At 36.9% G+C, this 72,089-nt stretch overlaps 3 protein-coding genes and 1 long non-coding RNA gene across 4 annotated transcripts; all 4 read right to left on the reverse strand.

Annotated features, from left to right (window-relative positions):
- Positions 1–12,202: 12,202 nt before the first annotated feature.
- Positions 12,203–32,818, reverse strand: LOC121370028 (glutamate receptor ionotropic, kainate 4-like). The gene is made up of 8 exons (XM_041495124.1): positions 32,582–32,818; positions 30,548–30,703; positions 19,858–19,958; positions 19,334–19,421; positions 17,031–17,346; positions 15,440–15,660; positions 13,825–14,090; positions 12,203–12,416 (listed from the first exon to the last, which is right to left on the reverse strand). Exons 1-8 carry the CDS (start codon positions 32,816–32,818, stop codon positions 12,203–12,205), a joined length of 1,599 nt encoding a protein of 532 aa, XP_041351058.1.
- A 17,924-nt stretch (positions 32,819–50,742) lies between these two features.
- LOC121371776 lies at positions 50,743–51,888 on the reverse strand. The gene is made up of 2 exons (XM_041497909.1): positions 51,686–51,888; positions 50,743–51,207 (listed from the first exon to the last, which is right to left on the reverse strand). The coding sequence occupies exons 1-2, from the start codon at positions 51,790–51,792 to the stop codon at positions 50,994–50,996; spliced, it is 321 nt and encodes a 106-aa protein (XP_041353843.1). The 5' UTR covers positions 51,793–51,888; the 3' UTR covers positions 50,743–50,993.
- A 3,828-nt stretch (positions 51,889–55,716) lies between these two features.
- On the reverse strand, positions 55,717–57,081 carry LOC121370029 (glutamate receptor 1-like). The gene is made up of 2 exons (XM_041495125.1): positions 56,820–57,081; positions 55,717–55,943 (listed from the first exon to the last, which is right to left on the reverse strand). Exons 1-2 carry the CDS (start codon positions 57,079–57,081, stop codon positions 55,717–55,719), a joined length of 489 nt encoding a protein of 162 aa, XP_041351059.1.
- A 956-nt stretch (positions 57,082–58,037) lies between these two features.
- LOC121371958 lies at positions 58,038–59,456 on the reverse strand. The gene is made up of 3 exons (XR_005957868.1): positions 59,307–59,456; positions 58,548–58,648; positions 58,038–58,102 (listed from the first exon to the last, which is right to left on the reverse strand). It is a non-coding gene; the product is annotated as an uncharacterized LOC121371958 (long non-coding RNA).
- Positions 59,457–72,089: the final 12,633 nt, after the last annotated feature.

Consider the following 72,089-nt stretch of genomic DNA (forward strand, 5'->3'; position numbering starts at 1 on the left):
CAAAAGGAATGTTGTATCATTACAGATATATCAATACATGTATATACATATTATTTCCATATATGTTCATAGTATTGAAAACTACACTATATTATAAATTGACATTTTAGGGACGTCGCGACGATTTCCGCTGGGTATATGTAGAATCCGGAAATTATAATTCTATTATAAATGTCCGCGCTTTATATATGGGGTATATGTTGCTCCAAACGAGTAAATGTAAGTTCTATACACACTTCATGTACTTTAATTGGCTTTTACATTGCATGTAGAATCCGGAAATGTATTGTACATTGACACAAATCATTCTCAGCCTTATGTACGGAATAAAACTTCTGTACTTACATTTGCCTGCGCTTTATGTACATGCTATATGTTATGTACATGATATATGTTATGTACATGATATATGGTATGTACATGATATATGTTACTAAAAACATGTAAATTATATACAAACTTCATGTACTTCCGTGGGTTTTACATTTCGTGTATAGAACTTGTATGTTTATGTGTTATGTTTGTCCTAGAATGCCACATGTGAAAGGTGCAACATCATCTCCACTTTCTAGAAAATCGTGTACTAATGCAAAATAGTGTACAAAGACAACTGCTTCAACTCTATAAAAATAATTATCTGAATATATAAGATTCTCGTTTAAAAAGATAAAAATTTACCATCAGCCCCATGAAACATAAATGTGTGAACATCTGATATCATCAGTTATGACAATGCATTGATTTAATAAACTAGTCTGGGAGTAGCAGTCCTCTATTTGGTAGTACAAGAGGGATGAAATAGCCAGTAAATTATCTCATCGGGAGTGGCTGTCCTCTTATAGACGGGGCATTGGCTAGAGATTCCTGGAGAGTCAATCACTAGTTTGCCAAATGCACTGTGTAGAGATACGGTCCTGACCATATATTACGGTTTTGTCATTCAGATTCGAAGATTCTGTGTGTATTAATGTTATTTTGAAGCAATACTATTTGATACACGGTATGGGTAAACACCCGTAAGTATGGTTCAAATCCTGTACTTCATCATCGCTTCTTTCAAGTCTGGGTAACTGTTGGTGGCATAGCAATTATCCAAAAGAAAACCCTAATAATGTACCATTTATGATGTACATAATTGATGAAGTTTTGGAATTCCGGGACGTCTTTTGGCGGACTGTTTTCTCTATTTATATTATATAAATATAATTCTTTCAGGTATATCTGGGTATGTTTGATGATTATTTATTATTACGTTCTTTAGAGCTTACATTTACTCTGGTTTTTTGTGGTTGTTGTTACCTTTATTTTCTATTCCTACGCGATTAAGTAAACTGACTATACACAACGACGACATCAACTTTGCTGTTTACGCAGCTCCATGCTTGCGCAACGCGTAACCGCGTTATGCATTCGTGTCCAACGTTTTTGGGCTCTGCGCGGCGAAGAATACATTGACAACTGGCTTTATTGAAATGCCATGAAAATTGAGAGGCCATTCCAAGTAGAAAATGCAATCAATTATTGCAGTACGACATCGGCCAAAGTGCTAACCCAGCCATATAATTGCTGTCAATATTTGAATTAGAGAATCCGTTAGTTTGGTATGTTTCAGAGCAAGGTTTATGAGATAAATGACATTTTTGCTGGGATCTTTGTTCCCGGGTTTCCGAGGAGCGTCCCGAATCTTATTTGACATGAAGGGGGCATTGGTTCTCGAGTTTGTTCATTTCTTACACGACATCCAGCGTATTCAATTACTTGTTGCCAAGACTGCGTAGTTTGGCAATTAATCAAAGTAGTAAGAACTGCTGTTTTATCGCAACAGTACGGAAGTGACTAATATAATTACATTGACCTGTACGTTACAACATGAATTCAGTAACATGAAACAAAAAAAAACGGTAGTTAGAATGTGCATATAGAATAACATCTGAATTATTTGAATAAATCATATATAATATATTTGACAAATATTTCCTTTAAATTTCACGACATGAACAAGGGTATAATAATATGCTCTTAAATATATAGTTCCGAATTTACAAAGCCTGTTTATGTCTTACACGTGTGTAACTGCATATATTTACAATGCTTAAACACCTGCTTCTAACAAAAACAGTATTTGTAAATTCGACCAAGTATATCTCTTATAAAAATACTAAGGGAAAAAAGCAAACAATTTCGAAAACATACTTACGTTTTTGTTTTCCTTGGCCAGTTTCGTATGTATGTAAAGTTTGTTTGTTTTATTTATCGACGCCACTAGAGCACATTGATTTTGTTATCTTATCATCGGCTATTGGACGTCAAACATATGGTCGTTCTGACACTGTTTTTTAGAGGAAACCCGCTGTCGCCACATAGGCTACTCTTTTACGACAGGCAGCAAGGGATCTTTTATTTGCGCTTCCCACAGGCAGGATAGCACAAACCATGGCCTTTGTTGAACCCCTAATGGATCACTGGTCGGTGCAAGTGGTTTACACCTACCCATTGAGCCTTGCGGAGCACTCACTCAGGGTTTGGAGTCGGTATGTGGATTAAAAATCCCATGCCTCGACTGGGATCCGAACCCAGTACCTACCAGCCTGTAGACCGACGGCCTAACCACGACGCCACCGAGGCCGGTCTCGTATGTATGTATGCACCTATTTATGTATGTATGCATGCATGTATGACTATCTATATAGTGCATGTATGTCGGGTTTGACTATTACATATTATATAGATATTAACGCACCGGCGCAGGGGATAATTAAATCCTTTCTGACCTCAAAAATTGTCTCATGCCGTTGCTGGGACTGAAACCTGCGGCACCGAATAGCCCGCAACTTGCAGACTTGCAACGATATGTTCTGAGCTATCGAGTCATCCTTAAAAAGAATGTTCTTTAACTCAACCATATGTGTATGTATGTATGTGCGTGAATGTGTCTGTGTGTATGTATATATGTGTGTGTGTGTGTGTTTTTATGTATGTATGTGTGTATGTATGTATGTATGTATGTATTTAAGAATGAATGAATGTGTATATGTATGTATGTATGTATGTATGTATGTATGTATGTATGTATGTAAGAATGAATGAATGTGTGTATGTATGTATGTATGTATGTATGTATTTAAGAATGTATGTATGTATGTATTTAAGAATGTACGTATGTATTTAAGAATGTATGTATGTATGTATGTATGTATGTATCCGTCTCCCTCTTTCTGGACCCCCAATAGCCGATGTATATTTCGTGCTGGGGTGTCGTTAAACATTCATTCAGTCAGTCAGTCACTCTCTATGTGTGTGCGTGAGTGTTAAAAACTGATAGGCCAGAAAAGGAGAGTGAAAAACGTAATTAGAAAACGCGACCGCCATTTACCGCTAATACAGACCATTAGCATTCCTCTCGCTAGGAACTCGCGGTTCCTGTCACGGATCGATGGAACTAAGTTTTCACATTTTTTCCTTCTCTCTGAGAAGTTCTGTGGGCCGATGAATCTAATTTCCTGGGTTTGTCCCCAGAGACCACCCAGCCCCCAACAGAACGCGTATTAGCTATTTACATGAAATTAGATACTATATCATCGCCGGGTCGCTGGATTATAGTAATGAAACGAGGAGTCACGTTCAAACAGACTGTGAGCTGTGACACTTCTTTGTGTAGTGGTAGTGGTAGTGGTAGTGGTGGTGGTAGCAGTGGTAGTAGTAGCAGTAGCAGTTTTAGTAGTAGTAGTAGTAGTAGTAGTAGTAGTAGTAGCAGTAGTAACAGTAGTAGTAGTCGTATTATTATAACTAGTAGTCGTAGTGATAGTACATGTAGTAGTAGTAGTAGTAGCAGTAGTACTAGTAGTAGTAGTAGTAGTACTAGTACTAGGAGTAGTACTAGGAGTAGTAGTAGTACTACTAGTAGTAGTAGTAGCAGCAGCAGTTATAGTAGAAGTGGTAGAAATAGTAGTAGTGGTAAAAATAGTAGTAGTAGTAGTAGTAGAAATAGTAGTACGAATAGTGATTATTTTAATAATAGTTGTAGTAGAGTCAGCAGTAATAGTTGTATTAGAAGTAGCAGTAGCAGTAGTAGTAGTAGTAGTAGTAGTAGTAGTAGTAGTAGCAGCAGTAGCAGTAGTAGTAGTAGTAGTAGTAGTAGTAGTAGTAGCAGTAGTAGTAGTAGTGATAGAAAAAGTAAGAGTAGTAGTAGTTTTAGTAATAATAATAGTAGTAATAGCAATAGTAGTAGTAAGTAGACATAGTAGTAGTAGTATGTAGTGATAGTAGTAGGTATATGGCCATAGTAGTAATAATAGTAGTACGTAGTTATAGTAGTAGGTAGTAGTAGTAGTAGGTAGTGATAGTATTAATAGTAGTAGGTAGTGATAGTAGTAGTAATAATAGTAGTAGGTAGTGATAATAGTAGTAGTAGTAGTAGTAGTAGTAGTAGTAGTAGTAGTAATAATAGTAGTAGCTAGTGATAGTAGTAGTAATAGTAGTAGCTAGTGATAATGGTAGTAAGAGTATCAGCAGCAGCAGGGCCTAAAAAATAGTTCAAATATATATTTCTTCTTCTCTATATTGTTGTTCAATAATAATAAAAGATCACGTTAAAACAAAATGATACACAATCGGTTTTGAACCTTTTATTGACAAAATAACAAAACCAAACTAAATGGCAGATTGTAGAGGGAGGTACGAACAACGCACACGTATCTATGTTCTTTTTTTTCTTTCACTGTATTATATAGCGGCTGGATTCTTCACATGTGAAAAATGGGTTTTGTGAAAAATGAGGTCCTACATAGCGTTCTAAAACATTTTTGAAAGAACATTCCATTTCATTTTGAAGTCAGTACATGAAATCAAAATATCGTTGAAACACTGGCATTTATACTAGTGGCGGATCTAAGGGTGGTGGTAGCCCCCTACCCTTAGTTTTACTACAGTCAGTTTTATTTAATTTTATTTTTAATTTACTTTGGAGAATCCAAGGAATCCCTTCGGGAACGTTTATGGCTTTCGGCCACATGTCATTAGACCCCTCCCCCCCCCCCCCCCCACCCACAGTGGATTTTCTGGACCCGCCACTGTATATCAAGTGTACATTTAAATTGAGGTGGTTGAATATGCAATCGCATTCCAGCTCGGTATTCCGCCATTAGCCATCAGCCAGCTAGCTGGAGCCGCAGTGATCCCACCTATAGTGAGACGCGCTCGTTAGTTATTGGCATTAAGGCATCTGGATGTATTTTATCTTAACTTTGAGGCGCAGTATAATGCGACAATCATCTATTTATCCCTAGAATTTGCTGTCATGTTGGGAAAAGCTTTTGCGGTGTGCGTATAATGATGGTGAATACGGTAAACAAAAATATGTAAATAATGTCTATGGTATGTCAAATCAAATGTTAATAGTATTGTAAGCTACATATAGTTTAACGACACGCTGTAATGTGCATGTAATATATAATGACCTGTGCGTGTGCATGCGAGGGAGGATTATAGCAGCCCTAAATGTCCCAACTACCCAAGTAAAGTTTGTTTTGTTTAATGACACCACTAGAGCACATTGATATATTAATCACCGGCTATTGGATGTCAAACATAATTCTGACTACATGTTCTTAACGCAGCAAGGGATCTTTTATATGTACTTTCCGACAGACAGGAAAGCACACACTACTGCCTTTGACCAGTTGTGGTGCACTGGTTAGAACGAGAAAAACCCAATCAGTTGAACGGATCCACTGAGGTGGTTCGATCCTGCGACGCAAGCACCTCAAGCGAGCGCTCAACCGACTGAGCTAAATCCTGCCCCCCCCCCCCCCCCAACTACCCAAGATGTCCCAGTTAGGGACATTTTGGGCTGTTACAAGGGTGCCCTCAATGTGGCATATAGTACAATCGTTACTGAATATTCTTCAACATATTGTCGTTTGGTTTACCTCTAGATGAGCAATTTGAAACTTAAATTCACATACAATACATTATGAATAGTTGTATATTAAACATGTTTCTCATAGTTCTAGTTTTTCAATAGGTCAAACTTCATTTTATTTCATAATATATATATACTATGAAAAAGTAGGGGAACTTACAATTGCCAAAATTGTAAGGTATATTAGCTGTGGGGAATGGTTATATTATAATAGTGAATTAACTGGGCAAAAATTACAACCGGTAGTTCAGTATTACAGTATGTTTTATGATCACCAAAGATCTTGAAGGACGATTGGGGTCAGAAGTTAAATTTGAAAGTTGACGTTTTTTTATCAGTAAATCTCAAATTCAAACAATAAAAATGATTAAAACAAAACAATAACAACTGTATGATTAACAAAATGAAAAAGATTGACAGAAATAATGTTCCACAGTGATTAATGGGCCTTCCTCCTTCCTGGAAATTGTCAAAATCGAGAATGACACCCCACGCACGTGTACAGGGAAACTATGGAATATGTTTTGGTGTGTTGATAAATAGATCTGAACGTTCTTTACTAGGATGTCTGTGGTCAAAACGTATGTTTGGTCTAATAGTTGATATTAACATTAATATTTCAGGTTCTCCTACATTTTTTGAAGAGTATATATATTGTTTCGTGCGTACGAAATTTATGGGATACCAAATCCAGCTTGGGCTACTTATAAATATTAGGACGATCAGAATCACGTTGAATATACCGATATTCTAAACAAGAAAATATATCTAATATGTAATGCTAGTCTTTACAAATGTTTATTAGTCGAAAACATCGTACAGTGCAGCAAACTCAGAATAGTCCCTTTACATCTTTCACCTGTAATATCAGTTTTATGCATTTACTTGGTATGTAATATGTAAAAAAACATTAATAACTATACATACATACATACATACATACATACATACATACATACATACATACATATATATATATATATATATATATATATATATATATATATATATATATATATATATATAATCAAAACATCATTAGTGATGTCATCACAACTGAATAAAGTAGTTTAAATTTACAGCTATGTAATATAGTCGCCGGGTGTACTGTATATATATATATATATATATATATATATATATAGGGCCTCGTAAGTTGACAAACTTGTGTTCTGTCTTGAGCAGCTTTAAATTTGTTAAACGAGCCTTGATGTGGGAATAATATATCGTCCAGCAGAATGGAAGTACTCCTTTAAACCAAGCATTTGACTTATCGACTGAATGAATAAATGTTTAACGACACCCCAACACGAAAAATACATCTGCTATTAGGTGTCAAACTATGGTAAATGCACACATGGAGCAAGCATTTGACAGTCTACTTCTGACAGAATACCCGCTGGCCGAATGGTTACAGTCGCGGGCTGTCAAATGTCATACGAGTCGATGCAGTAGGTTCGAATCCTGTCAGTTGACTCTTTGTGGTTTTAAATATTAGATATCTCATCATTATGTTTTAAGACAATTCAGCAAACAAACCCACCGATGTTTACCTTTTTACCTTGAAAGAAAAGAGTAGCCTCTGTGACGTTATTCTAATAAAAAAAAATAAGTTGGAGTTTGAACTATTACCACTCTTTACTTCAAGAGTTCCAAAAGGGGAAGCAACTCATTAAACCTTACTAGATACGCAACACATTACATGATATGGCTTTCAGTTCTAGAATGGACGTGGATTTTTCATTTTTCAGAATTTATTTTAAGGTTCAGCACGGTGTCACGACATTGTTAGTTGGTTAGTAGTTATGAGAGAGAAGAGGGTCCGTACACCTGAGTTCAGAACTCGTAGTAGTAGTATACCAGCCTGTAGTCCGATGGCGACATACCCTTGCATATAGTAAATGGCGAAATACCCTTGCATATAAAATTATACTTACCATTAATTTACATTAAATTGTAAAGTATCATTTTGTGTCGAATATCTTTGATGAACCACTTATAGATAATTCGTTGATGCGTTTCTTGTAAGCTGAGGTATATATATATATATATATAATGTTTGACTATGTTGACGTATTGCTGTATTAAATATGTTGCTAGGTCAGTTTATATATTGGTTTTGGTTTTGGTTTTTGTTGTTTTTTTTTCTGTTGTTATTTTAAAAACTACATTCAACGCTTATGGGTTCAGATATGTACTCTTTTCACCTACATATTAATGATTTTTTTTAAAATAATAATAATAGTAATAATAACATCGACAGTGGCAGATCTAGAAAATCAATTTAGTGTGTGTGTGTGTGTGTGTGCGAGGGGGGGGGGGATAATGGCATGTGGTTGAAGACCACAAACGTTCACGAAGGGATCCTCGGATTCTCCAACGGAAACAAATAAAATATAAATGTCGCAAACTTTAGGGTGACATGGGGCCCAAGCCCACCTTAGATCCGCCACTGATCGAAACTAATTAGGGTGGTCCTTTTTTCCCCTAGATAAGGTCGGGTTCCTGGAAACACACAATCTTTAGGCCATAGCACAGTACGTCATTTGTTCTTGGTTTTTCTGTCTGCATTTAATTCCTTACCGTCAATATTTTAAGCTTATATATTTAGAACGTATCGACAATAAAATAACGTGGTGGTGAAGTAAAACTAATTTTTTGTTCTTCCAAGTGTTGTCAAAAGAAATTGTCACCACTTCCATTTCAGTTGGAGGTCCATTACTGTTTGTGAACAGAAAATAGCCCAAGCTCTCGGTTCGATTGTAACAATAAAAATGTTTAACTATGTATGATTGACTTCAGCTTGTCCTTCCTCCCAGCTACGGAACTTGATCCCAAACAGACAATTATTTGAATTAACCATTGAACTTCGATCAACCTTTAACCGCGGGCCAATAAAGTGGATTGGTTATAACTTGATTACGAAACAGCCGACATGCGTAGCCCTGCTCGCCGTGTTTAAGCCGCCTTAGAGAAACGAGTTGCTAGGGAAGCCGGAGAACGAGTTTATCTCCAAATGACTGGTTTCATAAAGAGTCGTTATGAAGCCACTTCACGACTTGGCTCCTTCTATGATTAAATTTCACATTTATGAAACACAATTCAATGGCGTCTCCCTTGTACTCCGTGGCCAGCGAGTCTGTTTGCAATAAAATGGATGAAACTTCTGGGGCCTCTTGATCAAAATGAACATCCTAAAATGTAATTGAAGATGGGAAGGCCAATCGTCCTTATTAGGTTTGGAACTATTGAACAGAATCCTCGGACACTGGTAAATAACTTCCAAAGGTACTAGAATTAGCATGAGAATGGAATATGATTTTTTTTAAATCGTATTAAGCCTGGCATTTGGAACATTTTATCACAAGTTGGAACTGATTGCTGCCCAGATGGAAGTGAATATCTAGAAGTTATACTCTGTTTTAAGTAGGCTGCTTTTTAGACATATACGGGGGGGGGGGGGGGGGGGGGTGGTATTTCAAAATCTTAGAAAACTAGAAGTCGTTTCACGTGTTTGTGTTTTTTACCTGAGTAACAGATTGGTCGTTTCTGTGGCGTAGCGAGGGGGTGGGTGGGGACACGGTGGCAATGCCCCAAATAGTGGGTTTACATGAAATATGTTTACGTATCCGGTGAGTTACTCTTTGACTTCTAGTGTGCTGTGCATTAATTGTCCAAAAATAAGTCTAAAGCCATAGATTATATGCATTTTTTGAATATGTGAATAACCTTTTGGGTGTCCTTAAGTTTGCAACTTTTTTATTTTAAGACATAACTATTCACCACAAAACCGATTGGTGGTTCACGCGAATTTGAACGACGTTTCATATATATCATATAGTGTATAATAATATATGTTATATCATACTGATAGCATATCATAGCACATTAACATGAAATGACATAAGTGGTATCTGGTATCATGCGATCGATATACAGCGCTAATGACGCTGTGTGTAATTAATCTTTGTTTCGTCTCAAACATACACACCCAAAAACCCCACAAAAAAACACACAAAAACCCCACCTAGACAACCAAAACTCAAACCAAACCAAACTTTTGAAAGAAGATTTGACTTTAATGACTGTAGTATTTGTTTTCTTTCTACAGCAGTAGCATACATTAAAAACCATTGTGTTTCGAATCAAGATTTATAATTATTTGGACAATCTGTTTACTTCTACAGTAGCCAACGTTCTAGAATTCTAAATTATTTGTTAATATCTAAACATTTTTGTTAAAGATTGTTTTGTTTAACGACACCACTAGAGCTCATTGATTTATTTATCATCAGCTACTGGATGTTATATATTTGGAAACGCTACATATTTCTATTACTAGCAAGGATCTTTTATTTTTATTATTATTTTTAAATTATTTTGTTTTCCTTCAAAGTTTATTATAAAGGGATCCCACAGACAGGATAGCATATACCACGACTATTGAAATAACAGTCGTGATGCACTGGCTCAAACCAGAAATAGCTCAGTGGATTCACCGACGAGGATCAATCCCAGACCGACAATACAAATTTACGCGCTTTACCACTGGACTACCTCCCGCCCTAAACAGCTTTGTGTGCAATGAAGTTATTACGAGCGGGCTGGTCCGTGCAATATTTAACTGAGTATTAAAAACGTTTGTTTTGTTTAACGACACCACTAGAGCACATTGATTTACTAATCATCGGTTATTGGGATGTTATACATTTGGTTAATTTGACATGTACTCTATTTTTTCTTTAGTAACAAGGGATCTTTTGTATGCACCATCCCATAGACAGGATAGCGCATATACCAGTCGTGTTGCACTGGCTGGAACGAGAAATAGCCCAAATGGGTCCACCGACAGGAATCGATCCCAGACTGACCGTGTACCACTGGGCTACGTCCCGTCCCTGACTGAGTATTAAATAACAAACGTCTTCCAACTGCCCCTGCGTGTGCTGTAACCTCACCGTGGTGCAGGGGTGTAACATTCTCTTTGAGAATGGCCAATACAGCACAAATTGAAGTTTAGAGTAAAATTCGGTGTCCGTAAAATTCTGTGATATTTGTATTTGTATTTTTGCACAGTTCTTCAAACTGTTTTTGTTTAAACCTTGAATTTTTATATTGATGTTGATCATCACTTTATTTATTTGCATTTACCATAGTTTGACACCCAATAGCCGATGTATTTTTCGTGCTGGGGTGTCGTTAAACATTCATTCATTCATTCATTCATTCATTCATTCTTCCAACTGTATATTAGATGTCTTGTTTCACTTATCTTTCATTAGGTTTGTATTGTGAGCACACATTGATTTGTTATAGTCAAAAGATCCAGTCGCTAAGGTAATGTTTAAAAGAAATTATTAACTTACAAGGCCGTACCTAGGCGACGCAAGGGGGGTAAGGAGTTGGAACCTCAGAAAAAATACAAAGAATTGTTTTGGGTTTTTTAAATTTGGAAACACTCTGATACTTCATGTTCATTTATACTCAATTTTATCCAGTAAAGGTTTAAGCACGCTGTCCTGGGCACACGCCTTATCTATCTGGACTGTCTGTTCAGGACAGTGGGTTGCTAAACTCGCTCTGTATGGGAGCCGTTACAAGGAAGTGAACCCAGCCTTATGTTCGATGGTTTAACCACTACACCATCGAGGCCGGTTTCAATTACTGTGCCCGTGTTCTTTTTATACTGCCAACCTTCTCCCTTAGTTAAGGCTAGGTACGGCCCTGAATTCAGTTTTACTTCAAAAGGAAAACAGCATCCGGCGTAGTGCAAGCGAACGTAACATGTTGCCTCACATCAAATCGATTCTCTTTGTGATAATTATAATGATACACGTAGTGTGCATCACCCCACTCACACAGTGCGCGCAGAAAGGTAGACTCATTTATTTTCTCCAGAGTAAATGGTGTTTTATGTAATTTAAAATATTTTTAGCTTATTTATATTAGTAAACTATATTTTAACATAAAATGTGCAGTTGCTTTTGAATTATTTCCTAGTGTAGCTTATAGTTATTTCGGTCTTTAAGCAGGTGTTTAAGCTTTGTAACTGTATATACTTGTACTGTTAATTAATTAGTTTAATGCGTGTCAGACATTAACAGGTTTGGTAAATTCGGCTCTTAGTAAAATTATATCAAATAACAGGGAACAGTCAGTAGTTTTTTCACTAAGAAGCGCTGTCTCACTAGCACGTTACTGTCAGGTTCGTTGTATGTACAACATACAACTCTTCTTATGTTTCATCTTAGCAGTAACCGCTGCTATTCAAATAGAATTTTGTCACATCAACTTCTTCTTCAGGACTTCTGCGGCCAGAGAAAGAACTGCGGCTCCAATGCCAGCTCCGAGAAGAACGAATCCGCTTTTGATGTCATCCAGCGTGATACTGGAACTCACAGACCGCTGCCTGGACGGACAGGTGATGTGTTTTAGCTGGGACATGTGCACGTACCACCAGTAGTTAAAGATACCTGACGCTTCTAATCGTCGCATTCTGAAGTGAGGAAAAATATATTATTATCATGCAGTGCTTAAAGACACAGTTTCAACCCTTGAAAATGGACACTAATTTGGATAAAATTACAATAGCGTAAAACAGAAGCCTATGACGTTGAAACGGGGAAATACCCTTACAAATAGAATAGAGCTTGTCTTCATAACTGTTACTTCTCAGAAGTATGTGCGTGTTTTAAAATGTGAAAAATGTGGTATGTGGTATTAGAAACACCAGGGTGACCAGAAATACATAGGATGTACGGAAAAGCATAATCGAAATAATGTCCAGTTATCAAAGACGTAACCGATGTTGAAAATACGCCGTAGTGTTTAAAAACTAGGGTCTGTCACTTTAATCAAAGGTGTATGCATAATATAAGATACTAACGACACTAGCTTTAGAAAGAAACTTAGGAAAGCCAGCTGCTGAAATATCAGAAACATAATCTCAATCTGTGCAACATGCATGCAGCTGAAGACGAGTTCCACTTCATATTTGTTTGTCCATTTTATATTACTCTGAGAGACACATATATTATACCATATTATTATACCCGACCTTCTTCATTTAAACTAATACAATTACTGTGCATTAATAACGTAAAGCAGTTAACAAAATTGTGTAAATATCTGTTAGCAGCAACAATTCAGAGAAAAGATTATTTTAATAAATCTACGTATCACTCTCTACAATGTACTGCAATGTATTATTATGTGATGAATATATAACAACATGGTGGACTATGGTTAATGTATAATTATGTGATAAACTATGAATAATGTATTATTACCCATATGGTTAAAAATATCTTGGTACATATCAAAGTGATACGTCTAGAACGCCAAATGGGGCGTAACACTTTTGACGTCACACGATGACGTCACCAATTGGAGCACAACCTTACAGGAACGCCAACGAAACGAGATGAGTGATATAAACTAAGATCGATTATGGGTAATAAATAGGATATTAAACTCACTACCATCTCTCTCTCTCTCTCTCTCTCTCTCTCTCTCTCTCTCTCTCTCTCTCTCTCTCTCTCTCTCTCTCTCTCTCTCTGTGTCTTTCTCTGTAGGTATCTTTATATCTGTGTGTGTGTGTGTGTGTGTGTGTGTGTGTGTGTGTGTGTGTGTGTGTGTGTGTGCGTGCCACGTCTCGATATACCTTTACGGTAGACACTAACTAGCGGTAGTTAAAACGCGCTATGGAAATATTCTTTCCAGTTTCTTTTCCACAATTTTTTTTTTACTTTTTTAATGGTTTCTTACAGCAAAATGTCTGGCAGCTTATGAAATCTGAATAAAGTATCATGGACTAAAACCATTGTGAATTGATTTTTTTTAAACGGTTACCTTTTGTAGTAATGGTTTTGTTTGCAGTCTGTTGTGTCCATGGATATACTTACACTCGTTCAAGGTCCACTTTCAGCGTCGAATTTAGAGGAACTCCTAGAGAAACGGGTTGCCACTCTAAACTTATTCCGAGTCTTTGAAGACCACAGTTCTCTATCATGAACATTCGCAAGGTGGAATCGTAGTCAATAAGGGCGTAGTTGCCTCCCTTTACCTTTTTTAAATGAGTTTCTTCACTCTCGCTAAATATTTCTGGGTAGCGTTTTCTGTTTTCTACGATGTAAGACCAAACTTCACGATATTCCGGATTGTTTGAGTTCTAGATGTATGAGGTAGCACAAATAAAGGAATTAGATAAATTTAGGTCCACATCTATGTGTTGAGCATCTTAACCCAATATTATACTTGCTCTCCATTACAAATATCTATTTTTCACTTTTATGAAAAAAGAAAAGAAATATTTTATTTAACAACGCACTCAACACATTTTAATTACGGTTATATGGCGTCAGACATATGGTTAAGGACCACACAGATATTGAGAGAGGAAACCCGCTGTCGCCACTTCATGGGCTACTCTTTCCGATTAGCAGCAAGGGATCTTTTATATGCACCATCCCACAGACAGGATAGCACATACCACGGCATTTGTTATACCAGTCGTGGTGCACTGGCTGTGACGAGAAATAGCCCAATGGGCCCACCGACGGGGATCGATCCCAGACCGACCGCGCATCGAGCGAGCGCTGTACCACTGAGTTACGTCCCGCCCTCACTTTTATGAGTGCTTGAAAAATATAATATATATTTTTATAAAATAATATTTAAGTTTTTTAAATAATAGTTTTAAAAATGTTAACAATCGGTTTACGTTTAATACCTTATAGCATGTCACATTTCACTGACAACCTGGATTGGTTTTCATTGGACCTTCCTAATGGAGAGTAAGCGTAAAGGAACCCGAAATATTATTGTTATACAAATATATTAAAACCAAATTAAACATTTTTAGTTTATGACATAACATTCTTAAGCATCATTAATCACAAGAATGCGATAATGGGTGACGACGATTTGGCTTTAAACCTAAATAATGACTGTAACGATTCATTATACTTTTTAGGAACAGTCCCAAGATTGTTACCACTGTTAAGCTGTTGCCGACTAATAGAAACGTTTTAATGACTACATTTTGCATATTAAGTAAATTTTCCTTGTACAAAATACCAGTGGCTGTATATTAAATGTATTTTTCTGATAGTCCTAGTGTTTGAACTAGGTCAAACTTCATTTTCTTACGTAATATATATATATATATTTTATTGGAAGATTAACTCCGGTTTGGGCTACTGACATACATTAGGACGACCGGAAATACACTGAATATACTACAGACACTGATATTTTAAACTATATTCAGTATGTAATTTAATCGTTAAAATATTTTACTAGATGGAATCAACTTACAATGACAGCAAACTCAGGACTATGACAACATAAACTGAGAAATTTAAGAACTACAGCTAAAGGCAATCAATACACTCGAAAGAGGCAAGATGGTGGACTAGACTAGCAGCTAGAAACTGTTCAACTGCAACCCATTCTGACAAGGTTAAACAATGTCCTCGCCTATAATTAAAACTGTGACACTGGATATAAAAGATCTACCTCTAAAAGCATGCTGGTGATAGCTCCTTTGACCATTCCTATCTTATACTGGGGATGATCTAAAATCTGTCGCAGACTCTTGAAGAGTTTGGGCTCGGGCAGTACAGTGAAGGCCGCGGTCAGGTGGCCGGTGTACTCCGTGATGACCACGAGGGAAAACAGCAGCCACGCCGACACGAGAATCCGTATGCCGTGAGTGGACGGGCTAATAATCGTGGTACCTGAAAAAAGTTAAAATTTGCTTTGTTTAACGACACTACTAGAGCACATTGATTAATTAATCATCAGCTATTATATATCAAATATTTGGTAATTTCTATAGTCTTAGAGAGGAAACCCGCTACATCGTGTCCATTAGTAGCAAGGGATCTTTTATATGCATGTTCTCACAGACAGGAAAGCACATATCACGACCTTTGACCAGTTTTGGTGCACTAGTTGGAACGACACAAACCCAATGAGTTGAATGAATCCACCGAGGTGGTTCGATCCTGCAATGCAAGTACCTCAAGCGAGCAATCAATCGACAGAGCTAATTCCTGCACCTTGATACCTGAAAATAACGTCCATACAACTGGTTATGTTAGCAGACCCCACAGCAAAACTACCATCTACTGTCGATAGACATTATAGCTGAAGCAAGCAACTTCCAACCTTCTACTGGGGCGGATCCAGGAATGTTTTTGTTTTTTAATTTAGGGGACTGGGTGGGGCATGAGGGTAAAAGGACACATGAACCAACTCATGAAAAGAGTAATCCTATGAATTTCTTTAAAGCCAGAAACAAATAGGCACTTAATATATTAACGGGGACGGGTCCCCTGGTCCCCGTTGGATCCGCCTCAGTTCTATAGAAGCCAATATCATACGTAGTCTTCACTTACAAATGCTAACATATCAAACTGTGTTACGGCGTCGTTAAAAGCAACACTACTGTCTATGTTTTGTTTTAGATCAAGATTAATTTACTTGTTTTCTCTGGAATCGTCTAAACCACCATCACTATCAACAATAAATAAAGTTTCTTTTGTTTAACGACACCACTAGAGCACAGTTATTAATCAATGGCCGGCTATTGGATGTCAAACATGTGATAATTATGGCTCGTAGTCTCGAGAGGAAACCCGCTACATGTTTCCATTAGCATCAAGGGAACCACAGCCATCATGTCTAGCCGACCTCTATCCTCAAAAACATCACCATCCATAACACCAACAACCTGGCAGTTTATTATAAATAAATAAATAAATAAATACAAAAATACACCCCCACCCCCCCCCACCCACCCCCCAATAACAAAAACAAAAACAAATGAAGACCATATTTTTGTGATGGTGGAAAGAATTTCTTTTCTATCAATCAAAACCAAATGTTGACAGTTTCTTTATGTTGTTACCTAGTTGCATGTCATAAAGTCATATGCATGGTTGTCTTTCTATGAACACCACTTTCCATCGGTTTGAACGTTGACATTAAAGAGTGGATCGTTATAATAATCTGAACACGTTATTTATTCTCCTTGACGGGATAAACTACTGTAAAACTAAAATAGTAAGGAATTCTACTGTACCGTTCAGTGCCACGGTCTCACCTTGTTTAAAGAGAGAGGAGATGGTGAACCACACGACGTCTGTGACTGTCCTCGGTTCCTTTCTGCACGTGTACTTATTACGAATCACCACCATCGCTGCCGAATACAGGACGAAAAATCCCACAGTGCTCACGGCTATCGACATAAAGACAATGGGAGAAAACGGTCGAAGGAACGTCATCCACGTTGATGGGATGCTATTTTCCTCTTTGTAGACAATGTCTATTTTGTCGTAATAGATGGGAGGTAAAAGGTAGTCCATGACCTTTGACCTGTTGATGTTGATGGAAAGGTCGGCCAGTGCAAGATCGGCTTCCTGATTGAATTACAACAAATACAGACGTCCCAACAGATATATTGTCTTTACAATAATCGTTAATTTCGACTTTCCATAATATTAACAGCTTAATCGATCCTTCGCACCAAATTAGCATAACTTACTTAATACTGAAAGGAGCGGATTTAATGTTGGTCAAAGGTTATATCTATTTCATTTTCATTTCAACTTATTTTCGTGCTTATATCCAAATAAGGTTCAAGCATGTTGTCCTGGGCACACATCTCAACTATCTGGGCTGTCTGTCCAGGACAGTGGGTTAGTTGTTACTGATTGGTCCTACACCTACCCACTGAATCGTTAAAACTTGCTGTGGGTGGGATCCTGTACCGGGCTGCGAACTCGGTACCTATATGCCGTTATGTCCGATGGCTTAACCACGACACCACCGAGGCTGGTCGGTTATGTATAATATATCGCTCTAGCTAATCTTATTTATTAACATTATGTATTCGCTTATCACCTTGTGTTCGAATTACAACGAATTGTGACATCAATAAACAAGGGAGCAGGATGTAGCTCAAGCGGTAGCGTGTCCGCCTGTGAAACGATCGGTCATCGGATCGATTCTTCTCAGTAGACTCATTTGCAGTTTGGGCTATTTTCCGTTCCAACCAGTGGTCCACAACTGGTTCATCAAAGGCCGTGGTATGTGCTGTCTTGTCTGTGGGAAAGTATATATAAAAGACCCATTGTTGCTTATCAGAAAGAGTAGCCTATGTGGCGGCAGCGGATTTACTCTAAAGAAATATGTCAGAATGGCCATATGTTTTGACGTCCAATAGCCGATGATAAGATAAAAATCATTGTGCTATAGAGGCGTCGTTAAATAAAACAAAAAATACTTTACTTTTTAATAAACAAGAGGACTATCGGCATATAGAGTCCCGCTATTTATTTTTTAATTGCGTCAGCAGTAGATAATTCATTAATTTGTAAAGACCTCCTAATATTAAATTCTTATTTAAATTTAGAAAATGTCTTTCTATTAGTTTGTGAAAACTGCCCCAGAGAATCATTGTACCAAATTTCAGAACCTTTCGATTAACACTCATAGTCTAGAAGACAAACTTTTAAATTTTCAGTAATAAGTTTCTATCTAAAATTTACAAATTTAATAAAAATTCAAAATTTCCTAAATATCTTTATATTAGTTTATGAAGACTGCACCTGAAAATACTTATATTAAGCTTAAGCAATCAAAACTCTAGGAGAAGATGGGCTTTTACATTTTTAATATTAAATTTATATTTAAATTATTGTAATTTAAAAAACATTCCAAATTTTCTAAATATATCTTGTAGTTTGGGAAGACTGCCCCAGAGAATCATAATAATACCAAGTTTTAGAACTATCCGATCAAATCTCTAGAAGATAGTCTTTGAAATTTTGTATTAAACATTTAAATAATAATAATAATAATTCAATTTTGTTTTAATTTTCCACATCTTTCTATATTTATTTGTGGAGAGTTTCCCACAAGGTCCTTGTATCAAGTTTCAGAACAATTCAATCAATCCTGTAGATGAAGATAGATTTCAAAGGAAACGTTAACGGACGCACGGATGGACAGCGGACAAGTCGATATCATAAAAGCTCCGCTGACGAACGTCATAGTGGAGCGAAAAATATATAAATGCACACAATCCTTTCCTATGGAATTATGAAATATTTTTTTAAAAGTCTTAAAAATCCATGCACAAAACTTTTTTAAAAATTTGCTATTACAATTTGTTTTTTAATTAATTATTTAAAAAGATATTAAAGATATCTTGGTGTATGCTAGTACAAATATCAATTACTACATTAACTTTCTTCGCCTTTCTAAGAAAGAAATCTGAGCTCTAATATCATCATTAAGAGACTAATGAATAAGAACATATTCTTCAGATGTTTCAGAATGAACACATCTACAAGAATTAGAACTGCCAAGAGATTAGCTATCTCTCTTTATGTTGTAACGTACCCTTCTTTCCATCATACCAACCAGTCCGTTCCAAGACCCATTATCAAGCACTCCCCATGTTCCATGTGTCGGTTCTACAAATTCGTATCTGGAAGTAATTAATAAACATGTCACGGAAAACATAGTGAAATTGTGTTTGTTCAACATAAACATTTGGAATGTACCTTTTACCTTTTAAATATCGTAAAATAGTTCTTTACGTTCCTTTTCCCTACTTTGTCATAAAGTTGATATTTTTAATTGCCGATATTTCTCTCTCTCTCTAGTGTTGGCACAAAATGGAATTTGATTTTTTTTTTAAATAACACGAAAACATATAAATTTCATAATATTCGCAAAACCCCCCAGATCGGTGACTAAACTGAAGGTCACATTTTATATTATTTTTCCATCTTACTTGCTGAACAAGAAATTGTAGTTCGTGAAAATATTGTTTTCATATTATATCTGTATTTTCATGTTGTAGAAAGAAGTGGGTATGAATTTATTTCATTTTTATTATTTTGTTTTCAAATATAACTTACGTGAAGTTTAGACGTCTCGCCAATGCCTTCAACAAATCAATGGAGAAGCCTGAATATTCCGTAGCATTGTCGACAGTTTTTGAGTAGATAAACGACGACATCTGTGTAAACAAATATAGTCCACACATAAACTATTAAATATAATCTGAATACTCGGAATCCTTAACAGATTTATACATTCGAGTGCCAACTCTCTCTCTCTCTCTCTCTCTCTCTCTCTCTCTCTCTCTCTCTCTCTCTCTCTCTCTCTCTCTCTCTCTCTCTCTCTCTCTCTCTCTCTCTCTCTCTCTCATTTATACCGGGTACACAATGATAGTGCTTTCTATGTGTTCTGCTATGGTTGTACCCTAAGGGGCTGAAACTTGCTACGGTGTACCCTATTGGTATACTACCAAATCAGATCTCATAGACGACAATAGTAACATGTGTGGCTAAAACTCCTACCTGCAACGTATCAATCGACATAAATACCACGGATATAAATACTACCACCCCTCACCCTTAAAGTGAATCAGAAAAACATTGGGGGTGAAGCTGCTCATTTCAGAGATAATGGGTAGCATCTATGACTACCCTAGTTCCGCACAAAATGTGATTACTTTTTTCCACAGGTACCTTAAGCATGTTTTAAGCATATGTCTACTTGACTCAGTGACACTAGATGAAATATAAATTGTTTTTTACAACCAACACACTCACATGTATCACTAATCACAGGACTTGTGGTGTTAACTTCTCTATCAAAAGTTCGGTGCACCTCGAATTTTGACCCAGCCGGAAGGTATTTGGTTTAGTACTATCTGAATCATTACTGTACATTGTATTATTGCAGATATATATAAACAATACCCAATTAAACCTATACGGTCAAGCGTATATAATGCATTTACTAAATAATATATGTATACATATGCATGTGCGAGTGTGTGTGTGTGTGTGTGTGTGTGTGTGTGTGTGAGAGAGAGAGAGAGAGAGAGAGAGAGAGAGAGAGAGAGAGAGAGAGAGAGAGAGGAGAGAGAGAGAGAGAGAGAGAGAGAGAGAGAGAGACGCGGACGTGTTGAGTAGTAGGGATGAATGAATGAATGAATGAATGAATGTTTAACGACACCCCAGCACGAAAAATACATCGTCAAACTATGGTAAATGCAAACAGTAAGTGATGATCAACATCAATATAAGAATTCAACAGTTGAATAAAAACACAGTGTAAAGGACTGTGTAAAAATACAAATATCACAGATAGATATAATCAAAATTTAGAATAAAATTCAGTATCACGTAAAAATTGTAAAATAATTTCTGGATGAAATCGAAATGATTCCATTACATTTGTTTAACCATATAAATCTTTTCGAATTACTGACAAATACTTACACTCCACCAAAATGTGGCGCACAGTCAGAGTACACTGACAGTGCTCACACTAAGGTGGAGGATCTTTCTTTAAGATAAATGAATGGGTCAAGTAAGTATGACCGATGTGGGCACGACACAAGACAATCTCATCCTTCCTGCACTGTCTATAGGAGGACTGCCACTCTCCCAAGACTGGCTTGATGGTATGAAGCTTGTTAGGAATCGCACCGTTCCAATCACGTGCCAAGTCGAAAAAATAAATTGGTTGATACAATATTTAAAATCAGTATACGGTACACCAACCCTGGCATGAGGCAAATCCAAAGGAGACTTGGCAGCAGAATCTGCCTTTTCATTATCCCTGATACCAATATGGCTGGGCACCCAACAAAATACAACATCTTTATTGGCAATGGATAAAAAGACACACTTTCGTATCACCATCCCAATTAAGGGATGTTACAGCTTCATATTACGTAAAGCTTGGAGACACGAAAGTGAGTCAGTAAAAATAATAAATTTGGATGCACTAGAATCCTTGATTTCAGCTAAGGTTTTAATGACTGCGCAAACTTCAGCACTAAAAATCGATGCTAAGTCAGGCAGTCTCATGGAAAGGATTGTGTCTGATGGAAAAACTGTAGCACAAGCCACAGAATTCCCATCCCGAGAGTAGGGACGAAGACGAATCTAAACGAAAGGTATCACATGCATAGTATTCAATATGAAGATGAAACAGACAGGCTTAACATGATACTGTAAAACGGCATATTAGCAGTGCAAAAGCCTTGTATAATTGAAGGAAAAATGTTCTGGAGACTTGGAAAAAAAGTACTAGAAATAGAAATAAAGAGTGAAAGAAGGAAAAAAAGACTTTCTTGAAAGATAAATAAGATCAATGAAATCTTAACAAGAAAAGAAATTGTAGAAAGGCTGTAAAAAAAAAATAGTTTCATCTGGGCAAAAAATGTATGCAATTTTATTTCATCTAGTGCCACTGTGTCAAGTAGCCTTGTGCTTGCTTGAAACATGTATGGGGTACCTGTAAAAAAAGAACTCGAATTGTGTGCGGATATAGGGTAGTCATAGACACTACTCGTTTTCTTAGAAATGAGCAGCTTGACCCCCATTTTTTCTGATTCACTTTAATGTTCAGGGGTGGTAGTATTTATATTCGTGGCGTTTATGTCGATTGATACGCTGCAGGTAGGAGTTTTAGCCACGTGTGTTACAATTGTCGTCTATGGGATTTGATTTGGTAGTATACACCCTGTTGCCAATATAGACAATGTTTTATACAGTATGTATTTTGTAATCTGTATTGTATCAATAATTAATCTGAACATTGCAATTTTATCTAATGCAACGGACAGAATTAATAACTGAAAGTACTGGTAATAATCAAGTAGCTAAAAATGTTTATACTGAGTCGATAAACAAATGTAGACCAGATAAATCTCTAATACACTCTAGAATCTAAAGGTCACTCGATATTATTGTTCTAACTTGCCCTGATAGTACCAACTGAAGATTTGATTGCATTCAACTCATTATCATATCAATGAGATGCTTATAAATGTATACGTTTATTGTGCGTATTAAGAAGGCAACATGACTTGAGTTGAGGCCATACTTATCTAAGTCTGGATCTAAGTCACTAGTGCCTTCTATTTATAAGTTGGTGCTTATAACTTTTATCTGTTTGATCTTCTTTTTATTATTATTATTATTATTGATTATTTCAGTTTCTTCCCATATTTCCTTTTTGATACCGATGTCTTACGTTACGTATTGCAGTTTAGCTTTCATTTGTTATTTTTAAAACAAAATCATGCGCCATCTCTCTTTCATACTCTTTGTTGTGCTTTTTTTTCATTTATGGTAGCCATTCATGTTCGTGCTATCATTAAATGTCCTTATCTTCGTATACCATCTGCATACCATGCCATAAAAATACCTTCTGCATCTTTTGACCAGTCAGTAAAGGGATATGCTGTTGCATTTATCCATTCACTATAATATTTCTTAGCTACTAAATTATTTGAAGTATCTAAAAGTATAGCTTTCTTTTTTGTCCTTTCTTTGTTTTTTTGCATAAGCATATTATTCCTGTCATTCCTTCAAGAGTAACCTCGTTTTATAGTTTGTTTGTGACTTTCAATGTACATTCATATGTCATTCCAGCCAAAACTTTCTCATGTTTTTCTTTTGTGTTTCATTATCAATTTACTTTAACTCAAAGCTATCCAAACGGCGGCATTAAAATGCTAAATATTTCAAATTTTATGATAGCGTTAAAATCTATATGCATTAGCAGACTTTTTTCATCTACCGACGCCATATAACCGTAAATAAAATGTGTTGAGTGCGTCATTAAATAAAACATTTCCTTTTCTTTTCATCTAATGCAAAGTGGAAAATACTGTTTGAAGTTACTACAAAATTATCTGTACAAAACATTATTACGTACGGAGATTATTTTATTAAAATACAAATTAAGACATTAAAAACCTATTTTTGTGGGGAAATGTCTTGCGTAGTTGGTAGTTAACTGAACAAAAACAAATTCTAAAAAGCATAAATGAAATAATCAGAATCAATATTTGGTATAACAGCAAAATAACTATTGACCAGAAACCCATATATTATGAAAACGTTATTAAAAATGGTGTCATATTTATACAAGATCTAATGGATGAATGGAGTAAATGTTTAAACTTCGAAGCATTTAGAATTAAATTTGAAATACAGTCGAACTTTTTAGAATATGCATCTTTAATAAACGCAGTTAAAACCCTTACATATGAGAGACAAGGTCAATTATAAAACCTCAACAGGTAATAACCATTGTGACGGTACATGCTCTTAAAATTTGTTTTCGCCTGTGGCGATATTAATTGTGTTAGAAGGTCGTGTGCACTTGGTTACGTAATACCTCCGCGCGACCGTACACACTTAGCCAGGTGCGGAGGCCATGTGGCGAGTAGTTACGTAATACCTCTGCGAGTCCGGTTTTTACAACCGTGATTTGGCGACGATGGCGTCAGTAAGTCTGGCGATCAAAGAGAAAAATGCGTCTCTGGGAGTTGGGGATATATCACTAGATAGGGGGAGGACCGCCTTGTACCCCCAGGTACCAGTATTAATTCTGTATTACAAGGTTACTGAATGAGTATTTAAGGGTTAATAAAAAATTAACCAGTTAGGAATAGAGTTGTAATTTCTTTATTAATTAAGTTCCCCTGGCAGCGTTTCTCAATTATCACACGTGTGTGGGTTGTATTACCGTGAAGTGATTAGAATATTGTGTAAACTAGACACCTAGAGATTAACTAATTAAGTGATCAGTTCTGGGTTGTTATTATTGTTGTTATTAATTAACTACTGCGGCAGTACATTTGTCAGCGTAGGTTAATACAGATTCCAAAGTGTATTGTGTTTTTGTTGTGTTTTCTAGTGAACTAAACGTGCTATAATAATATATACTTTATATAAGATCGTATCTCTGATCATACCTAGACGAGCCAAAGCGGTTTTGAACTGCCCGTTACAGAGAGATCTAATAGATATACAGTTAGGAGAGATATTTGGATAATCGTGTTTTATTCAGTTACGGGTATTATAGAATCCCCGTGACAGGAGTAGAAAATTGGGGCGCTCGTCCCATATCTGAAACGGGACATGCATATTTAAAAAAGTATTGTTTGTAAATGGGGGCTTTATAAATTAATTTTACAAATTAACTAGAAGTAGCAACGTTGTTCACTAGAAAATTAATTAATATTAAGTGCGTCATATCTAAACATGGATAAGAATTTGCTGGATAGGCCTACGCTCAGTGTAGTGGAGATTAAGCGAGCACGTAAGGCCGAGTTAGTTGAAATCGCGGGTGAGCGAGAAATTGACTTAACATCAGCTAAAACCTTAGGAGATATAAGATCAATTATTATCCAGGAAGATTTTGGTGATAGTCCTGTTATGGAAGACAGTGAGATTGTTCCAGAGATAGAGATAAATGAGTTAAGTGTGGAACAACAATTAGCTTTTAAAAAGCTTGAGTACGAAAGAGAAGAACGTGCATTAGATAGAGAGAGAGAAGAGAGAGATAGAGAGAGAGAAAAAGAAGATAGAGATAGAGAGAGAGAGAGAGAGAGAGAGAGAGAGAGAGAGAGAGAGAGAGAGAGAGAGAGAGAGAGAGAGAGAGAGAGAAGGAAGGGATAGAGAAGATAGAGATAGAGAGAGAGAGAGAAGAGAGAGATAGGGATAGAGAATTCCAGTTAGCAAAATTAAAAGTGGAACATGAGTTAAAGTTGAATACTGAAGAAGTTAGACGGGAAGCCTGAAATGGTTTTAACATGTCGGAGGCTTATAGATCAGTGCCTGTATTTGATGACCAGGAGGTAGATATGTTCTTCCAACTTTTTGAACGGGCCGCTAAGCAGCTAAATTGGCCGCAGTCTAAGTGGACATTGTTATCCGTGTCTAAGTTTAAGGGGAAGGCTAGTGTAGCTTATAATTCAATGAGTGATGAGCGAGCAAGTCAGTACGACCTAGTTAAGGCGGCAGTGTTGAGGGCTTATGAATTACGATCTGAGGATTATCGTTTACGGTATAGCGAGTTGAGAAAAACGCAGGGTCAGTCTTATAGTGAGTTTGTGGCTAAGAAGGCAGGGATGTTTGATAAATGGGTGGTGTCTCATCAGGTAGAGTCATATACCGAGTTACGGGAGTTGTTGATCTTACAGGACATTCAAAATGGATTACCAGTTAGCTTACGTATTCATTTAGAGGATCGTGATGTCAAAAAGATAGAGGAGGCAGGCATAGTGGTAGATGATTACGTGTTAATACACAAAGCTCAGGCAGTACAGGGTAGCTCTATACAACAGGGTGATAAGAAGACATTTCAGCCAGGGTTTTCCCGGGAAAGTAACTATCGGGGAGAGTCATCTAGTTGGTCAGCTAGTCAGACAAGGAATACCCCTGGTGGGCAAAGTAAGGATAGGCCTGCGTTATCAGCCAATGCACGAACTTTTCGTTCACATTGCAGTTACTGTAAAAAGGATAACCATCTTGTCGGGGACTGTTTTAAAAGGAAACGCGATAATGCGCAAGTGGTCGGTTTAGTGAGGTCAGCTCCGTTAGCGAGAGAGTTAATGGTTAGTCCCTTGGCAGAGAAAGTAAACCCGTATGTGTCCACTGGTATGGTTTGTGATGTGAAACAAGAGTTGTGTCCTAAGGCAATATCAATCTATAGAGATACCGGGTGTAATCAGAGTCTGATCACGCAAGAGTGTTTAGCTGGTATTGAAAATTCAGATTCAGGACGTAGTTTGGCTTTAACCTCGGTTACTGGAGAAAAAATGGTTGTTCGGTTACATAACGTTTTCTTGTGTTCGAAGTTTGTGACGGGACCAGTCGTTATGGGTGTTGTGAAGGACTTGCCTGTGGAAAACATAGGAGTTTTGTTGGGAAATGATTTGACTAGTCAGTGTTGTCAGCCGAAATGTGACCAACTGTTAATTAAAGACAGCACTTTACCAATAGAAGAGTGTGAGGTTGATGAGATTAAATATCCTGCGTGTGTAAAGACTAGGGCTATGGCCAGTAGGTTAGCACGAGACCCAGAGGATATTTGTGATTTGTCTGATACGTGTGTGAGCCATGAAATTGGAGTGGATGAGGTTATCAGTAAAATGGTAGATAAGTCAACAGGAATTAAATGTGGTGGAACCGGTTGATCTCCCGCAGAGGGGAAATGAACCAGTTGTGTTTGATAGAGGGGCCTTACCTTGTGATAGACAAGAGTTAGTTCTAGAGCAGGGGGCTGATCCAAATTTGTTGGCAGTTCGCACTACGTTGTTAACTAAGGGTGAGATGGAGGATCAGATGTCAGGTTATGATATGGACAAGGGAGTATTAATGAATAAGAGAGTTAGAGATAGGAAGGCTAGGAAGCAACTGAGCAATGCTCAGAGCAAAATAAAATCAGTGTTTGATAGAAAGGATAGGAAGCAACTGAGCCATGCTCAGAGAAAAATAAAATCAGTGTTTGATAGGAAGACTAGGAGTCGGGAATTTTAACCAGGGGATAAGGTGCTGCTGTACCTTCCCATTAAACGGGTTGCATTGCAGAACAGGTACTTCGGGCCCTATGTTGTGCGCAAACGGGTTAATGAGACAGGGTATGTGATAAACACTCCTGATAGGGTTAGCAAAAGTAGGTATTGTCACATCAATTTGCTAAAAGGTTATTTTGACAGACTGCCGATAGTTCCAGAGAGACCGGTCCAAATTGAGAGACACTCAATTTCCTGTGATGACGTCAGGACTGCGGAGATCAAGTTGGCCAACGGCCAGATTCTAGCAGACTTGAACCCCCAGCGAGCAAAGTTGACTACGTTGATACAAGACAATGTTTCCATTTGTCAGAACCTTCCAACGATTACCAACACCTTAAGCCAGGATGTGCGCTTGGAACCCAACGCTACACCGATTCGACAGCATGCCTATCGGAGAAAACCTGGAAAACGTGCGACACTGAAAAAGAAGGAAACGAAGTTCCAGTGGTCAGAAGAATGCGAGAAGTCATTCAACCGTCTCAAGCAGATGCGCTACTCGTCTCCCGTGATGGCAGCACCAGACTACCGAGTGCCTTTGAAGCTAGCTGTGGGTGCCAGTGACGTGGGTGCTGGGGCTGTGCTGTTCCAAGAAGACGAAGACGGACTGGACCATCCTAATGAAAGCCTCCAACCAGAGAGTTTTGAGATGGAGTCTCCTTCTGCAGGTATTCCCAATTACCATTGAACATATCAAGGGCACATCCAATGTAATCGCTGATGCCCTGTCCCGAAGTTGAACGTTATGATAATGTGTTGACATTCTTGATTTCTGTTTTGTTTATATATATTTTATTTCTATACCAGGGACTCAGAGACTCAGTGTGATTACTGGTAGTCACCTTATTATTACATGTGTTATAATGCCCATATGCGTCGGTTAACGCACCTTTTTGTTTTATTGTAGTATATTTCCCTATTCCTAGAGTAGAGGAAATATCCTTTTTGAGGTGGGGGTGTGTGACGGTACATGCTCTTAAAATTTGTTTTCGCCTGTGGCGATATTAATTGTGTTAGAAGGTCGTGTGCACTTGGTTACGTAATACCTCCGCGCGACCGTACACACTTAGCCAGGTGCGGAGGCCATGTGGCGAGTAGTTACGTAATACCTCTGCGAGTGTGGTTTTTACAACCGTGATTTGGGGATATATCACTTGATAGGGGGAGGACCGCCTTGTACCCCCAGGCGATATTCTGATTTTATAATAAATAGCTACGGGTTTTTTTAGATATCGAGGAGAAGCAAAAAGGACGGCTCCCAGGGAACGTTTGGACTTTGGGTAAATATATTATTTCTGCTCTGTTGTATAACCTTGATGTGATTGATGTGACTTTAAATATTTTAATACTGTATTATACCAATATTCTTTAGACAGTGTCTTCGGTCATCTGACGAAGTAAATCGTAGTCTTACTGTTCTATATTTATACGAGTATTTGGTAATATAAAGCTTAGCCAGTCATCCTAGAAGACCTAGGTAAACTGTAGGTTATTGTCTTTATTGTGATAGGTACCAGTATTAATTCTGTGTTACAAGGTTACTGAATGAGTAGTTAGGGTTAATTAAAAATTAACCAGTTAGGAATAGTGTTGTAATTCCTTTATTAATTAAGTTCCCCAAGAAGCGTTTCTCAATTATCACACGTGTGGGTGTTGTGTCACGGTGAAGTGATTAGCATATTGTGTAAACTAGACACCTAGAGATTAACTAATTAAGTGATCAGTTCTGGGTTGTTATTATTGTTGTTATTAATTAACTACTGCGGCAGTACATTTGTCAGCGTAGGTTAATACAGATTCCAAAGTGTATTGTGTTTTTGTTGTGTTTTCTAGTGAACTAAACGTGCTATAATAATATATACTTTATATAAGATCGTATCTCTGATCATACCTAGACGAGCCAAAGCGGTTTTGAACTGCCCGTTACAGAGAGATCTAATAGATATACAGTTAGGAGAGATATTTGGATAATCGTGTTTTATTCAGTTACGGGTATTATAGAATCCCCGTGACAACCATCAATCATATATTTCCTGTTAAATTGGGGTTGTTCATTAAAACTACAAAAGGATTCAAAGAAATCAACAACAGTGTCAACTTCCGAACGGAAATATTCAAATTTAGGTTACATATTATCGTCACAATAGTGGAAAACGATCTATAATTTACCATTTCTGTGTATAAAAGACCCAACTTTACTATGGTTTCAATATAGAATCTCACATAGAATAATAACAGTAAACAAGTTTCTTTTTAAAATAAAATATATAGAATCAAATATCTGAGAGTGTTGCCATATACAGCCAGAACAATTGCTTGGAAGAATGGATACAACATAACATTGGTGAATATTAATGTGATTCTATAAATAAATGCATTAATTATTGGTCATTTTAACAGCACATTTTGATATCATATTTTATGTTTAGCATCGTATTTGAAATCAGCATTCTGAAAAACGTAAGAAATCATATATTATAAGCCATAGTGTATTGAAAATACATATTATGTTGTGAAAAATTATACTTTTTGGCCATTTACCGATATCATGTCAAGATAGGTAAACACAATTCCATCAGATTTGGATTCTACAGGCAAAATTGCCATAGAAACAACTCTGCTCGAAAATAATGTCACAGTTCGCTTAACCCTGGCAATAAGGCATACGTACTGAAAGTGTTGCAACGATTAGCTTTCTGCCATTGAAACCATAATTCAGTGCAGGAAATGTATTGCTGTCGTTGAGGTCGGGTGTGCACGGTACCCGTCGTAATGATGTAGATTGGCCATGGTGAACCAATGTCAGTAGTGCTGTAGGTTTGCTAAACCCCTAAAGATAATGCACATATTTAAAGAACACACCTATATTGTAACATAGTCAAAGATTCTTTGCTTAAAGTCACAATGAAAAGGGCGTTTTGACAAGGTCATGACTTCTCATATTAATAACTGTCAGGACCTTTCAAAGTGCACAGGAGGACTGCCACTCACACCTACTCTTATGTGATACTGAAAATACTCATTAACATTTTTGCTGTCATTTATACATTATTATACATAATATAGTATGGGCATATTGTGTTGGCTACAAAACCTCATAGAATTCAATAACACTGACGCCGTAGCGTATTCGTGTAATTATTTTACTTTTAAAATAGTTTTAGTGAATTTCTTAAATAATGAAAATGAAAACTTCAGAGATGTGCATGCCATACCTGAACACCGCACACGTTTTGAATGAAGGTCACATGTTGCAAACTGTGAAGATTGTACGCAAACTTGTCAACATTTCCTGAATTCAGGAGCACAAGCCACTTAGAGTGGTAGTTAAAATCTGTTGTCCTATTACTGAAGGAATCAATTCGATTTACCTGGAAAATACAGATCCATTCATAAGTTCATAACACAGATATGTTTATCTTGAACTTGATGATGGTGATGGTGATGGTGGTGATGATTAAGATAATGATGATGGTGATGATGATGATGATGATGGTGATGGTGGTAATGGTGGTGATGATGATGATGATGGTGACGACGATGTTAGAGGTAGTGTTGTTGATGATGCTGCTGCTGCTGATCATGATGATGACGACGACGACGATGAAGTTGATGAATGTGAAGAAGTACATGTAAACCGAATTTACTGTAAATAATACAAATGTCTTAAATAATTATTTTTAAAATAAATTTTAGTTCTAAATATATTATATACATGTACATGCACAGTGAAACACCTCTAAACGGAAACCTATGCGACCAATAATTTTGTCTGGTTTTTCTAGGTGTCCGGTTTCAGGGGTTTGTATTGATACAAACGCTTGTGTTGTACTCAGTCGTTTGTTTCCATTGGTATCTTATTCATAATCGGCTTTATATATGTATATATGAATCTAACAGATAATAATCCAATAAAGAGCCTTTAAGTTAGATAGTTTGACGTTAGCTTATATATTTTTACATATTTTAATAATGTTAAGTTTATCATCGAGTGATAGTTCAATACGGCGAGGTTTAGCTGGACGTTTCATATTGAAAATCGATATGGCAATGAAACGCTACTCAAATCTTTTCGACACCAAAATGCCAACATTACTTTTGTCTAACTCTTTATTTTTTGCTAAATAAAAGGTTTTAAAACAAAATCAAATTCAAGCAACAGGACAACAGTTGATCCTGGTAGCAAACGATAAATATGTTTGTTAAAGATATCAAAGCTGTCACTTGATCTTTAATTGCTTAATTGTTAGTTGCCAACCGTATCCAGACGCGTATTCATTCATTTCAACTTATTTTCGTGCTCACATCCAATTACGGTTCAAGCACGCTGTCCTGCGAACACACCTCAGCTATCTGGGCTGTCTGTCCAGGACAGTGGCTTAGTTGTTAGTTGAAGAACTCGTTCTGGGTTGGAACCGGTACCGGTTGCGAACCCTGTACCTACTAGCCTAGAGTCTGATGGCTTAACCACTGCGCCATCGAGGCCGGTCCAGTTGGGTAACCCAGTCGTATATAACGGTGATTACACATCTAATGGATCACCTAACCATGTGCAAACTGTACTGTGTTCGCAGTTAGGCAATCTGACCGAAGACGGCCAAGTGACAATAAACAAAACCAATGTCTGGCGCCATAATGATTAACAACGGTCTAATCGTCCGTTTTTAGAGGTACAAATTGCACAGAATAAAAGAGTTTGGAACCAACCATCACTGATGATCAATAGTCTAGATTCCAATAGCGAGCTACTCTCGGCATACTAAGTTCGAAACTATATGTAGCTCTTCTTTATATTTCGGCCAACCGTTCAAAAATGTGTCCAATTTCCTTCATAGAAACTGCGCAACCTCTATTTTTTATTTAATCCTATGGGACATTCAAAATTTTATAGCATCAAAACCCCGGTCAGGCTGCTGGTGTCCCCTCTCCCACCCACCTCAACCTTTTCCCTGCCCTGGACAGAGGATCCGGCCAAGGCCGGCATCTGTGCTCATGACAGGCGTGCGTTACAACAGCTTGCTCTGAATGCGCACGTAAATCCCTATGCCCTGGCATGACCCGAGTTTGGGACTGAATTATTTGTCCGGTGTTCAGTTTATAGAGGTTTCTCGTTTATAGAGTTAAAAGACGCGTATATCACGGGACCGTGAAAAACGTTCGGTCTTGAGAGAATTCCGGTTTAGAGAGGGTCCTGGTCTTGAGTGGTTTCACTGTATATGTACTTTTAGTCTGTATATACTCAAACTTACATAAGCCAGTATATCCCACACTGTGTCGTCACTTGTCATGAGGAGGAAGTCAAGCCGTGGAAACAGACGTTGGTGAACATCGAGAAGAAACTCGGGGAACGAGCTGTCGTTATAGTCGCTTACCTTGTGCAAGTCCACGACTATACCGCCGTGGGCGTGTCCCAGCTGTGTGATAAAGGCCGTCAGCAGTTCATCTAAACAAAACAAAGCATCCTCAAGGAGAAAAAAAACAGTCATATTGATGCAAGTTAGGGCATTAAGGGTAATCTAGTTTTGGCAACCGCGAATTAGACCAACTACTTTGTGGTCAAATGGGGGTTCGTTTTCTTTTGGTTTGTGTGCGCGAGCGTGCGTGTGTGCGTGTGTGTGTGTATGTGTCGGGGGTGGGTGATTTATGCGTTTGTGTGTGTATGTGTGTAGATTTGTGTGTGTTTTATGTGTTTGTTTGCTTTTGCGTGCGTGTGTGTCTTTAAATGTGCATATGTGAATGTATTTGTGAAGATACTCGACTTGTTATTTTATAGTTGTTGTGTGTACTGGGAAGACCACCGCCTGTTACTAGAGTATTCACCTTAATTCATGCTAAGTTACATACCACTTGATATATCATATATTACTATTATTGTCCGCCATCCAAGGTTTTGAAAAATATTCATCAACACAACGCCTGTGCAGTCACTGTAAGATGAATTATGTGGATATTGAGTGTTATTCGTCCAATCAAAGCGTCCCTGTCGATCAGGAACCAATGACATTCCACCATCTGAAAGTAAATCTCTGATACTGTTATGTTAGCCGTTGTGCTCTGGCAAAAACGTCATAAGTTATTGTTTGTAAAACGTTGTATGAATTACATTCCAGTCCGAATATTCAAATATTTGCTCGCCAATGTGCTATTTGAAATATTCGATAGTATTTTCAAGTATTCGAATAACTGGAGTTTTTAAGTCGTATGGAGAAAATGATTCTAAATGAGATGGAAAGAAAGAAATGTTTTATTTAACGACGCACTCAACACATTTTATTTACGGTTATATGGCGTCAGACATATGGTTAAGAACCACACATCTTTTGAGAGGAAACACGCTTCGCCACTACATGGGCTACTCTTTCCGATTAGCAGCAAGGGATCTTTTATTTGCGCTTCCCACATGCAGGATAGCACAAACCATGGCCTTTGTTGAACCAGTTATGGATCACTGGTCGGTACCCATTGAGCCTTGCAGAGCACTCACTCAGGGTTTGGAGTCGGTATCTGGATTAAAAATTCCATGCCTCGACTGGGATCCGAACCCAGTACCTACCAGCCTCTAGACCGATGGCCTAACCACGACGCCACCGAGGCCGGTCTAAATGAGATGGATAATGATGTTTCTTTGAATTCTAAGAATGCCCTGCATGTCGCTTGCAGTGTGCATTCAGTCGGGAATATAAAGCACATGTCAATTTTCATAATATAGTATTAGTAGTGACGTCATACGGGTGGCTGAAAATCATTAAAAGGATTTTCGATATCACGGAAATGGGGTTCATCTACACTAATCAATATGTCGATTTCATATGCTATAAACAAGAATTAAAACAAACTATTCTACGTGCCAAATTTATGCATTATTCAAAACGAAATTGCTTACTTAAAATGTAAGATTACCACTAGAAACAGGTAGATGATTTAACATTCCTAAAGAAAACATGTTAGGTAAACTTTGTAATACTGATATTGGTAAACTTTGTAATACTGATATTGGAGATGGACACCAGTAGTTATTCCAAAACAGTAGAAGAAAAATAATCCTAGCGTGTATCAAACGAAAGGTATGCTTGTTTTATATACTGAAAAGCACATCAAGTCTTGTGAACTTACAAATTTTAGCTATTTTGATTATGTACCCGGTGTTCATTGTTAAACGTAGCTATTCTGTGTTGATGCATGCTGTTGTCATGCGAGTTAACTATGTATTTGCGTTGTCCTCAAGATTATTATATATATATATCGTAATGCGTCTGAATGTTATTAAATAAATCCATCTGAATCCGATCAGTCGGTAGTTCGACGCATGTCTCGAAATCGTTTAAAGGTGAGCACTGTCGGAATGCTACATTTTCTAGCAAAAAAACAAAAACCAAAAGAAAACAAACCCACAAATAGCAAGCATATTTGTTTTCGGTCAATACTGTATTGATGTTTTTCATAATTTGACATTGATAATGCAGTAATTCTATATAGCTATGTTGCTACCACTCACTGATGCATTATGGTTTTTAAATTGTTTTCTATCATAACGTGCTTTTGAGGGGTTATTAAAGTCTTTTACACAATGCAAATTATTTTTTAAAAACCTGTTAGTTTGATGAGCGTGTTGTCTACATGGTATTCGAATATTCGCTCGTCATTTCTATCGAATACCGATCACTACTGTATAGCAGACCTTCGTTTTTGACGGGTGCGAGCGCTAACACGCCCGTCAACCCCCGTCAACTCAATCTGACGGGCGCGAAATAATGCGCCCCTAAATTGAACAAATCACGCTTGTATTTTTTTTTTTTTAACTCTGCCATTTTAATTGTTTATTGAATCCAATCCACAACGCCACAAACCTTTTCATTCTGTTCACAATGAACTTCCTAGAATATATTTTATAAATTGAAACACAATTGGTTGGTTATCTTTACACTGAGCCAATCAGCTAGGAGTTCACTTATTATTAAGATCTCGTCGGTTTTGTTTTGTTTTGTTTAATTTCGTACAATGCAGGTAATGATCACAAAATTTATTTTACACTGTCGTCGTTTTGATCACGTGTAGAAAAAATAATAGGTGCGTTGTCCAATAATTCTATGATGTGTATAATGTTTATACATGTTGATATCACAGTAAACGCGTACACCAACAACAAACAAATTTAGTAAAGCAGGTTTTGTTTTTGTTAATAGCATAGCGACGTACTCCAGACATTTCTACTTTCTGTTTCACAATACGGCAGTATCGTGAAACAGAAAGTAGAAATGTGATTTAAAGCCAAGAAGATTGACCTTGGTAGAGTCAGATTTCAAGTGCATGTGATCGGATGACGGGCACCTGAAACAAACACACCGATTTAATTTCAACTCAGTAATTCCAGTTTACCGAGTGTAAAGCATGTATATTTTAAAATTAAATTTACATTAGGTTTGTTTGTTTGTTTGTTTCTTTAATGGGTTGCTATGATTCGAGTGTATAATAAATGAGTTGTTAACTACAGTACACCGAAAATGAAAGCTAATCCTGTTTGTAAAAAAATTTTTTTTATAAAAATTGTAGTAAGATATATTTGGGTAGAAAACAATAGATGTTGACATTTTCTCTGTTATGACGGGGTTTTGGGGTGTTTTTTTTTGTTTTTTTTTTTTTTTTGGGGGGGGGGGGGGTTGGGTGTGTGTGTGTGTGTGGGTTTTTTTAAATAAAGAATTTGCAGGTACATAACATGTATATTATGATATCATGATAAATGTGATAACCCTGTGCCATGTGGTTGTTACACTTTTACATTCAGTTCACAGGTTTGTGTCCATGGAGAAATCATATCATTCTGCGATGAAAACCAAAATTATTGTACTTGTTTTAAATAAAACAGAACAAGCACAAACAAATCAGTTTCAATTCCTTATTCATAAATAGTCAACAGATTATCATGATTCAGAAAAAAAAGAAAGAAAGAAACGTTTTGTTTAACGATGCACTCAGCACATTTTATTTACGGTTATATGGCGTCGGACATATGGTTAAGGACCACACATATATTGAGAGAGGAAACCCGCTGTCGCCACTTCATGGGCTACTCTTTTCGATTAGCAGCAAGGGATCTTTTATATGCACCATCCCACAGACAGGGTAGTACATACCACGGCCTTTGATATATCAGTCGTGGTGCACTGGCTGGAACGAGAAATAGTCCAATGGGCAATCATTTTTCAGAATTGTAATGCAACATGATATGCATATAATACATAAGAAATCGATAAATATTGTGTTCATGGTGTTTCTTTTTCTTGTGTAAGACTGCAATGGCCCATTCATTCACCTTTGAGAATAACCATCATATTAGTTAAATTAGGATATTTATTTTGAAAACACAAAACATTAACCCTTAAGATATTTAATTTAGAAACCATTACTCCTCAAACTTAATCATGTTCATGGGTGCAAATCTTCTCGGTCTCTTGCCTCTAATTCTGATTATTTTGAGGGGTGCGATTTCCCCCTCTGCATTTTGAGGTGTGTGATTTCCACACACACACACACACACACACACACACACACACACACACACCGTAAGCATTTTGAGGAGTGCGATTTTTAGCACTCCTGGGTTTTTCAAAAACGAAGGTCTGTATTAATACATATAATATAGCCTTCGATATATCAGTCGTGCGATATAGAGCACTGGCTGAATCCGGAAATCATCTCAACACCTACTGAAGTGGGTGGATCATTCGACCCATTCCACGTCAGGCGGACGTTCTACGACTGAATTACTTCCGCGTTCCCATCAATTGGATTAACAAAACTGTGTACCGTGCCGCCATGGGTTCTGCTACTGGTTCAACTGTATTTTATTTACTCAAATTGGTTTGCATTCAATGACCTTTTAATACTTATTACACAACGCAATCCACGCATCACTGTGCACCGAAGTCCATCGGGGACAATTATGGATCAAAGATATACAATTTGTTTTATTGTTTGTTACATCAACTATGAAAGAATAGATTGTTAAATTTTTGCTTTTAGTTCGCAATGTCAGAAAGGCACGATATAGTACACAGTTACCGTTATGTTGTTGCATTAGCGCTGTAAAGTCAGAGACGCTTTGAAACTATATTAAGGAACCATTAACTTCAACAATTGCATAAAACTACGTGGAATATAAAAGTAACAACATACCTTCTGTGTAACCTGGTTCACAAATTGTTGCTGTAATAATAATATACAGCACCAGTTGGAAAAACATTTCGTTGACGTTACAGCCAATAACCTATTAGAGCTTTGGCAACAGAATGATTGATTGATATATTCTTGGATTATTTATCTTGTATTTGTATTTGTCTGAATCACATAATGCACCTTGTTGATGGCACTAACAGATGTAAAGTGACTCTTTTTCAGATAACAAGATCAGGCTTTTGTTAATAACTGTTCTCCACAAGATAGGGTTTTTCCTTATCCTTGAGGATATGTTTTTCCTGATCACTGATTGAAGGTATTTTCCGATTGTTAATGGTAGGTCGTACCTGATTATTGATAGTAGATATACTACTTCGTTAAGGCTGTTTAAAATACATTAAGTTCACACAAATTCTGATGTGAAATGGGTACTAGAAAACACACTGTCCGGCCCATCTTGCACGCTATGTTGATCACTCATGTCTAGTGTTCTTAACTGCCATCTAAACATGTGAATCATTTCGGTGAATTTACAATCACTCTTGTGAACGTATCTGTTAACCAAGCAACAGAATCGATTCCAGACCGTTTAATCGCAGATCAATTCTAATCAATTCCCATCTTAGCGATATGAACAATCTACAGTTTAAAGTAGTCCGATGGTTTCTTTCCAATTTTGTCTAAGAAATACTAATGTGTATATATCATTTGGCAAACGAATGGAACCAGTATAATCATTTGAACATACATCCACGCTGAATTTTATTTACAATAAGACCACGCTGATTACATGGTTTCGTCTCACAAATACGGTGACGTGAACTGGATGTGTTTGACAAATAGGAAACAGTTGTGCGCCGAACACTGTGACTCACACGCCTCTTGTGTTGTTATAATCTCTGTACAGAAATGCACTCAAGATCCCTTTAATGAACTTCGCATTTGTTATCAGACTCTCAATATGAATGTTTTGTTTTGTTTTAACAAACACTGTTGACTGAAGATCACATTATAAATACGATGCACGGTAATTCAATTCTAAATTAATGTTGCGCTATAGAGCTCACCTGTATAAACAACATTACAAATACAATACATGTCCAGGAGAAAACAAACTCAAGCAAACAATACATAAATATACGTATATAAGTGGTTGCTGCTGCATATAATCGGGAAATGCCGTAGACTTCTTTTCTGAGTATATCTGTTTTATAGAGAAATGTTCCAAAATTACCGATACCGGCTCCAACCCAGAGCGAGTTCTTAAGAACTCAGTGGGTATATGTAAGGCTACTACTCCCTCACTAACCGGCTAACAACTAACCCACTGTCCCAAATAGCTGAGGTGTGCCCAGGACAGCGTGATTGAACCTTAATTGGATATAAACACGAAAATAAGTTGAAACGAATGATTACAAGTATTTGTGAAATATTTGTATAAAGTACACTTTGGTGATATATTGCAAAGCTTGGTCTAAGATTCTTTGTTTGATTACAGGTAAGTACAATGAATGTAATTCTTGTTTAAGCCCAAATTCACCAAAACCTAAATCATGATAACATGATAAGCCCAATTGTTCTCCTTATACTACACTGTTATATAAAACCCCTTCTGATTGCGGTTTTTTCTGTATCAACCAGTGCGACGCGACTAGTATATCAAACGTCATGTGTGAAGGAAATTACACGTAAAACATCCCTTGCTCCTAGTAGGGTGTTAATTCTAAAACTACTTGTCAGTATTATCAAATATTTGACATCCAATAGCCGATGTATTCTAGATGTGCCCTAAAACAAACCAGTTTTAACTACTTTAAGATACCTATCTCTCTTAAACCGGGTGGAATCTACCTCAATCGGTTCAGCGCTTGCCTAAAGTGCTTGCATCGCAGAATCGAACCACCTCGGTGGATCCATTCAACTAATTGGGGTTGTCCCCGTTAAAACCAGTGCACTACAACTGGTCGAAGGCCGTGGAATGTGCTTTTCTGCTGTGGGAAAGTGCATATAAAAGAACCCTTGCTGCTAATGGAAACATGTAGCGGGTTTTCTCTGATGGCTACATGTGAGCATTACCAAACGTTTCACATCCAATAGCCGATTGTAACCGTCGGTGGGTCCATTGTGCTATTTCTCGTTCCAGCCAGTGCACGACGACTGGTATATCAAAAGCCGTGGTATATGCTATCCTGTCTGCCGGATGGTGCATATAAAAGATCCCTTGCTACTAATGGAAAAATGTAGCGGTTTTCCTATCTAAGACACTATGTCTAAATTACAGAATTTTTGACATCCAGTTGCCTATGATTAATAAATCAATGTGCTCTTGTGGTGTCGTTAAACAAAACAAAATTATTCTTCTTAACTTCACTCTGTTATAACCGTATCCAGATGTATTAATGGTTCGTAGATTCACACAACGTAGATTGAAACTAGGGTATGTGACTTTAATTTCAATGTTTTGTTTCCACGTAATGTTCAAAATGACTTACGGTTAAACTCTAGTTGATACTTAATTAATTTCCAGATGTATATTTAATAATTATTAATAAAGCGTTTTCTGGTTTCTTTGGTAATATAACATTTGACAAAATCCTTTTCGGGAAGCATTTATTGTTACCAAAAATTTTGATTGTTTAATATTTTAGATTCTTATACATAAATGATGAGATATATTTCTCCAAAATCTACTACATAATTGGGCGGTTAAAATTAATTATTATTGTATTGATAAACATGTAATAGAGTTATGAATAACATAGACCCATAATCGATATTAGTAAATTATAACTGTAATAACTTTCTCACAATAAGTGGAAAATGCGTAATGCGGATTTCTAGTTGGCTGCACGAAAACAGAAATTTCATATGATGAAATATTGAAAATGGATTCTGGTTTCCAATTAATAACATAAACTGGAGTGTTTTCTTTTTTGAGCCCCAAGTTCAGGCAGCAAATGTTTAGGTACCGTTCGCGAACTATACTCTTCAAAAATGTAGGGGAACCTAAAATATTAATGTTAATATCAACTATTAGACCAAACATACGTTTTGGCCACAGACATCCTAGTAAAGAACGTTTAGGTCTGTTTATCAACACACCGAAACACATTCCATAGTTTGCACGTTCATCACGCAGTTGCCCCGTACACGTGCGTGGGGTGCCATTATCGATTTGACAATTTCAAGGAAGGTCGATTAATCACTGTGGAACATTATTTCTGTCAATCATTTTCATTCTGTTGATCATACAGTTGTTATTGTTTTGTTTTTAGTCATTTTTATTGTTTGAATTTGCGATGCGGCGTATGCAACGCGATGAGCGTCTACGGGCTGTTGGCATGCTGCAAACGGGCAGAAGTCAGCGTGAAGTGGCCAACACCTTCAACGTCAGTGATTAGCAGACTGTGGAACAGGTACCAACAAACTCCGTTCAGGTCGTCCCAGGGCAACGACAGGAGTACAGGATCGATTCATTCGTAACCAGGCTCTAAGAAATCTGTCTCAAACGGCAAATCAAATTGTTGCAAACCTTCATCAGGCTACTGGTGTCCGAGTTACGGGTCAGACGATTAGAAATCGTCTTCGTGCAGCCATCTTCATGCTCGACGGCCGCGGGTTGTGCCTACCTTGACAAATCGTTACATTGCCCATAGACGTGACTGGTGTAGGGAGCGTCAGAACTGGGGTGTTCGTCGCTGGTCACGTGTTATGTTTTCTGGTGAGTCCCTATTCACTTTGGACTTCCTTGACAGGCGTGGTCGGGTCTGGCGACGACAAAACGAACGGCACGCCAACGTCACAATACGATTTTATGACAGATTTGGCAGTGGATTGGTTATGGTGTGGGGTGGTATCACTATGACTCACAGAACCCCCCCCCCCCCCCCCCCCCCTCCATATTGTGAAAGGAAGGGTCACTGGGCAGTACTACCGGGACAACATACTGACACCCTTTGCTAAGCGTGTGGGTCGACATTTTGTTTTTCAGGACGACAATGCCCGTGCTCACTGTGCACGGATCGTCAATGCTCACCTCGAGCAGCAAAACATCTATCGAATGCCATGGCTAGCAATGAACCCAGACCTTTCCCATATTGAACACGTCTAGGACATGATAGGGAGACGTGTGCGTCAACGTCAAAGACCGCCGACCACGTTAACGGAACTTGGTCAGGCGCTGCAAGAGGAGTGGAACGGACTCCATCAAATGCCATTGGGAGACTCATACGCAGTATGTCTCGTCGACTGAATGATTGTCTGACACATCGTGGTGGTATCACCCACTACTGATAAAAACAAACCTGTCAAATTTCAAATTTCATTTCTGACCCCAATCGTCCTTCAAGATCTTTAGTGGTAATAAAACCTACTGTAATACTGAACTACCGGTTGCAATGTTTGCCTAATTAATTCACTATTAACATGTAAGTTAGTAACCATTCCCCACAGCTAATATACTTTACAATTTTGGCAACTGTAAATTCTTATTAGAGTTCCCCTACTTTTATGAAGAGTATATTTAATTGGTTTCAGATGCGGCCATTTGGTTTACCGTGAAGCGCATACACCAGTCTAACGGACTTTTTTGTGCTCGGTTTGGCTGACCTCTGCCCAGGTGTGTAATCAATAATGTGTTATAGATCAAAAGAGAACTGTTTAGTTTTGACAAATTGTGAAATGCAGTTTTAACTAACTTATTAATATATAAAACTAGAATAATTACAAAACTCGCCTTACTTAAGGCAGCATTGCAGTGCGTCAATGTTCTTGGTTGTATAATTCATATTAATAATTGAAATAAAACTAAGTCATTATACGGAATTCACATCGATGTATTTTGCAGAAATGTTTTTTATTATTATTTATTTCTCCAGTATCGTGCCAGGTATTGGATATTGATCATTAACCTGTAAAATATGTATTCTTAAACAGATCAAATATTTACAAAGTAAGATGTTGTTTGATTGCTTACCCACTTGGAGAACAACATAATAGGTTTCCATTAAGACAAATTATTAAGTTTCTCACGGAATTCGATAATCAATGTTCTCAGTAACTACCCAGCGTACACAACGTCCTGTCGGATAGCCAGACGGATAATTATTTACACAACTACCTGACTGATAGCCTAACGGATAATTAGTTACACAATTCCCTGCCGAATAGCCAGACGGATAATTAGTTACACAACTCCCTGTCGAATAGCCAAACGGATAATTGGTTACACAAATCGCTGTCGAGTAGACAGATGGATAATTAGTTACACAGCTCCCTGTCGAATAGCTAGACGGATAATTGGTTACACAACTCCCTGTCGAACAGACAGATGGATAATTAGTTATACAACTCCCTGTCGAACACGGACAGTTGGTTACACAACTATCAGTCGAATAGCCAGGCGGATAATTGGTTGCAAACCTCCCTATCGAATAGCCAGACGAATAATTATTGGTTACACAACTATCTGTCGCATAGATTGACGGATGGTTAGTTACACAGGACGATATATATATATATATATATATATATATATATATATATATATATATATATATATATATATATATTACAAAATGGATGACATTCAATAGCCAATTATTAATAAATCAATATGCTTGTGACAGAACATGCTCTTATCTTTTCGCCTGTGGCGATATTAATTGTTTTAGAGGGCCGTGTGCAGCTTGGTTACGTAATACCCCCGCGCGACCGTACCCCCTAATACACACTTAGACCAGGTGTGGAGGCCATGTGGCCAGTAGTTACGTAATACCTTCGGTAGTTCGGTTTACGATCGGGGTATTGCTAGCGAAATGGCGAGAGTAAGTCTGACCATCAAAGAAAAAAATACCGTCTCTGGCAGTTGTCGCAATATCACATGATAGGTGAGGTACCGCGTTGTGCCCCCAGGCGATATTCGCTCTCTCTGAGATTTTTGAATAAATAGCTAGGATTTTAGATATATCGAGGAGAAACATAGGAAGGCCCCCGGGGAACGTTTGTCCGTCTGGACTGGTAAATATATTTTTCTGCTCTGTTGTATAACCTTGATGTGATTGATGTGACTTTAAATATTTTAATACTGTATTATACCAATATTCTTTAGACAGTGTATCCGGTAATCTGACGAAGTAAACTGTAGGCTTCACTGTTCTAATATTTTTATACGAGTATTTGGTAAGATAAAGCTTAGCCGGTCATCCTAGAGGACCTAGGTAAACTGTATGTTATTGTCTTTATTGTGATAGGTACCAGTATTAATTCTGTATTACAAGGTTACTGAATGAGTATTTAAGGGTTAATTAAAAATTAACCAGTTAGGAATAGAGTTGTAATTCCTTTATTAATTAAGTTCCCCTGGCAGCGTTTCTCAATTATCACACGTGTGTGGGTTGTATTACCGTGAAGTGATTAGAATATTGTGTAAACTAGACACCTAGAGATTAACTAATTAAGTGATTAGTTCTGGGTTGTTATTATATTGTTGTTGTTAATTAACTACTGCGGCAAGTACATTTGTCAGCGTAGTGTTAATACAGATTTCAAAGTGTATTGTGTTTTGTTGTGTTTTCTAGTGAACTAAACGTGCAACATATATATATATTTATATAAGATCTTATCTCTGATCATACCTAGAGCCGAGCCACTCGGGTATTAGACTGCCCGATACAGAGAGATCTAATAGATATACAGTTAGGAGAGATATTTGGATAATCGTGTTGTATTCAGTTACGGGTATTATAGGATCCCCGTGAAAATGCTTTAGAGGTGTTGTTAAACAACAATAAACTTTAAACTTTATCCTACGTGTAGGAGGACTGCCACCCCTAAGACTCGTTTGACAAATTTAAAGCTTAGCTATATGAGCATTTAGACAGTTGTGATGATATACACTTGTAATATTTTGAAATATAAATACAAATACATCAATGTTTTTATGTACATATTACATACCAAGTAAATGCATAAAATTGATATTGCAGGTGAAAGATGTAAAGGGAGTTTGCTGCACTGTACGATGTTTTCGACTAATAAACATTTGTAAAAACTAGTATTACATATTATATTTTCGTGTTTAGAAAATCGGTATATTCAACCAGTTTCTGATCGTCCTAATATTTGTTAGTAGCCCAAGCTGGATTTGGTATCCAATACATTTCGTACGTACAAAAAACGAATATATACTTTCATTAACTGATTTCCGTGCTTATATCCAATTAAGGTTCAAGCACGCTGTCCTGGGCACACACCTCAGCTATCTGGGCTGTCTGTTCAGGACAGTGGGTTAGTTGTTAGTTGGTTAGTGGTTAGTTAGAGAGAAGAGGGGTGTAGTGGACTTACAACTACCCACTGAACCCTTAAGAACGCGCTCTGGGTTGGAGCTGGTACCGGGTTTTCGAACCCTGTACCTACCAGCCTGTAGTCCGATGGCTTAACCATGACGCTACCGAGGCCGGTGAATATATACTGACACACTTTGAAAACGCAATTCGGTTTTAATGTGACACTAAAAACAATATCTATTGCATATCCATGAATGTATTACTATAACATGCTGAGGTGTAGGCTATTCCTACATGTCAACGTGGGTTTTTGAGTTTATAGCAATGATTAGCTTTTCATGCAATTAACACAAAATGTGAAAAATCTGAATTTTGTATGAAACTGACAATGTGTGCAGTATGTTCACAATACTTTGCACGTGCAAATCGCATAAGTTGGATGTATAAAAGGCACAGGTTGATTGTTGGATACGTCAGTGTGAAACAAAGCCACGACTCAGCAATGATCAGAGGGAGCATTAGGACTTCTGATTGGTGGAATTTTGCAGGGTTCAAGGTTGAATGAACGATATAACCTGATTGGAAGTGTTCGTGTTACCTGTATCATACTGATACTCGGACAATAATTTAACGAAATAAAATACTAACCAAAATTAAATACCAATATACCAACACTATCTGGACAAAGAAATATTTGTAGTATTGTAATATTTTATTTGTAAAAAAGTTATAATAAAAAAACACACATACAAAAACAACAATTTTAAGAAACAAAACAACAAACATTCTCAATGGTACTAAAATATAAAACCAGGTAGGCATTGATCATTGTGTTGATGATATTGGGAAACGTTTGTGGGATTTTCTTTTCAAAAACGTCTCCGTCCAGGACTGAGGGCGTTTTGCACAAGTCAACATTATTAAGCCCCACCCTCTTTTTCTTTTTTTAATATCTGGAACATACATTTATTGCGATTTTTCATAAAATTAGTGTGATGTTACAGAGAGCGTTTTGGAAAACAGCTCTTCGAATCTTGGGGTGGGGCTTTTTCGTTTTCAAACTGTCGTCCGATTCCGACAAAAAAACGTCCAAAAGAATACGAAATGTTTGCGGTAATTAATAATGTATAAACTGGTCCTTTGTTTCCGTTTAGCCACCCCCATTTAGAGAGAGCGTAACATAAAACAAGAACCAGTTGTTTAACGGGGCTATGGAGTCTATAGTAGTCTAGTCTAGTGTTTGTCTTTTTTTTTTAAAGGAGAAACATTTGTTATATGCAATGTTTGTGATGTAGATTTTACCTGCGGGCATGGCGGAAAAAACGACTGTAAGCGCCATGTGGCTACTAAGCAACATACTGTAAAAAACTAAAAAAAACAAAAAACACCTGCAGGTGACAAACAGACAGTTAACAGTGCCTTGTGGAGAGGGTCATGACACCTTTGACCACACTTCATCGAATGAGACAATCCTTTTAAACTGATGTTTCCAGATTCCAAGATTGCAGCATGTAAGTCCAGAAATATTTTGGTTTTGTTTTTCTGTTTCGCTAGGATATTCAAGGCTTTTCTAATAGTTAAGTTAACTACCGATTTGATCGGCGTCCGTTCTTCTGTCCGTTCATCAACGTTTGTTCTAAAATCTATCTTCTAGAGTTTAGATTGGATTATCCTGAAACTTGATACAATGATCCTCAGGGTCACTCTTTACAAAGTAACAGAGAGAGAGATTTTGCAAAATTTGGAATTTTAAAAATATTTTTACAAATTTACATTTGATCAGATACTTCTGAAATATGTTAATATTTTTCTCTGGGGCACTGTTCACAAACTAATCTAAAGATATTCAGGATATTTTGAATTCGTGAATTGTTTTTTTTTTTTTTTTATATTTAGATTGAAAATGTGAAAGTTTGTCTTCTAGGGTTTTGTTCAGATAGTTCTGGAACATGGTACTGTTATTCTCTGAGGCAGTCTTCACAAACGAACAAGAGAACTTTATGAAGTTTTGAATTTGTAAATTTAAAAACAAAAATTAAATTTTAAAATCTTAATTGAAAATTCAAATCTTCATTTTCTCCTAGAGTTTTGATTAGATAGTTCTGAAAGTCACATAATTATTCCCATGGCAGTATTCACAAACTAATAGATATTTTTTTAAAAAAGAAGTGTATTGAAAATCTGAAAGTCCCTCTTCTCTTAGAGTTTTGATCCGATAGCTCTAAAACTTGGTACTGTGATTCTCTGGGCAGTATCCATAAACTGATAGTGAGATATTAATTTTGAATTTTTATTAAATATTTCAAATTTAAATAGAAATTTAACATTGAAAATTTGAAAGTCTATCTTCTCTTAGAGCTTTGATTAGATAGTTATAAAACGTTGTGCTGTGACATAACATAAATAGTGCTATACTTGGTAAAATATTGACTTTGTGCGAATTATCCAGGTAATAAGATTGCCCATGTATACTACTGATCATTAAGATTTTATATTGTTTCAAGCTAATCACATGTACCAAGTATATTCAGAAATATATCTTCAAAAATGAAACAAATCGCTATAGAACTGTAAACACTGAGCAGCTTCCAAGTAGAGTTCTACTATAGCAGCCAAGATATTAATCATACAGTTTTTACTGGAGACTTCTTAAACTTGAAACATGCATATTCTAAGGTGATGTTTACAAATTAATAAATTATCATCTACTTGTGACACAATTGAAAATAAAATGGCGGATCATAGGTTTCTCTTGTCTTATTCTAGACACTTGACTGGGTAGTTTTTAAATTTGGTACAGTGATTCTCTGAGGCAGTCTACTAATACATGTATAGTCAAATAGACTCTTTTTAAAAAAAATGCTTAATAAATTATTAAAATTGAAGTTGAACTTTTCAGATATGTCTTTTAGTTTTATTTGGATAGTGTGAAAATTTGGTATCTATAGGCATTCTCTCCAGCATTTCATGAATTAATAGATATTTGAAATGTGGCCAAAATTATTTCAAAATTTTACTCAGATTGTGCTATTTTTAGCATGTATGCAAGTTTTTTTTTTTAATACCTCACTCATTTGAATTACATACCCAACCTCATAATAGATTATTTTTTATTTACAAGTATCAAACAAAAAGCCATTCATGGAAGCTATACCCAATGTTTTATTTTTAGCATTTATCTGATAGTCCTCTTCAACTGAACACTTACATCTAAAGATTCATTGGTGTGCCTAATAAATACATCCATTAGCTTTTTAAAGGAACTGTAAAATATCACCCTAGGGATATTGGTAAATCTGTTAGAAATTAGGATCCATAGATTTCTGGTATATTAGCATCCTCAAATTATTAAAATCTCAACATTACATTTAAAAAAATTTCAGGTATGAAGTGTGGCAGGAACAAGGAAACAGCTATGCTAAATGAACTTGCTAGGAATACTCAAACATCACTTGCTGATCGAATGAGAGTTAGAGCTTTCTCTATATCAACAGATAGAAATAATGATGAGACCAATCAGTAATACCCACTTGTTGTAAGGACATTGGACGAAGTATCAGGTCTGGTAAATTTAGAACTCTTATCTATACCCATTTGTTCTGGAGCGTCCACAAGAGAGAATATATTTAACCTAATGGACAAGGAGCCGAGTATGCATAATACTCCATAGAAACCTGCCTCTCTTTGGGCTGTGACAATGTGTCTGTCATGACAGGACATAACAAGGGTGTATTTGCATTTGTAAGAGAAAGACAACCACATGTGCATCTATTAGGATGTACTCTACATCTTGTCCATATTGGTGCGAAGAAAGCAGCAAAGGCTGTTCCAGCAAATGACGAAGTGCTTATTGACATTTACCATTACTTTAACAAAAGCCGAAAAAGGAAACTGGAATTTAAAGGAACACAAGATGTTTTTAACATTCAGCAGTAAAGAATGCTTAAATATGTATGTACACTGTTGGCTTAGCATTGCCAGATGTCTTGAATGCCTACTGTACAACTGGGAAGCCTTAAAGGAATACTTCAAGATTCAGAATGATATCCTAATCAGTAAAAACAAAAAGTCCAGCCATAGTTCGATGGACAAGACAAACAAAGTCACGAACGTTCTGAATCTACACCCGAGTTAACGTATGCAGAAAAGTAAGTGAGCAATATTTTCTAATTTGTCCGGTCACCAACAAAAAAGCTGTTATTCTTGAACTATACTGTCCACGTGTTTGATGAGGAGGTGTTAATAAATCTACAAGCAGAAAACCCAAAGATTCATTTGCTCAGAAGGTCTTTGCATTCTCTCATTCACAAACTTTTGCTTTGCTTTGTCAAGTCTTGTGCACTTGTTGGGAAAAGTGTTGACCAAGTTCAGTACAAAGTGAAATACAATCAGAAAACATATTAGGAACTAGTCATTGGGGAAGCTGCCATGGAATACATAGCAAACATTGAAAGTAACCATTTAAGGGACAGTAGAATTCTACAGCAGTGTGAGGATGTATTTTCACTATGTTTGTGATTATGTGATACAGAAACTTTCATTCAATGCACCATTTACTCTGCAATGCTTAAATAGCAGATGTCAGTCTGCAAGTGTCTTCAGAGACTTTATCTCAAGCCTTCAGATACTTTTTAGATGGATTTCCTTGCTTACTATGTGATCGAGTTTCAAAAGATGTAGTCATCGAAGAGTTTATGTCTTATCAATGTCAGGATCTGAGCCATTTGACCAAGAACAGAATAGATCAAACGTGGATTGAAACAGGGAAACTGCAAGATGAGAGTGGAAATTTTATGTACAAAAACCTTGCACAATAATGTGTGGAAACCCAAACTACTGACAAGACTAAGTGAAACTACTGGTACAAAGCAGATGGTGTAAACATGTTTGTAAATTAACGTAACTTTAGTTTTAAAAGTAATGTACATACTTTTTAAATTACTAAATAAACCTATATTCAGATAATTTGTGACACCACCATACTCCTGATTGTTGTACAGAAAGTAGTAGTTCTGGAGTTACACAAGATAGAAGACAACCTTAATTCGTTGGCTTTTTCTTCTCGGTGTGCACCAACGTTTGTTTCCACGGCTCGACTTTCTGCTGCTGACAAGTGACGCTATAGTTTGGGATATACATCTTACAGAAATCTAAAGTTTACAGTTATGTAAACGTTTGCATCTAATGCATATAAAAGGTACCTTTTTAAGATTTTAGTTTTCTATTTCAGGTTGATCTATTCTAGATTCAAGTTTTTCAATTTGTTCGTAAAAGTTTTGGAACATTTCTTGATTAACCTTTTCTAAATGCATTTTCAAGTTATCTTTTGTTATTGTTTGGTCCAACTTTTTAATTTAACTATGACTTCCATGATTTCCGATTCTGATTTTTCTTTGTGAGAGGCTGCAACACTCGTGGCGCTTGTCTTCGAACGACTATCTACACACGCGGATTTTACCCTTTTTGTACCGGGTTTATATTTGGATATTGGCACTTTACTTGACATTGATGTTGGTGAAGAATCAAAACTAGAGTCACTACTCAGCATTCACTTTGTATCTTTAGTCACGTGCATACTCATGTTAAAATGTACGTGACAGCAATTATATTTAACAGTTTAATTTACACTGTTGCGAGGGGACGTGGTGATTTGTGTTCAGTGCTCTCTAGCTGCGCTAAGTTTATTATCTATGATGTTGAAATCTTATGTACGTGGCTTGAGCTTGGGCTTGTTTGTGATGTTTTAACATATATAGTTCAAGAGATACAAAATATTCATCAAAAGAAAATATTGATACAGATCGTATACATCTCATCGGATTCCTGCGAATGTTATGAGTTTGTAGATAAAAACGTTTTCTCGAGAAACGTCCTCTATCTTGTTACCTATATTTTCACATTAAATGTTGTATTTGATTTTCTTTTGTTTTCCTAATGTAGCTTATAATTATTTCGCTCTTTGCGTGACAAACGTGCAATAAGGGCCGAATTTATGAAGCCTGTTTTTCTGTTAAACGTATGTCTTTAAGCATTGTACATTTATGTACTTACATGCGTATCAGACATTAACATGTTTTGTAAAATCGGCCCAAACTAAAATTATATCAGATCACTGGGAACAGTCAGTAGTATTTGCACTAACAAGCACAAGCACGTGTTATTGTCAAATTCGTGCAACCGCTTCTATTCAAGTATACTTTTGTCACATCAACTTCTTCTTCAGGACTTCTGCGGCCAGAGAAAGAACTGCGACTCCAATGCCAGCTCCGAGAAGAACGAATCCGCTTTTGATGTCATCCAGCGTGATACTGGAACTCACAGACCGCTGCCTGGACGGACAGGTGGTGTGTTTTAGCTGGGACATGTGCACATACCACCAGTAGTTAAAGATACCTGACGCTTCTAATCGACGCATTCTGAAGTGAGGAAAATATATTAAAATATTATCATCGTGTGTGTGCGCGAGTGTGTGTGTGTCTGTTTGTCTATGTGTGTATTTGTGTGGCTGTCTCACTCTCTCTCTCTCTCTCTCTCTCTCTCTCTCTCTCTCTCTCTCTCTCTCTCTCTCTCTCTCTCTCTCTCTCTCTCTCTCTCTCTCTCTCTCTCTCTCTCTCTCTCTCTCCCTCCTGCTATGTGTGTGTGTCTAGCAAATGTCGATATACCTTTACGGTAGACTCTTAACAGTAGTTTAAAACGTGCTGAGGAGATATTCTTTCCATTTTCTTTCGCATAGACAGAATACTTTTTCAATGGTTACTTACTGCAAAATGTCTGGCAGCTTATGAAATTTGAATAAAGTATCATGGACTAAAACCATTGTGAATTGAATTTTAAACGGTTACCTTTTGTAGTAATGGTTTTGTTTGCAGTCTGTGTGTCCCTGGATATACTTACACTCGTTCAAGGTCCACTTTCAGCGTCGAATTTAGAGGAACTCCTAGAGAAACGGGTTGCCACTCTAAACTTATTCCGAGTCTTTGAAGACCACAGTTCTCCGTCATGAACGTTCGAAAGAGAGAGTCATAGTCAATAAGTGCGTAGTTTCCTCCCTTTACATTTTTCAAATGAGTTTCTTCACTCTCGCTAAATATTTCTGGGTAGCGTTTTCTGTTTTCTACGATGTAAGACCAAACTTCACGATATTCCGGATTGTTTGAATTCTAGATGTATGAGGAGCATAAATAAATTAAGTAAATTAAAGGGACATTCCCGAGTTTGCTGCAATGTTTTAAGATGTTATCGACTAATAAAATATTTCTACAATTAAACTTACATATTAAATATATTTTCTGGTTTAGAATATTAGTGGCTGTATATTAAACGTGTTTCTGATCGTTCTAATATTTGTACTAGGTTAATTTTCATTTTATTTCCTAAAATATAGTATTTTTTTTTCGTACGTACGAAATTATTTGAAGACAAAATCCAGTTTGGGCTTCTTACAAATATTAAGACGACAAGAAACACATTAAATATACAGACGCTGATATTCTAAACAAGAAAATGTATTTAATATGTAAGTTTAATCGTAGAACTAATTTATTAGTCGGAAACATCTTACAATGCAGCAAACTCGGGAATGTTCCTTTAAGGTACATATATATATATATATATATATAGATAGATAGATAGACAGACAGACAGACAGACAGACAGACAGACAGACAGACAGACAGACAGACAGACAGACAAGACAGACAGACAGACAGACAGACAGACATACATACATACATACATACATACATACATACATACATTGACAGACAGACAGACAGACAGACAGACAGACAGACAGACATATATATATATATATATATATATATATATATATATATATATATATATATCAGGGTTGAAAATTAACATGAAAACCAAGGTCGCCAGCAAGGCCAGTTGAAGAAAAATCTTACTGGCCCTTCTCAAATTCAACTAGCCCTCCAATTATCACACTGGATTTTAACTGCAGAGGTAAAATTAAAACCACAGTGGGGTTTTCTTTTTGTTGAATAATAACCGTTTGGGTTAAAGAAAATCGATGAATTGACGTTTAACTTCATAATGAATAAAGTAAAAATTGATATAAAAACATGTTAAGTTTTAAACCTATACAAACTCAAAAAAAAAAAAAAATGAAAAAGAAATCCAGTATAAATAAACATGTTTTTTTACAAAGTACCATTAAATTAAACATATTAAATCTTATTTTCAACACGGTAAAAGATAATGCAGTAGAAATAGACTAAATGTAGAACTGCGCGTGCTTTAGTTTGGGAGTGGCAGTCCTCTTTGTGGTGATGCAAGAGAGATGGAATAAACTTTGTGGTAATACAAGAGGGGTGAATTTCCCAGCAAATGATTTCCTTGGGAGTGGCTGTTCTCCTAGATAGAGATCCATGGAATCACCCACTGTTTTGCCAAATGCCCATTCGACTTTGTGCAGAGATACGGTCCTGATCATGTATTAAGGTTGTGTCATTCAGATTACCTTGGATGTTCCATCAATTGCCTTAAAACTTGTATCAAAAGAAAAAAGAGTTAACCTATGCAGTTTGATGGTAATTTGTAAAGAATTTTTGTTTTAATTTACACTGCGCTTTTACCCCCAATAAAATGTTATTTGAGACGGTATGGGTTTAAAACTTAATAAATTAATATGTTTTATATGAATTTTATCTTTATTCATTATGTTGGCGCTGTCAATATATAGATCCTGTTCTAGGTCTTCTGCTGCCAGATCTGGAGTTCGTGCCAACATAGACGCGGTGTGTTTTATCACAGTTGATTCAGTATCAGTGTGTTTCTTTTTTTAACTAGTACAATACTCGCCAGACACTAACATCGATGGTCGTGCAACGGACTACATTTGTAAGATTCCTAGTCGCTAATTTTCAACCCTGATATATATTTGTATGTGTGTGTGTGTGTGTGTGTGTGTGTGTGTGTGTGTGTGTGTATATATGCATACATATATTAATATATATATATATATAGAGAGAGAGAGAGAGAGAGAGAGAGAGAGAGAGAGAGAGAGAGAGAGAGAGAGAGAGAGAGAGAGAGAGAGAGAGAGAGAGAGAGAGAGAGAGAGAGAGAGAGAGAGAGAGGTTACTACCAGAGTGTTTTTCGGTATCGTCAATATCATATATTAGGAATAAAAATAATTATGGCGATAATACATTAATTAATGTATTAAATAATACATTATTTTTATTCCTAATATATGATATTGACGATACCGAAATACACCAGGGTAATAATCTCTTTATCATATAATATCAAGCTTAATACAACGTGTTTTTGTAAACTGTACACGCAACTTTAATTCCAGTCCGCCATTACTAGATATTCAAATGACGTAAGAATACGTGGCGCGGTGTATTTTTGAATGGAAATGAGGTCAAACTCGAATGACGTCATTTTGAATGTCCTTACATCAAAACAAACTAGGGCTTAACGGGGTTTTTGTTTCGTTTTCTGAACCCTGGACGGCTTTCAGTGTCAAATTGCCATTGAAATGTTTTTATTCGATGACTATGAATGCATACGTCAATTATGGAGTGTCACACAAGTACGTTGCCTTAAATGTCAATAAACCTAGTGCCGTGACCTCGATTAATTTACATCTAATTTGCAAAGTTATCAAATTCTTAAAGTATGTGATCTTAAAAATATCACATACTTTGATTGCACTAAAAATGTAAGATATAAAATATATATATATATATATATATATATATATATATATATATATATATATATATATATATATATATATATATATATATATATATATAAAGTGTGCGTCTTAAGCACATATTATGCTTGCTGTCCATTAGAAATAGATTATTCACTTTTATGATGTTATTCGGATGCTTGTAAAACATTGGGGGTTTTTTCTCATATATTATTATTCTTGCTACGATCGATCAGTTTTAATTTATTATGTAGGCTATAGACAACAAAGAAGGTATTATTTGTCATACGCCTTTAGCTTAGGTATAGCCATAAGGCACATCATATACTTACATGTCACTATGCCCTACACTTGACAAATCCAAATCAAGTTCCTTTTTGAAAATAATTTGTCATTAAGCAGAGCAAATCCAAATGCATCTAATTACTGTGAGGTTCTTGCGAGCTAAAGTTTGATTGGTTCAACGAATACCTATACCCTGGATTTCATAGTGTATCAGGTCTTCCTAACGGAGAATAAATTTAAAGGGACATTCCTGAGTTTGCTGCAACTAACAGAGCCTTTTTAACGATTGTAATTACATATCAAATATATGTTTTGCATAAAATATTAGTGGCTGTATATTAAACGTGTTTCTGATCGTTCTAATATTTTTACTAGGTTAAATTTCATTTTATTTTCTAAAATATGTTTTTCTCGTACGTACGAACTTATTTGAAGACAGAATCCAGTTTGAGCTTCTTACAAACATTAAGACGACCAGAAACACATTAATTATACAGTCACTGATATTCTAAACAAGAAAATATATTTAATATCAAAGTTTAATCGTAGAAATATTTTATTAAGTCGGAAACATCTTACAATGCAACAAACTCAGGAATGTCCCTTTAATGATGGTACAATTTGATTTAAAAGGTTTGAAGTTACCCGAATTATTAGTTTTATGCAAATTAATTAATTTTAATTTATGCCATAACAGTCTTAAACGTAGTTAATCACAAGAATGTCATAATGGGCGACACCATTTTAGCTTTATCTATCAGGAATGACTAGAACGAAAAATTATGCAATAACCATGATAATATAAATTGTGCAATTAATTAACTAAAGCTCAAAAGAGCGAAGAGAGCGCTGGCTCCCACTATCAACGACAAAACGGTTAAATCAGTGAAAATCGTATCTCTGCATGAGAGCGTGTTTTGACAAGTGTTTCTCGCCTAAGACACTGTTGTTATACCTCTAAAAGCATGCTGGTGATAGCTCCTTCGAATATTCCTATCTTATACTGGGGATGATCTAAGATCTCCCGCAGACTCTTGAAGAGTTTGGGCTCGGGCAGTACAGTGAAGGCCGCGGTCAGGTGGCCGGTGTACTCCGTGATGACCACGAGGGAAAACAGCAGCCACGCAGACACGAGAATCCGTATGCCGTGAGTGAACGGGTTAATAATCGTGATGCCTGAAAATAACGTCCATACAATTAAATGGTCATGTTAACAAACCCGTCAGCAAACTATCATCTGCTGTCGATTCTGACGCCATATAACCATAAATAAAATGTGTTGAGTGCGTCGTTAAATAAAACATTTCTTTCTTTCTGCTGTCGATTGTAACAAGTAACAATTATAATCTAGAGCAAGCGTTTTCCAACATTGAATAGACGTCAATACCATATGGAAGACGCCCAAATGCTAAAATTTCAAATTGAGCTACGGAGGTTTTAAGAACAATAATACAGCCTACCTCTTCTTTCAGAACTGGTACATTAACCTGTTTTCTCTGTATCGTCAAAAATCATCACCAATATCACCATCATTAACATCATCGCCAACATATCTTCACCACCTCTATCATCACTACCACAAATACCATGTCTATTATAACCACGACCATACTAATCATTCTCATTGTATGTCCAAATTTACATCTGAAAGGTGTGGGGGGGGGGGGGGGGGGGGGGGGGGGGGGGTAAGAATTAAAAAGAATCCACACATTTGTGTGCTAGACAGTTATTTTACATTTAATACCTGGATTCATCTTATTACGCTGTGTGCTGGGGTGTCTCTGTTAGCGCATTCCTTTCTTCGCTTTGAAATAGTGGGTCATAAATTATAACCTGCCCAGCATATTTCTTCTCCTTGGCGAGTACATCCCAGTAAAATGCTGTCCTGTAGAAATAAAGATTTCCCTTTGCATTGTACGGAGATTTCGGAGCGTATTTATCCGATTTCACATTTCTGTAGGACAGCGTTTCACACAGGTGTAGTATAACATGTTTTAAAACTTAAATTATAAAAATCCTACTGTACATTACGTTTTAGAGTCAGTGTCTTACCTTGTTTAAAGAGAGAGGAGATGGTGAACCAAAACACGTCTGTGACTGTCCTCGGTTCCTTGCTTCCCGTGTACTTATTGCGAATCAGGACCATTGCTGCCGAATACAGGATGAAAACGCAGACAACACTGACGCCTATCGACATAAACACAATGGGAGAAAATGGTCGAAGGAACGTCATCCACGTTGATGGCATGCTGTTTTCCTCTTTGTAGATGACGTCTATGTTGTCATAGTAGATGGGAGGCAGAAGGAAGTCCATAATCTTTGACCTATCGATGTTGATGGAAAGATCGGCCAGCGCAAGATCGGCTTCCTAATGACATTGTAACAGACATACAGATAGACTGACAGACAAATATAGAGATACCAACAGAAATACTGACTTCAACGTTCATAATTATCGGTTATTTAGACGTTCTAAAATATTACCAAATTAATCGATCCTTCACAACAAATTTTAAAAATCAACTTAATATTTAAAAAGTAGAGTGTCACTCATCAATAAGTGCTGGTCATAGGTGATAGCGTCGTATAATATATCGCTCTGGGTAAACCTATTTTCCAGACAGATAGAGACTAGTTATTCATATACCACCGTGTGTACAAATTCAAACAAAGTATAACGTCAATAAAAATCCAACACTATGCAAATGTGCACAAGCTATACCTGTGGAATTATTAGATATTTTAAAACTATTCAAATACATCTCCAAAATTAAAATTATTTTGCTATTACACAAAAATATCCATATTAATTTTTTTAACCCCACAAAACCCACAGAAAAAGAACCAAAAAAACAACATTATATACTGGGCTATTAAAACTATCTTAAACTACATGTAATACATATTTTTTAAATTATGAGACATTACTACATAGCTTTTGCCTTTCTAAAAGGATCCGAGCTCTACCATCATCACCTAGGGGCCAATGAATAAGAAAATATCTTTCAGAGGCTTCTCAATGAAGACAGCTAGAAGTATTACCATAAAACTGAATTGTAATAGCGTGTTGTATTTTCTATTTCAAGGATTGGTATGGCACAGATTATAGTCTGCGGGAGGGGGAGGTCATTGCCATTAGTTAGAAACAGAAGCATATCTGACAACAGGGATATTTTATCTAACCGTGTGTCTCCTAAAAGTATGATGCACAAACACTTTTTTCCGAAATGAAAGTGCTGTAACGTACCCTTCTTTCCATCATTCCAACAAGTCCGTTCCAAGATCCATTAACAAGTACGCCCCATGTTCCATATGTCGGTTCTACAATCTCGTACCTGAAAATAATTAGTAAATAAACATGTCAAGGAAAAATCATTACCACCTGTATTGTAACAATATTGCTGTAGGACGGTAATAGACGACTATAAATACTGAAAAAGAATAGAATGAAACTTCATTGAGCTTTTTTCGTATAAAACCTTTGGAATGTACTTCTTCGTGCAAACAAAACCCCACTAACACATGAAATAATAGTAGATTAAAATATAAATATATAGGGTTAAATTAATAAAAACCGTAAACCAAATTGTATTGTCAAAGATTGATGTCTAAATTTAAGGCAACACATTATGATATATCCCCTTGGCCGTTCTCGGGATATTCCAAAAATACTTCGTAATTCGTGAAAATATGTTCATATATTAACATTTGTAAATGAGTAGAAAGGGGTTCACGTGGATTTATTTTCGTTTTATTATTTTGTTTTCAAATATAACTTACGTGAAGTTCAGATATCTGGCCAGAGCCTTCAACAAATCAATGCAGAAGCCTGAATAGTCTGTAGCATTGTTGACAGTTTTTGAGTAGATAAATGACGACACCTGTGTAAACAATTATGGTTCATACATAAACTATAAAATATATTCTGAATGCTCAAAATGATTAACATATTTATATATGCGTTTGATATATTATTTAGCATGATATGTTACCGTGATTTGAACTAATCTCGAAATATTTCTACTTGAATACTATCTATGAAACATGTAAAAACAATTCTGCTGCTAAAGAAAAGACGGTCGCTAAAACTGATTGGATCATAAGTTTTAACCTTACGGATTCCCACAGTCCTCGTCATATGTTTTGCAAATAGTGTACAGAAAGTATGTTATAAAATGGTTACAGGGTTTCCTCACTTGCCATGGCAGTCACTGCGAAGCCAGAAGACGGCTGGGAGATGAGTGCTATCTCCGACAGACCAGACAATTGGGATGTCATAGTTCCAATACCCTCGACGGAAGGTGTGCAATAATTCATTTACACAAGGATTCCTCAACCCAGTGGAAAATCGTCTGTTAATGCCATTCTGCTAGTGTTACAGATATTAATGTCGAAATGATATTGTGACTGTGTGGCCATATAATAATGTTGAAAATATATTATGACTGTGTGTGTCAATATGTACATATTTATAGTGATTAAAATACTATTTTACTAATTTACATGATATTACGTGATGATGAAATAAGGCCTACGTACTGAAAGTGTTGCAACGATTAGCTTTCTTCCATTGAAGCCATAATTCAGTGCAGGAAATATACTGCTGTCGTAGACGTCGGGTGTGCACGGTACCCGTCGCAATGATGTAGATTGTCCATGGTGAACCAATGTCAGTAGTGATGTAGGCTTGCTTAACCCCTAAAGATAATGTACATTTGAAGAACACACCTATATTGTAACATAGTCAAAGATTCTTTGCTTAGAGCTTTTACTATAATGTAGCATGTAAAATATCTGAACAACATATTAAAAATAGTTATCATGTTCAAAACGTATTTCTGCACGGCAGGATAAAAAGGGTGTTTTCGACAATATCGTGACTGCTCACATTAATACTAATAACTGTCATGCATTTTCAATAGGACTGCCGCTCCATAGGACGGTGCATCCATCATTTGAAGTGTGCAAGAGGAATACCACTTCTAACTTGTACTTATGTGATAATGTAAGTACTCACTAAAATACATAATCAAGTATGAAAAGAAAATGTGCTTCTACAAAACCTCATAGAGTTCAGTAACACTGACGCTGTGGCGTGTTCCTGTGATTATTTTACTTTTAAAATATTTTCTATTTAATTTAACAAATAATGTGCATGCCATACCTCAACACCACAAACGTTTTGAATGAAGGATACATGTTGCAAACTGTGAAGATTGTACGCAGACTTGTCAACACTTCCTGAATTCAGGAGCACGAGCCACTTGGAGTGGTAATTAAAATCTGTTGTCCTGTTACTGGAGGAATCAATTCGATTTATCTGGAAAATACAGATCCATTCACAACACAGATGTGATGATAATGATGGTGACGGTGATCATGATCATGATGGTGGTTGTGATGGTGGTAATGATGATGGTGGTGATGATGATGATGATGATGATGATGATGACGAAGATGAAGAAGTGCATTGTCACGGGGATTCTATAATTCCCGTAACTGAATAAAACACGATTATCAAAATATCTCTCCTAACTGTATATCTATTAGATCTCTCTGTAACAGGCTGTTAAACCCTAGTATGGCTCGTCTAGGTATGATCAGAGATACGATCTTATATAAAGTATATATTAGTATAGCACGTTAGTTCTCTAGAAACACAACAAAAACACAATACACTTTGGAATCTGTATTAATCTACGCTGACAAATGTACAGCCGTAGTAGTTAATTAATAACAGCAATAATAACAACCCAGAACTGATCACTTAATTAGTTAATCTCTAGGTGTCTAGTTACACAATATGCGAATCACCCACACGTGTGATAATTGAGAAACGCTTACAGGAGAAGTTAATTAATAAAGGAATTACAACACCATTCCTAACTGGTTAATTTTTAATTAACCCTTACTACTCGTTCAGTAACGTGTGATAATTTAGGAACGCTTCTTGGGGAACTTAATTAATAAAGGAATTACAGCTCTATTCCTAACGGGTTAATTTTTAATTAACCCTAACTACTCATTCAGTAACCTTGTGACACAGAATTAATACTGGTACCTATCACAATAAAGAACATTAACCTACAGTTTACCTAGGTCGTCTAGGATGACTGGCTAAGCTTTATATTACCAAATACTCGTATAATGTTAGAACAAAAAGTCTACAATTTACTTCGTCAGATGACCGAAGACACTGTCTAAAGAATATTGGTATAATACAGTATTAAAATATTTAAAGTCACATCAATCACATCAAGGTTATACACAGAGCAGAAATGATATTTACCAAAGTCCAAACGGACTAACGTTCCCGGGAAGCTTCCTTTTCCGTTCTCCTCGATATCTCTAAAAACTAGCTATTTATTATAAATCAGAATTCGCCTGGGGGTACAAGGCGGTACCTCCCCCTAGCATCTGATATTTCACCTCTACTAGAGTCGGTGTATTTCTCTCTGATCGTCAGACATACTGACGCCTTCGTCGCCAAATCACGGTTGTAAAAACCGCACTCGCAGAGGTATTACGTAACTACTCGCCACATGGCCTCCACAGCTGGACTAAGTGCATATTGGAATGCCCGATCGCGCGAAGTATTACGTAACAAGTTGCCCAGCTAGCTACGTGCAATTAAACTGCACACGGCCCTCTAACACAATTAAAATCGCCACAGGCGAAAACAAATTAAGAGCATGTACCGTCACACACCCCTACCTCAAAAAGGATATTTCCTCTACTCTAGGAATAGGGAAATATACTACATTAAAACAAAAGGGTGCGTTAACCAACGCATACGGGCATTTATAACACATGTAATAATAAGGTGACTACCAGTAATCACACTGAGTCTCTGAGTCCCTGGTATACAAATAAAATATATATAAACAAAACAGAATTAAAGAATGTCAACACATTATCATAACGTTGAACTTCGGGACAGGGCATCAGCGATTACATTGGATGTGCCCTTGATATGTTCAATGGTAATTGGGTATTCTTGCAGAAGAAGACTCCATCTCAACTCTCTCTGGTTGGAGGCTTTCATTAGGATGGTCCAGTCCGTCTTCGTCTTCTTGGAACAGCACAGCTCCAGTACCCACGTCACTGGCACCCACAGCTAGCTTGAACGGCATTCGGTAGTCTGGTGCTGCCATCACGGGAGACGAGTAGCGCCTCTGCTTGAGACGGTTGAATGACTTCTCGCATTCACCTGACCAATGGAACTTCGTTTCCTTCTTTCTCAGCGTCGCACGTTTTCCAGGTTTTCTCCGATAGGCATGCTGTCGACGTGGTGTAGCGTTGGGTTCCAAGCGCACATCTTGGCTTAAGGTATTGGTAACCGTTGGAAGGTCCCGACAAATGGAAACATTGTCTTGTTTCAACGTAGTCAACTTTTCTCGCCGGGGGTTCAAGTCTGCTAGAATCTGGCTGTTGGCCAATTTTCTCTCTGCAGTCTTGACGTCATCACAGGAAATTGAGTGTCTCTCAATTTGGACCGGTCTCTCTGGAACTATCGGCAGTCTGTCAAAATAACCTATTAGCAAACTGATGTGACAATACCTACTTTTCCTAACCCTATCAGGAGTGTTTATCACATACCCTGTCTCATTAACCCGTTTGTGCACAACATAGGGCCCGAAATACCTGTTCTGTAATGAACCCCGTTTAATGGGAAGGTACAGCAGCACCTTATCCCCTGGTTTAAATTCCCGACTCCTAGTCTTCCTATCAAACTCTGATTTTATTTTGCTCTGAGCTTGGCTCAGTTGGTTCCTAGCCTTCCTATCAAACACTGATTTTATTTTGCTCTGAGCGTGGCTCAGTTGCTCCCTAGCCTTCCTATCTCTAACTCTCTTATTCATTAATAATCCCTTGTCCACAGTTAACAAGGTAGTGCGAGCTGCCAACAAATTTGGATCAGCCCCCTGCTCTAGAATTAACTCTTGTCTATTACAAGGTAAATCCCCTCTATCAAACCCAACTGGTTCAATTCCCCTCTGCGGGAGATCAACAGGTTCCACCACATTTAATTTGTCAGTTGACTTATCTACCATTTTACTGATAACCTTATCCACTCCAATTTCGTGGCTCACACACGTATCAGACAAATCACAAATATCCTCTGGGTCTCGTGCTAACCTACTGGCCATAGCCCTAGTCTTTACACACGCAGGATAACTAATCTCATCAACCTCACACTCTTTTATGGGTAAAGGGCTGTCTTTCATTAACAATTGGTCACATTTCGGCTGACAACACTGACTAGTCAAATCATTACCCAACAAAACTCCTATGTTTTCAACAGGCAAGTCCTTTACAACACCCATAATGACTGGTCCCGTCACAAACTTCGAACACAAGAAAACCTTATGTAACCGGACAACCATTTTTTCTCCAGTAACCGAGGTTAAGGCCAAACTACGTCCTATGTCTGAATTTTCAATACCAGCTAAACTCTCTTGCGTGATCAAACTCTGACTACACCCGGTATCTCTATAGATTGATATAGCCTTAGGACTCAATTCTTGTTTCACATCACAAACCATACCAGTGGACACATACGGGTTTACTTTCTCTGCCATGGGACTAACCATTAACTCTCTCGCTAACGGAGCTGACCTCACTAAACCGACCACTTGCGCATTATCGCGTTTCCTGTTAAAACAGTCCCCGATAAGATGGTTATCCTTTTTACAGTAACTGCAATGTGGACTAAAAGTTCGTGCATTGGCTGATAATGCAGGTCTATCCTTACTTTGCCCACCAGGTGCATTCCTTGCCTGACTAGCTGACCAACTAGATGACTCTCCCCGATAGTTACTTTCCCGGGGAAAAACCTGGCTGAAATTTCTTCTCATCACCCTGTTGTAAAGAGCTACCCTGTACTGCCTGAGCTTTGTGTATTAACACGTAATCATCTGCCACTATGCCTGCCTCCTCTATCTTTTTGACATCACGATCCTCTAAATGAATACGTAAGCTAACTGGTAATCCATTTTTAATGTCATGTAAGATCAACAACTCCCGTAACTCGGTATATGACTCTACCTGATGAGAAATCACCCATTTATCAAACATCCCTGCCTTCTTAGCCACAAACTCACTATAAGACTGACCCTGCGTTTTTCTCAACTCGCTATACCGTAAACGATAATCCTCAGGTCGTAATTCATAAGCCCTCAACACTGCAGCCTTAACTAGGTCGTACTGACTTGCTCGCTCATCACTCATTGAATTATAAGCTATACTAGCCTTCCCCTTAAACTTAGACACGGCTAACAATGTCCACTTAGACTGCGGCCAATTTAGCTGCTTAGCGGCCCGTTCAAAAAGTTGAAAGAACATATCTACCTCCTGGTCATCAAATACCGGCACTGATCTATAAGCCTCCGACATGTTAAAACCATTTCCTGCCTCACGTCTAACTTCTTCAGTATTCAACTTTAACTCATGTTCCACTTTTAATTTTTCTAACTGGAATTCTCTATCCCTATGTCTATCTTCTCTATCCCTCTCTTCTCTCTCTCTCTCTCTCTCTCTCTCTCTCTCTCTCTCTCTCTCTCTCTCTCTCTCTCTCTCTCTCTCTCTCTCTCTCTCTCTCTATCCCTATCTCTATCTCTATCTTCTTTCTCTCTATCTCTATCTTCTTTCTCTTTAGCTCTATCTTCTTTCTCTCTATCCCTCTCTTCTCTTTCTCTCTCTCTCTCTCTCTATCTAATGCACGTTCTTCTCTTTCGTACTCAAGTTTTTTAAAAGCTAATTGTTGTTCCACACTTAACTCATTTATCTCTATCTCTGGAACAATCTCACTGTCTTCCATAACAGGCCTATCACCAAAAACTTCCTGGATAATAATTGTCTTTATATCACCTAAGGTTTTAGCTGATGTTAACTCAATTTCTCGCTCACCCGCGATTTCAACTAACTCGGCCTTACGTGCTCGCTTAATCTCCACTACACTGAGCGTAGGCCTATCCAGCAAATTCTTATCCATGTTTAGATATGACGCACTTAATATTAATTAATTTTCTAGTGAACAACGTTGCTACTTCTAGTTAATTTGTAAAAATTAATTTATAAAGCCCCCATTTACAAACAATACTTTTTTTAAATATGCATGTCCCGTTTCAGATCCCGGACGAGCCCCCAATTTTCTACTCCTGTCACGGGGATTCTATAATTCCCGTAACTGAATAAAACACGATTATCAAAATATCTCTCCTAACTGTATATCTATTAGATCTCTCTGTAACAGGCTGTTAAACCCTAGTATGGCTCGTCTAGGTATGATCAGAGATACGATCTTATATAAAGTATATATTATTATAGCACGTTAGTTCTCTAGAAACACAACAAAAACACAATACACTTTGGAATCTGTATTAATCTACGCTGACAAATGTACAGCCGTAGTAGTTAATTAATAACAGCAATAATAACAACCCTTCAATCTTTATTATCCAAAGCCATCCTGGCTATAGGCGCGACATAAACATCAATATTATTATCATAGTAACAGTTGTGCATATATACATAGTGTGATATTTAACAATATTTAACAACCCAGAACTGATCACTTAATTAGTTAATCTCTAGGTGTCTAGTTACACAATATGCGAATCACTTCACCGTTACACCACACCCACACGTGTGATAATTGAGAAACGCTTACAGGAGAAGTTAATTAATAAAGGAATTACAACACCATTCCTAACTGGTTAATTTTTAATTAACCCTTACTACTCGTTCAGTAACGTGTGATAATTTAGGAACGCTTCTTGGGGAACTTAATTAATAAAGGAATTACAGCTCTATTCCTAACGGGTTAATTTTTAATTAACCCTAACTACTCATTCAGTAACCTTGTGACACAGAATTAATACTGGTACCTATCACAATAAAGAACATGAACCTACAGTTTACCTAGGTCGTCTAGGATGACTGGCTAAGCTTTATATTACCAAATACTCGTATAATGTTAGAACAAAAAGTCTACAATTTACTTCGTCAGATGACCGAAGACACTGTCTAAAGAATATTGGTATAATACAGTATTAAAATATTTAAAGTCACATCAATCACATCAAGGTTATACACAGAGCAGAAATGATATTTACCAAAGTCCAAACGGACTAACGTTCCCGGGAAGCTTCCTTTTCCGTTCTCCTCGATATCTCTAAAAACTAGCTATTTATTATAAATCAGAATTCGCCTGGGGGTACAAGGCGGTACCTCCCCCTAGCATCTGATATTTCACCTCTACTAGAGTCGGTGTATTTCTCTCTGATCGTCAGACATACTGACGCCTTCGTCGCCAAATCACGGTTATAAAAACCGCACTCGCAGAGGTATTACGTAACTACTCGCCACATGGCCTCCACAGCTGGACTAAGTGCATATTGGAATGCCCGATCGCGCGAAGTATTACGTAACAAGTTGCCCAGCTAGCTACGTGCAATTAAACTGCACACGGCCCTCTAACACAATTAAAATCGCCACAGGCGTAAACAAATTAAGAGCATGTACCGTCACATGCATGTAAACCGAATTACATGTACATGTATTTATATTTACTGTAAATAGTACAAATGTCTTAAATATTGATTTTAAAATAGATTTTAGTTCTAAATATGTTATATATGTAATTGTAGTCTGTATATTTTAATTCAAACTTACATAAGCTAGTATATCCCACACTGTGTCGTCACTTGTCATGAGGAGGAAATCAAGCCGTGGAAACAGACGTTGATGAACATCGAGAAGAAACTCGGGGAACGAGCTGTCGTTATAGTCGCTTACCTTGTGCAACTCCACGAATATATCGCCGTGATGGTGTCCCAGCTGTGTGATGAAGGCCGTAAGCAGTTCATCTAAACACAACAAAGCATCCTCTAAACGTACGGAAGTATATTAATGCCATCACATATAATAAAACAGTTATATTTGCCAACATATGATCTTGGAAACAAATCACCTTTAATCTTGCAAATAATAATTATAAACTTTAGTCTTGGAAAATCAACTTTAATCTTGGAAAACTCAACTTTAATATTGCAAAAATCAACATATAATCTTGAAAATCGGCTTTAATCTTGGAAAAATCAAAATATAATCATGAAAACTCAACTTTATGTTGGCAAATTGAATTATTTGATGTTGTGTACTTTCTATTTTTAAGGACTCGTATTAGGGTCTGCGATTTTAAGTGTGTGTGTGTGTGTGTGTGTGTGTGTGTGTGTGTGTGTGTGTGTGTGTGTCCTTATATGTACATGTATGTGTGAAGATACTCGACTTGTTATTTTATAGTTGCTGTGTGCACTGGGAAGCCCACTGCCTCTTACTAGAGTATTTAGTTTAATTCATGCTAAGTTACATACCACTTGATATATCATATATTACTATTAGCATCCGCCATCCAAGTTTTTGTAAAATATGCATCAACACAAAGCATGTGCAGTTACTGTAAGTTGCATTCTGTGCAAGTTGTGTGCTATTCATCCAATCAAAGCGATCAGGAACCAATGATATTCCATCATCTGAAAGTAAATAATAGTATTTGCTACTGTTATATTAGCCGTTGTGCTCTGGCAAACGAAACATCGCATTTGTTTGCTTGGTGCTTTTTAAATTTATACTTTTAAATCAATGAACAATGTGGAATTGAAAAAAGGCTGCCATTAATGTGATCATCAGAAAAAAGATGTCTATAGACATGTTATAACATACACCATAGGCTATTATTTGCTAAAAGTGGGGCACTGATTAGAAGGTATATAAACAGGTTTCTCTGATGATCGATATTAAGTGGACCCCCTTTCTATAAATGTCGTTCCAGTCCGTGTTCATTGTGTGTTATCTATTTTAATTAGTGTATTGACAGTTTGCTTTGTGCAGTGACTTATCTTTGTTAGTGACATTTGGTCTAGATAAAAACACAGTGTTAACTATTTTGTCCACATCATTTTGATTAGTGGCATAAATGCGTATGGATTTTTTTTTAACATACCATTTATCATATACTGTGGCTTTCGATATATTAATCGTGAAGCACTAGATGAAGCAAGAAATTATCTAATGGACCTTTTGATGGCGATGGATCGTTCCAATTCCACCTCAGGCAACGTTCTACGACTGAATTACTTCTCGATCCCACTGATTCAACTGTATTTTATTTACTCAAATTTGTTTGCATTCAAGACCTTTTAATGCGTATTACACAACGCAATTCACGCATCACTGTGCACCGAAGTCCACCGGGGACCATTATGGATCAAAGATATACAATTTGTTTTATTGTTACATCAAATATAAAAGAGAAAATTGTTAAATATAAGTTTGCTTTTAGTTCGCACTGTCAGAGAGACACGATACGGTATATAGTTACAGTTAAGTTGTTGCATTAGTGCTGTAAAGTCATGAACGCTTTCAAACTCTGTACAGTAAGAAACCATTAACAAACATTAAAACTGTTCCAAAATTAACTACGTAGAATATGAAAGTAACAACATACCTTCTGTGTAAACTGGTTGACAAATCGTTGCTGTAATTATAATACACAATACTAGTTGGAAAAACATTTGTATGACGTTATAGACAATAACCGATTAGAGTTTAGGCAAGAAAATTGATTGATTGATATATAGTTGGATTACTTGACTTGTAATTCTGAATCACTTAATGCGCAATGTTGATGTCACTAACAGATGTAAAGTGACTCTTTTTCCGATAACAAGATCAGGCTTTTGTTAATAGCTGTTCTCCCCAAGATAGGTTTTTTTCCTGATCGTTAAAAATAGGTTATTCCTGATCACAGAGATAATGTTTTCCCAACTGTTACGGGTAGGTTGTCCCTGATAACTGAGCTTATTTCCCTCTTATCGTTGAAGATATCTGGTACATGATAACTGAGAGTAGATATAATTCCTAGTTAAGGTTGTTAAATAAACACATTGCATTCACAACATTTTGACAAATATGTGACTTTCCTGGTTTGAAGTTGATAACGTTCAGCTCATCTAGATCTCTAGGAACACTATGTTAACCTCTCACTATGTTAACCTTGAACTGTCATCTAGACATCGGAATCATTTAGTAAATTGAAAATCGCTCTTGTGAGCATATCTGTTAACCAAGCAACAGAATCAATTCCAGACTGTTTAATTTCAAATCAATTCCAATCAATTCCCATCTTAGCGATATGAACAATCTACTGTTTAAAGTAATCCGATGGTTTCTTTCCGGTTGCGAATAAGGAATACTAATGTATATACATGATTTGACAAACGAATAGAACCAGTATAATCCCTTGAACATATATCCTCATTGTTTTGTTTTATTTGTAACGAGAACACGGTAATTGCATCGTTTAGTCTCTCAAATACGGTGACGTGAACTGCATGTGTTTGACAAATAGGAAACAGTTGTGCGTCGAACATTGTGACTCACACGCCTATGTTGTTACAATCCGTTTACAGAAATTCAGCATGGATGTAAAAGCACTCAAGATCCCCTTAATGAACTTCGCATTTGTCATAAGACTCACAATATGAATATTATTTTGTTTTCTTTTAACAAACACTGTTGACTGAAGATCACCAATATAGATACGATGTACAGTAAACATCGTTTGCTCATCGAGGAACGTGATGTACCTATAGCTTAGACCATCGCCTGAGGTACGATAAGTCGTAGGGTCGATGTCCCTTCGATTCATTGGGCTATTTCATCAAGCCGGTGCTCAAAGGTTGCATTAGCCCCTGCTCTGTTTGTTGGAAATGACCGTTGGTTGCTAGAAGCCCGTGTCGCGGTTGGATGTCTGTTCTCTAACACTCGATACCAAGCGTCATGATTACCACACGTTTAACACTGAGTCGCCCCTGATTAAATCAATGTGCTTAGCTTTGTGATAACCAATAGTTGTAGGCTACTGCTGTAAACCAGTACTTATTCTGCCCAACGTTGAAATATACATATGACAAACGTATATATGTATTCATGTATTCATATGTAGTTAATGTAATTGCCAAAGGTGGGTGAGAGTTGCTATTAAAAACTATACTGACAAAAGAAATTGTACAAGGCTGGAAATTGTATTATAGAAAACCAACAAACGGCATGGTGGGATATGAAAGTATGGAGTTAAACAGTGCACTTCGTGATACATGGAAAGTGTGTGGTTTCTAAATTAGTTATTTTCGATTAACAACAATATTCATCCAATTATTCGAATTTTATGTATGTAACGTTTCTTTTGGACGTCAGTATATGTATAAAACTACACCAAGTCTATCCTCGTGGTACTAGACGAAAACGATGCAGAGTGAGAAGCTTCTGCAAGAGGGGGCTGGACGTAGCCCAGTGGTAAAACGCCCACTTGATGTTCTGTCGGTCTGGGATCGATCCCCGTCGGTGGCTCATTGGGCTATTTCTCTTGCTACTAATGAAAAATTATAGCGGGTTTCCTCTCTAAGACTATATGTCAACATTACCAAATGTTTGACATCCAACAGGTGATGATTAATAAATCAATGTGCTCTAGTGGTGTCGTTAAACAAAACAAACTTTAACCTCTACAAGAATTCATGCTCATACAGTAACAGTAACACTATCAACTTTATCTGATATCTGCATTTGTAGAAAAAGCTATGAACTCTGATTTTCAATTTGACCTCAAAGTTTCTACTTTAATATAATATGTTTTATCTGTATCTAATTGACGTCAATATCAGTGCATTTGCACATAAAATAAAACTTAGTACCTAGTACCGTTTTCCAAACATTGTAAGAATAACCGTAATAAAAAAGATCATGAAACATATTGAAACATTGGAATGTAGGAAGTGTCGCATATGTCCATGGAACTTAATGGTTACAGCAATAACATGCTGTAGTGACCCGAAGCTAAAATACAACTGAACGTAATAACAGATCAGTAGTCACCACATCACCGTTTTATAAACGTTATGACGTAACTACTTTAAGTTAGCTCTCTGTTCAACCTTTCTTATTAAACTAAAATTGGGTTCGCATTACAGTGCTTCTACTCAGAGTACATTTTTGCGGATACATGAAAACGTGTAAAACCACCAACAGACAGCCCACAGAGCAGTTAGTACCCAGAACAGAGTTTTCGAACAAGTTATATGATAGAAGTACGAAAATAAAATGAAGTGAAACTAAAATAACAATATTGCATCAGCCGCATTGTTCCAAATACTTTGTACAAGACATAATTATTTGCACAATACAGAATCCAAGTAAAAGTTTGAAAAACATGCACTCATATAATCTGAGTCTGTATCATTGAAATATAAAGTTTGTTTTGTTTAACGACACCACTAGAACACATTTGTTATTTTTTTACATATAGTCTTAGAGAGGAAACCTGCAACATAATTCGTTAGTAGTAAGGGATCTTTTATGTGCACCATATGCCTCGGTGGCGTCGTGGTTAAGCCATCGGACATAAAGCTGGTAGGTAGAGGGTTCGCAGTCCGGTACCGGCTCCCACCCAGAGCGAGTTTTAACGACTCAATGGGTAGGTGTAAGGCCACTACAGCCTCTTCTCTCAAACTAACAACTAACAATTGACAACTAACCTACTGTCTTGAACAGACAGCCCAGATAGCTGAGGTGTGTGCCAAGGACTGCGTGCTTGAACCTTAATTGGATAAAAGCATGAAAATATGTTGAAATGAAATGAAATATATGCACCATCCCACTAACAGAATAACACATACCACGACCTTTGATAAACCAGTCGTGGTGCACTGGCTGGAACGAGAAATAACCCAATGGGCCACCGACGGGGATCGATCTAAGAACGACCACGCATCAGGCGAGCACTTTACTGCTTAGCTACAATCCGCTACCCGTCCCCCAACCCATATCATTGACAAAATCTACATGTCTTGATTAAATTGTATTTCATGTAGCTAAATAATTTGAAATCAAGGTATTATAATGTCACAGATTCATTCAAATCTACATGTAATAATGCGTCTTGCGTCATCAATGATTTATAATGTGTTCTTGTTTACGTTTATCCATCCTGTCTAGCGAATTCATATTTTCAGATATGTAGAGAACACAGCGTAATGTATTGTTTGCATAATTATACACACATGGTCATTAATTAAGCTCCAAGTGAACTTCAACCGAAAAGGTGCCTATAAGGAGTTTCCTGTGGCGACGTGATTTCAACCAGATATTAAAGGGACATTCCTGAGTTTGCTGCACTTTTTAAGATGTTATCGACTAAAAAAGACTTTTTAACTATTGTATCAAAAACATATTTTTCTGCATAAAATATTACTGGCTGTA

This window comes from Gigantopelta aegis, chromosome 4 (assembly GCF_016097555.1).
Source record: "Gigantopelta aegis isolate Gae_Host chromosome 4, Gae_host_genome, whole genome shotgun sequence".
Lineage (NCBI taxonomy): Eukaryota > Metazoa > Mollusca > Gastropoda > Neomphalida > Peltospiridae > Gigantopelta > Gigantopelta aegis.

Coding starts and splice junctions, on each gene's coding strand:
- LOC121370028 (XM_041495124.1), bottom strand. CDS start 32,818: ATGACTGTTTTTTTTCTCCTTGAGGATGCTTTGTTTTGTTTAGATGAA. Junction 19,959..30,547: donor AAAACGTGTGCGGTGTTCAG/GTATGGCATGCA, acceptor TTGTTTACACAG/ATGTCGTCGTTTATCTACTC. Junction 14,091..15,439: donor TCACCAGCATGCTTTTAGAG/GTAGATCTTTTA, acceptor TCATACATCTAG/AACTCAAACAATCCGGAATA.
- LOC121371776 (XM_041497909.1), bottom strand. CDS start 51,792: ATGACGGAGAACTGTGGTCTTCAAAGACTCGGAATAAGTTTAGAGTGG. Junction 51,208..51,685: donor AAAGTGGACCTTGAACGAGT/GTAAGTATATCC, acceptor TCCTCACTTCAG/AATGCGTCGATTAGAAGCGT.
- LOC121370029 (XM_041495125.1), bottom strand. CDS start 57,081: ATGGACTTCCTTCTGCCTCCCATCTACTATGACAACATAGACGTCATC. Junction 55,944..56,819: donor CTCCTCTCTCTTTAAACAAG/GTAAGACACTGA, acceptor CGTTATTTTCAG/GCATCACGATTATTAACCCG.